The sequence below is a fragment of the Rhopilema esculentum genome, chromosome 9 (genome assembly GCF_057945365.1).
Source record: "Rhopilema esculentum isolate cy_ngs chromosome 9, ASM5794536v1, whole genome shotgun sequence".
NCBI lineage: Eukaryota > Metazoa > Cnidaria > Scyphozoa > Rhizostomeae > Rhizostomatidae > Rhopilema > Rhopilema esculentum.
The window spans coordinates 10,136,174-10,208,262 of NC_142823.1; the positions used below are offsets into that span (position 1 = coordinate 10,136,174).

The 72,089-nt window shown below is 37.3% G+C and overlaps 3 protein-coding genes and 1 pseudogene across 5 annotated transcripts; 2 read left to right on the forward strand and 2 right to left on the reverse strand.

Annotated features, from left to right (window-relative positions):
* The first annotated feature begins 19,560 nt into the window (after window positions 1-19,560).
* On the forward strand, window positions 19,561-20,349 carry LOC148959598 (uncharacterized). Its single transcript, XM_089110138.1, has one exon. The coding sequence runs from the start codon at window positions 19,561-19,563 to the stop codon at window positions 20,347-20,349; it is 789 nt and encodes a 262-aa protein (XP_088966264.1).
* A 12,035-nt stretch (window positions 20,350-32,384) lies between these two features.
* LOC148959599 (uncharacterized) lies at window positions 32,385-33,175 on the reverse strand. The gene is made up of 3 exons (XM_089110286.1): window positions 33,045-33,175; window positions 32,741-32,889; window positions 32,385-32,569 (listed from the first exon to the last, which is right to left on the reverse strand). Exons 1-3 carry the CDS (start codon window positions 33,173-33,175, stop codon window positions 32,385-32,387), a joined length of 465 nt encoding a protein of 154 aa, XP_088966412.1.
* Window positions 33,176-38,021: 4,846 nt separating this feature from the next.
* LOC148959600 (uncharacterized) lies at window positions 38,022-41,325 on the forward strand (annotated as a pseudogene). The gene is made up of 4 exons (XR_016144048.1): window positions 38,022-38,656; window positions 39,563-39,747; window positions 39,921-40,163; window positions 40,652-41,325. The product of XR_016144048.1 is annotated as an uncharacterized LOC148959600 (transcript).
* Window positions 41,326-70,383: 29,058 nt separating this feature from the next.
* Window positions 70,384-71,428, reverse strand: LOC135688816 (uncharacterized). Of its 2 annotated transcripts, XM_065205843.2 has the most exons (4): window positions 71,297-71,428; window positions 70,993-71,141; window positions 70,692-70,821; window positions 70,384-70,519 (listed from the first exon to the last, which is right to left on the reverse strand). In XM_065205843.2, the coding sequence occupies exons 1-4, from the start codon at window positions 71,425-71,427 to the stop codon at window positions 70,513-70,515; spliced, it is 417 nt and encodes a 138-aa protein (XP_065061915.2). In that variant the 5' UTR covers window position 71,428; the 3' UTR covers window positions 70,384-70,512. The 2 variants fall into 2 exon arrangements, with proteins under 2 accessions (XP_065061915.2, XP_065061913.2); XM_065205841.2 differs by lacking the exon at window positions 70,384-70,519 and having other exon boundaries at window positions 70,637-70,821.
* Between the last annotated feature and the right edge of the window lie 661 nt (window positions 71,429-72,089).

The following is a 72,089-nucleotide window of genomic DNA, read 5'->3' on the forward strand; positions in this document are numbered from 1 at the left end:
TGTGAGGTATTTAGATCAAAAACTGTGACAAACACTACCTCACAGTAAAAGAGAGTCTCAATCGTTGGCAACATTTAAAAAAGAATTAAGAGCACACCCTGTAGAATGCGACTTTAGATTGTGTAAAATATTTATTGCTGGGTTAGGTTTTATTTAGAATATTATACCTCAAACATTTTTATCATTGTACCATGTACTTATTTTATACTAATACTTCATAGATAGTTCTCCTTATAGCTATTAGACGTTCATTTAATACGCCATTTTTAAAGAAATTTTTTATTATTGTTGTAATTATTATATATATTATATATTTATATATATATATATATATATATATATATATATATATATATATATATATATATATATATATATATATATATATATATATATATATATATGATATATATTATGAACTGAAAACTAAAATTAATGTGATAAAGAAAGTTCTAGGCATAGAACGGGAGACATTGAGGCAGCTTGATTTAGATGAATGAAGTTGTAAGAACAGTGGTGAATGGAATGTCCTATGGTATCTGATGCTGTGAGTAAGGTAGGGGGGTGTCGTGACGATGACATGGTCGATGAATTAGTAGGAAGTGAGTGTAAAATGGCCCAAGAATGGTCACAACAAAATATTGCGCGGATGAGTCTACAATTGATAACAAAGTAACAATGACCAGGACCCACCCCTCTGAGGGGGTTGGGGTGGCAATAGTCCCCGTTTTTTTCGAAGCAAGTAGTGTTAAAGCTGTAGTAAAAATAGAAAAAACTGTCCCCCTTCCACTTTCAAATTCCTGTTGAGGAACTTGGTGCCAACGAATTTCTGTGACAGACAGTGAATTGGAGGTGGATTTTAGAGTTCCAAATATAGGTACGGATGATCTTGAGAAAAATAATCTAGAATGCATTTAGAATTCAGTTGCATGCATATGACTGTGTGTTCAAAACCAAGGAATGTTCTTGGTTACCTATCATTTTGGTATGACCAAAAAAGAGTAGTTTTCTTTTTACCACCAATGGCATATGAATGAAGGGCACAATCTCAAAAGAATTATGAAAATCCTCTATTCCAGTCTAAAAACAGCACAAGGGTACATTTTTCATTTTGCCTCATATCCTATCCTTTTCTGCGTATCAAACTGACTTTTGTTTCAGAGTTCCATGCTATTCTACCAAAGTGGAATTGAGATACAATAAAAAATAGAACAAGAGGCAATTTTCAGTTGGGCTCTATCATTTTCAGCGCATCAGGTTGTCACTTGTTACAAAGTTTTATGTTATTCTACCTACTTACAGCAGAGATGTGGTAAGATCACTGCTGGAGTCTAGGGGCAAAGTAACCCAGCTAAAAATACCTCAAGGGGGAATTTCCAGTTGCGATCCATATCCTATTCTTCTCATTTTTAATTGTTGCATAGTTTCATACGTGTGTCACCATTTGCACAATGTCTGACGAAACGGTTTTCTTTTGACTCATCACTGTGACGTCACAGCGGGAAATTAAATTTTGCAATCTTCTCCTTCTTCTTACTGGCTCTTCCGTCTTAATTCAAGACATTAGCCTTGCCACTGTTTTCTTCCATTCCTTTCGCTCATAATCGTTCTCAGTTAGTTCATATACTGTTTTATTTATTGGATTCAGGTCTTTATTCATTTGTCTGATCCATGTCTGTTTTGGTCTTCCCCGATTACCCTTCACTTTGCAATGCAACTGAAAAATGTGCATACTTGGACACTCAATAAAAGAAGAACCATATAACTTACCGGAATTCTGTTTTTTTTTGCATAAAAACAAGGGTGAACGCTTCTATAGATTTCTTTTAAAATATTGGAATGTTAAATTTCGCAGCATAGGCACTTTAAGACAAAAGAAAGTAAATATCTGTGGTTTTTTAAGAATCGTATATTGTTATAAAATTAAGTTTGAACAAAAGAAATAAAAAATAGCTGTCATTGAGAAAATAGATGTATAAGTAGATGCATGAAAAGGTGTATAAATAGATGTATAAATACATGTAGAAATAGATGTGGAAAAAGATGTGGAAATAGGTGTGGGAATAGGTGTAGAATAAAGTTATAAGTGGTTACAGCTATTAATTGTTTAAAATAGGTGTATAAAACAAAGAAGTTAAAACAGTAAAATAACATACAGTAGCATTAAGACTATAGCAAAGGGTATAAAAGCAGGATGTATCAGTGAAGGGAGAGTTGAATTGGAGTAGTATGAAAAGAGGAAGATAGCTGAAAAGTACATAGACAGAGACAAGCTAAGAAGACGTTTTAAAGGTACATAAATATGTAGTATAGATTTTCCTGATGGAACATCGTTTTTTCTTGATAAAACTGCTTTATCAGCTGAAGATATTGAAAAGGAAATTGTTGAGCAGAGTGAATTCGACCAATTTTCGCACGAGGCCATTTGCTTGACTGAGATATGTTTTGACTACAAGGCCAGTTCGTAAGAGGCTACTGTTGCTCTTAAAATGTTGTTGGTGGAAATAAAAAGATAAACTTGCCAAAGGTGCAGGCAGTAACTCCTTTGAATGGGTTACTTTTTGGGACAGCTTTCAGTCTGCTATAGGAATATGAGCATAACGATGTTGACAAATTTAAGTATCTACGATCATATTTGGGAGGTGCAGCGTATACAGCAATCAAAGGATTACCTATCTCAGATGGCAATCATAAGGAGGTTGTGGATATTCTACAAAAGCGATTTGGTTCCAAGCAAGTTATTATATCAAACTTCAGAAACACGATTATCAAGTTGCAGATCGCGAGTTCCTTCATAAAATGGAAAAAGTGGTTGTCACACCGGTATTGATGGCAGATATTCCAGAGGAATTAAGAGTTACCATAAGCCAAAATTGCAGGAAGGTCTATTGGACGATGAAGGAATTTGGGACTTGAAGGAAGTTTTGGATCTTTTCGAAAAAGAGGTGCAATTGAGTGAAAAATTTATTGTTTCGAATGAGAGCAGTGGATCTTCTACTCGCGGTTCATGGAGAAAACCAATCGTAAAGGAGTATTCAGGCAGCAGACAGAATCAACCATCGACCATCATTTTACCAGAATCAAGGAGGTTTGAAGTGTTTCTTTTGCAATGGATCGCATATGGCTTGTAAGTGCACTTCAACTACTAATCCAAAAACTAAGATGACTGTTCTTAGAGAAAAAAAAAGATTTTTTTGTGCTTTAGAAGTAGCTCCTTTTTGCCCTTCAGGAAGAAGGTGCACATTGCCTTATGTAATGCCTTGAATACAAATTCAAATAATAACAGGGTACAGAGTTCGGCAGTAAACGTAGCTGTTGAGCGTGACTTATCGGTACTTTTGCTTTGTAACGATAACTTGTCTGAAAACATAAACGTACTGTGTAATAGTGGTTCGTCTAAAACATTCATTAGTTCGCACCTTTGCAGTTATCTAAAGCTGCAGATTATAGGCAAAGAAAAACAGTTGATAAAGGTTTTTGGCGATTCAGAACCTAAATTTCATGAATGTGACATAGTACAATTTACTGTCGTTTGCAGTGATGGACTGAGAATTTATATGAAGGCATATTCCATTCCGTTGATTTGCAGTCTATTAATTAATCAATGTATTGATGTTGCAATTGAACAGTATCCGTATTTGCAAGGTTTGCCTCTTGCTGACTATATTACAAGCAAGGAACAAGTAGATATTGATTTACTTATTGTATCGGATTATTACTGGTCATTTGTTGGAGGACCTCCCGTAAGAGGAGAGGGTGCAACTGCTGTACCAACTGGGCTTGGTTTCATTTTAAATGGTCTGGTTAAAGACATTTATAACGTTTGCAGTTCTACGCATGTGCAAACAATTCATGTAACAAAAGCAGAGATGCATAGTTTCAAAGCAGAGAAGCAAATGACTCTGTTGATGTTAATAAGTTTTGGGACATTGAATCAGTGGGTATAAAAGAAAAAACGTCTGATTCAGAATTATAGGACAGATTCCTCAAGGATGCCCGGTTTAAAAACAGTTGTTACAAAGTTTCTTTGTTAATGAAAGAATGTCACCCAGTTATTATGGACAATTTTCCTCTCGCAAAAGCCGACTAAAGTCTCTGCTTAAAAGGTTGAAATCAAAACCAGACATTTTTAATGAGCATAACAACGTCATCTCAGAACAGTTAGATGCAGGTGTTGTTGAACGTGTGTTAACCAAGGGAAACCAATGAAATGGATAAGCCAGGTGAAGTTCATTTTTTACCACATAGAGAGGCAGTAAGGGCGGATAAGGAGACTACAAAACTTCATCATGATGCTGGCTCTAAAAGAGCCTGTGAAGTAAGTCTGAATGATTGCATGCATATTGGCATTGCTCCTATACTGTTGATTTTGGACCTGTTGGTAAGATTTGGAATCCAAAAGGTTGCTCTAATTAGAGATCTGCCAAAAGCTTTTCTGAACATTGCTATTACCCTAACCAGATAGAATTGCTTCGTTTCGTGTCAGTAAATGAAATCAACTCAGAAAATCCAAAACTTGTTATGTACAGATTTACGTGTCTTGTTTTTGGGTTAGTCAGTTCACCGTTTGTTATCAATGCAACAATAAGATATCATATGGATAAATATGAAAGGACTGACCCCGATTTTGTTGATTTAGTGAAACATTCTATGTTTTTGTGAAACATTATATGTACGTAGATGATTTTGCTTCTTCTGTTCAAACAATTGAAGATACTTTTGACTTGTATCAGAAACTGAAATGTCGGTTCAAGGAGGCAATGGGCCTCAAATCGTAGTCAGTTGATGAATTAAATTTAATGTGAGGGGTCCAAAACAGACACATTATCTGGTAGTTCTACTAGCAAACAATTTCAAAATAAAAACCGATGAAAAAAGCGTGAAAGTTTTAGGAATTTCGTGGGTCAAGGGATGTGATTTAATTAAATTTGATTTGAATGACGTTGTCAAGGATGTTGCGAAGGAGCTTGCTACAAAAAAACAATCGTAAGTACTATCGCTCCAGTTTTTGACCCACGCGGTTGGATTTTGTGTGCAATTCTGCCTTTGAAAATATTGTTTCATGAGGCATACTCAATGAAAGTTGATTGGAACACTCCTCTTTCTGAACAAAGTCATTTGTATTGGAAAGCTATAATTACAATTATAACTTTCCAACACAAATGAACTTGTTCAGAAAGAGGACTTTGAATCTGAAATTGACTTTGAAATTGAAATCTGAAAGACTTTGGATCGCTTTCTGAAATTGAATTCCCGCGTTATTCACTACAACTTTTTGCGACTTTTCAACATGAAAAGATTAATGGTGAATATTTTAAGACTGTCGTTTTGGCAATTTCCAGGAGCTGTTTAATAAAAGCTGAAAAGACTGAAAAGAGTTTTTTGAATGAAACATTTGCAGTTGTTCGAAAACAACAAGACTCTGTGGAGGGCATGTTGTAAATAACGAGTATTGTCTAGTGATGTATATATAGTATATGTAAAGTATTGTCTAGGGATTTAATCGAGGTTGGGGGAGGCATTGATTGATAGGATTTTGATTATTGGATTGCTTGAATGACGAACACGTGTAGAGAATTAAAATTTGATATGTTAAAAGAATTTATTATGGATATCAGTTTGTAATCCTTTATATTGGAATCTAGATTGTAGATTCACTGTTTACCAATATTACTGATTGAGAAAACCTTGGAATCATTAACCAGTTTTTTCCCTCTTATTCATCTCATTATTCATTATTGCAGATAACGTCCACCAGGTCGTAAGTGATGTACATTGGCCTTGATGACCGCTTCCCAGCCTTTTTTGTTCACTTTCCAAACACATTGCAGACCTATTGCGCTTCACTTTCTGACCCAAAACTACCTCTTTCATTTTCATTACAAATTTCGGATTCCAGGTTGGTTTTCCTCCCAATTTCACTGTCATTTCAATTTCTGCCATCTTTATCTTAAGATGTAAACAAGAAGCAACAAACAAATTATATTTTGGCGCCAACAAAAAATTTGCACCACTGCACTTGCGCAACTAATGTGTTCGAGGCACTGAAAAAACACTATTTTATTTAAGTCATCAAAAGCTCTAGGTCTAAAGCCAACTTGCGTTTTGGTCGTGTTGCATGACTAACCATGATAAACTGGAGTCAGGCCTAGAATCTGTATCGAGCTACTTTGCAAATTCAATTTATACGCCGTGCTAATGTCAAAACTAATCAAAAGTTAGATTTTAAAGAAGCAAAGTATTTGATTTTCTGTGAGATAAGCCCGACGTATAAATCAGCTCTAAGATCTTGTTGGCAGTCTAGTGTTCAAGAGCTAAGAGTATTAGTAATGGACCCAAGTGTCAAGGAGCAATGAAAAATGTGATCCAGCCTATGGCAATTTGATAGGTGGTGAAAATAAAGAGTCAAGAGACAGAAAAAAAGCAATCAACGGAGAAGGAATTAATTCCAGCGTACAAACAGGAGGAGAAAAAGGTAGCAATGATGGCTTAGAATGTTACTTCTGTGATAAAAACATAGATTGGAGTCATGTGATGATTTCAAGTTCGAAGATGGTGAGGAAAAATCCAAATTTATTAGACTAAAGAAACTTTGCGACAATGGTGTATCAAGGTTTAATTTTTTCTGCTGGTTGCAAAAGACAAAAGGCATGCACAGTGCTGAATTGTTGGATTAGATGGAAACATTATGCTTCAATATGTAATGCAGTTAACAAATTTGAGACAAGTCGATACAGTGAACAAGTTAGCTCAGATCAACATGTGGGATTGAAAAGGCAAAATCAATGTAGTAGCCCGACAAGTAACAATGGTGGTTGCAGGTGAAGGACTACCAATTGTACTGCTCAAGGTAAATTGTTGAGGCCTAGGATGTACCCTCTGTTGGACAGTGGATCTACTGCTTCTTTTTTCTGTGATGATCTTTTGAAGGAGCTAGGCATAAAGGGTAAAGCGTGTCAAATACAGCTGGCAACTATTGGTGGTGTTTGTGGTGAATGTCAAACTGCCATGGTGAGCAAGAAGATATCTGCATTTAGATTGATAATGTTTTTACAACAAAGAGTTTGAATATACCTCATTAGGAATTGCTCAGTAAAAAGATGTAGATTTGTGGTCTCACTTCAGTGGAGCACCCGTACCTATTCTAATCAATTGTGTACATCCACACTAATCATTCGGTAAAACATGGGCACCTTTTGCACTTCATATACTAAGGGAGCACCTATCGGGCACCAGGCAATGGGATGACCAAACAAGCTTTGGACACATTCCCACTCTGAACAAGCTATTAGGCACAATTTCAGAACACCAACATGACAAACTACATCAAATGACAGCAGCATGAAAGTTCACAGAAGCACATATATTTTTCTTGAGTCCAAATTCAACAACGGGCTTGTTTCAACTTCCATGACAAAGTACCAAGATTTTGAAACTTTAATGAAAAGACTGGTTTGCCTATAGAAATTTTTCAACAGTGGATAAACAATGGATCGAGTGTGCCTAGCTCAAATTGCTTTAGACCCAACAATGTGAAGAAAATGTTTACATAAAATTAGAAGAGAGTAGCAGACCTGCAAGACCCCATACAGAAACACGATGTTACAAAGAGCCTCCATCTACAAATTCCGCAACTGGATATGCAGTTTTCTGTGAAGAAGTCTTTCGTAAACATAATCATAGTCAATGGCCTAAATGTATTTAACCTTTGGCAATTTGGAATCACCATTAATGATATGAAGTAGCTTATTGCCAAGCACAGGCACCATGGAGTATTTTGAAAGGGGGTGTAAGTAAGTGGGGGATGAGATATTAAGACCTAATTAAAACAGGCTTTACTGGTGTGGTGGTTCATTTCTCAATATTTCCATATTTGACTAAAAGACTCAAGTCCCCCTAGCCCTCTTCTCCGCAGTGCCTGAAGCAGTACAATATATCAGCCAAGTAAGACAAAAGATGGAGTTCATGATATGAAGTTACTATAGGGTCTTTTCACCCTGATAACCTGGAAACATGACACTTACATAGCTTTTATTATTGTGAAAAAGTAGGAGATTGGGGATAAGCTGCAAAAAAAGAAGCTCAAAATCATATGTGATCAATTTTACAAAAACATTTTGTGATCACTATCTTTATCGATCTTATCCTTATTGGTAATGATATTTCATCCAATACGAGAAGTGTAAGGATAAAAGAAAGCACAGAAGAAAAGCTGTGCTTTGAGTAATTCTGGAAAAAACATTATGCTTTAAAAAGCAATTGAGGTCCGTTTGCAGAAGGGCTGGGCAAAAGCTACATGCTCTCTCGAGAATCTCTCACTTTCCTGACACTGAAGAGAATAATGCAGGTATTATCTTGTCCCAGTTCAACTACTGTACTCTTGTTCAATGATAGAACATATTAATAGTAAAGTTAATCATTTTCACAAACGAGCATTGCAAATAACTTACAAAGATATGAAATCATATTTTGACACAATGTTACTCAGTGACAATGCGGTCCCAATCTACAAATTCTGTATTCTTTTACTTTAATTTATTTTGGAAAATTTATCTTGTAACATTGGATTCTCGATGCCGTTTTGCTTTGTTTCTGAATACTATCCTCCTATTTATATTATACTCATTGCAAGATTCACAGAATCCGGCGGTTCTTCCTGCTCACACATTATATCTTTTAACTTAACTCCAAAGTACTTTTGGCTTTTTAATGAAAGGAATTTAATTTAAATCATGTTAACAAAATTTACCTGAAAGTGTCTCAGTTAAAGTTAACTAACACAAACTAAAACATAAGCAATAATTTTCTGACACACAAACAATTTATATTTGATACGTAATTTTTGAAAATTCTTAAAATTGAAGTTTACGACTTGCTCTAGAAAAACTGCCTTATTTTGAAAGGTAGCACTTGAAGGGATTAATAGGGATGATTTTCTAAAAACGGCACACTTACCCTTTGGCATACCTGACCTAAAATATGAATGCTTTTGAATTGGGGTTAACGACATAGCGACCCCTGACACTAATATCATTGAGAACAGCCAGCTGTAACACAATAAATCCAAACAACAGCCGCCTACTCCTACGTAAATACAGATGCATGAATAAAAATGTGATTCCATTCATGCTGAGGAGTCGCCTGGATAGCAGTCAAGGATTTTATTTAAAAGGATTAAGCCATTAACCAGAGGGATAAAAATTGCTTCATATAGTTTTGGATTTGGTGTTCCATAATAGAGAAAATACAAACTTCAACAAATCAAACAGAAATTTCTAATTCCAACTTCATCACCACGAATCCAGGAATATTTGAAGTTTTGCTCCTATATTAAACTCCGCAATGTAATGAAAATACCTTTGGGTATGTCCCAGAATATTCCATCAATAATAATTTGATTCTCTATAAGAAAGTTATGTTAGTGAAAGAAAAAATAACTTGCTACTGTGATGTATAGCTACTGTAGAACAAAAGGTCAAACCCTCCCCATTGATAGGGTTTGAAAACTATAAGCATGGCTGTTTCTTGATTTTGTGGCTGCCAATAGCACAAATATAACAAAAAACAACAAAAGCGTTATTAAAACAAAACATAACTGGTAGAAAAAATTATTTAGGTTGGGTCAAAGGACAGACAACCACTGATTTAGAAAAAAGACTGGATCAAGCAACCTATTGTTCAACAACCACAGCTTTTGGGGCCACAGAATTCTTTTAGGTGCCATTACAACTGTGACCCAAATTTCGCGGGAAATCCAAATCTATTATGGAAAACTATGGCTAATCATGAAACACAATATTGCGCTTCTCGTTGTAACAAGAGTTGTAACTTCTCGTTCACTCAGAAGTTGTGATTTCAGTTTGGGTATTTTAGGCCGGTTTCATTTTTATTATTTCACAAACCTAGCCAAACATTGACTTCCAAAAAATTGTTTATTAGTGATGTGTGGCTGCGGAGAGTGGGCTTGGTCCCTTATAAAGCACCGAATTGGTTGGAAAATTTTGGCAACCTTGTTTGTAATTTGGCAGTAATTTGTTGAATCTTTAAAGAAAATTTTACCTTATACTTTTACCATAATCCCAAAAACTTTTTTTTTCACTTTTTCTGCATCCTTGCTAACGTTTATAAATAAATAAAAAACGTTCTATAAAAATTTATATAGGAATAACAGTTTGCCTGGGGGCAAAAATTTGAACATCTTTTTGCTCTGAATTTTAAAGAAGTAGAATATCACAAGCTAACAAGTTCAAACGGTGGAGTAGACTTTTATGGGGATTCAATATCATTTTACTCTTTGTGACATAGTCAAAAAGTCTACATTTATAGACTACAAAATGGATGGCAGAAGTTAATACCTAAAAGCAAAATTCACTTTTGATCGGTAACTCAAACTAAAAAACAAAATCACTGGCTTTGGCAGTTGTAAAATAAAACAAAATATAGAGTTGGGAAATGAGGACATGAGCCTTGCCCTTTGAGACGAACACAATGCAAAGATTACTGTAATCTAAAAAAGAATTATGCAATAAAGATTTAATTTGATCAATCAACATTCAACTGCTTAATCTAAGCTTTAGTAACAAGCTTCAATTACTTGAAAATTCATACAAGAGTTGCCAAAACGTTTGACAAATTAAATCATTTTAGGTACCACACAACCAAACATAGTGGCAAAGAAGGTTTGTTGTTTGACATGTTGTCGTGCACTTGGATCTAGCAGCCATACACATCCTTTCTTGCCCCGAAAGACAGAAGGCCTATTTAAGCATAATTCTCTATAGAAATACCTCATAATAATAATAATAATGCACAAATTTGTATAAGTACAATGAAGAATATACCGTTTTGTTGAGAAATAATATCCTTCAACTTCTCTATCTCTATTAGTAATTTCGTTCCTTCCTTCATCCTATGTCCTTCCATACTGAAATGGCAATAAACTTTGTTAAAGCAGGAAGAGCAAGTTATATCATATTTGCAAACCTATCAGCATGTCCTGTCAAGCATGCTGTGATCATTAGGGTCCTTTGCTAAAGAAATATACAAAGTAAGTCATCCCAAGGGGCATGGCAAAAGATTCCACCTCTGCATGGTTGTACCCAACACCAGAGATAGCTTTGTTTGATATTTATACACAAAAGAGTTGACTTTAGGAAAATTTTACGATTTATTTTTTTAAATCAAAGAACGAAGACTTGTGTATGTAAAGACTCACCATTCAACCTGTAGATATATCACTGTAACCCTAAATGTATTAAATCCTCTTTTGCCAGCCAGAAAAAATTAGGCCTTTTATGATTAAGTTAACAAATTTACGCTAACAGTCAAGTGTGGTAGTCAAAAGTTTCTTATTCTATCTTTTAACTACTTTTTCTCAGTGTTTTAGAGCTTTAGAATAAGGCAGCATCGTTTACCCTTTAAGGGCCACATTTGAAATATTATTCAAAAAAATTATTATACTGATTATTCTATGTTGTTCTCATGGTAAAAGAATACTTTTGAATTTTTTTTGGAAAAATCTTAATTAAAACTATTGTTTTCATTTGGTTGCCATATGGCAACTATGGTCCACAAGGGTCCAAGACAAAAAAAGAAAAGTTGTATAGAATATAAAATAACATGCCAAAAACACATTTAGAACACATAAACAGTCATAAATGACGTTAGTCTCTTGATTTTTTTTAAAAAAAAACTTAATTTTACTTGTGATGAATGTCTCTGAAACAGCTTTTTCTCGATGTAAGACATAAACATAGTTGGCACTTTTCGCAGTAAACCCGGCTAAAACCAACTTTGCAGCTTCTACATTTGTTCTTTCTTTCTCTGTGTTCTGGCCAATGACCAACTCCATCAAATCTTGAATCCTGATCAGGCAACCCTGTTTTTGGGGCTCTTCCTCTCTTGGGAGTTTCCTGGATATCAATGGATGCAGGACGCTTTGATGGTCTTCCAACTGACCTTCTAGCTGGTGGTTTGTTTGCTTTGATCGGAGCATCTGCTAATTTGCTAACAAACTCAAGTAGATAAATCTGTTTTGCTCTAGAGATGCCAAGCTGATTGCAATACCTTCTGTATAATAGCCATACCGCATAATTTTGTCTTTGTTGGAACAATTTGCTCATCAATAGATTGGTGCTCTTCTTGTTCAATTTTTTGGCAGTTTTCTCTCAATTTGTCCAAAATTGGTGAAACTTTGTACAATTTATTATCTTTGTTTACTGGATCATTTTTTAAAGTGTTCTCATTTTCATGGAGGAACTGCCTTAGTTTTTTGTAGCGGTTCTTGCTCATTACATCAGCTACAGGAGCATATCTTGTTTCCGCCTGCCAATAGTTTGCATACCTTGGCATCTTAACCAAAGCCATTTTTATCTGGATCCCAAGGAGTTGCTCAATTTCATCTGTTGTAGTGCATATACTTTTTCCAGATTTTTGAATACTGTTTAAATTGGTTTGCTCACACAGATTGTCTGTCATTTCATCCTCCCAAAATTCTTTGAAGTACCATAATGGTGTAAGCTCATCAAAATTATCAGGGGGCAAACTTTAGACTCCCGCTGAGAAGGTAGAGTCAACGGCGGGGGTCTTAGGATTACCACAACGAAAAAACATGACTTTTCTTGGCCCTCCTTTTTGCATCGTTAGATTTCACATCACATTCATTCCCTTCTCTGTCAATACAGTTATCTTCAGCTGAGTCCTTTGCTTTATCTGCATTCACTTTTGTACAGTTTTCTCCAAAATTTTGAATGGAATATGATCTTAACTGTTGTTTCTATGCACACAACCTCAAAGTTTTCATAATGCTCTTGTTGTTTAACTATCATTTCAGTAATTGTATCTTCTACAACTTTCTCATCTTCTTCCTCATCTTCAAGTTCTGATAGCTCAGAATCAGACCCTGGTGCCATAGCAAAATTGATAGCCTCAACAACATCATACCTTATCTTCTTACGCACCTCGTATTCCATTTTGTGTCTCTATGAAAAGACAAAAACTATTTCAAAAAGAGAACTCAAGGCATAGATTAGTATGATTAATCTGTATTTATACAAACAAGAGCAAAGTTTAACCTTTTTTCAATAAAGCTTTGAACTTTAGTTTATTTTGCTCTTGTTGTAGGCTAGTTTTTTTATCTTCTTTACCAGTCAAAAATACTTTTATTACAAATTTTAATGCAGATCACTGAGCCTTTCTAGATTTTGTTTTAGATGAAAAGCTTTCAATGTCCGAAAATCTACAATAATACAGAAGTCATATACTAACATATATAGAATTTGAAGCTATGAAGCAATGCTAAAAATGCCTCTATCTGTTCACTTACTGTCATTGTCTTCAAATCCCCTCCCCCCCCACCCTTAGTATTGATGTTAGATGTAAAAGATATTAATAATTCTTTTTTAGGCATAAAAAACAAATATCGCTGAATATGATGTCGGAAATCTAAAGCTAAAATCTGGCCCGATTCTAACCTTGATTGGCCATAGTTGCCATATTGCAACCAAGTTTGTAAGCAAAAATTTCATTTGAAGGCTTCAACACAATCTTGAAAAGGACTGGTCCACCCGTTTTAAACTATTTACTCGTATGAACTCAGTAAGGTAACTAGGAATTGCACAATAAATATCTCTCAAATTATCTATGTGAATGTGAACACCAAATTATCTATGTGAATGTGAACACCAAATTATCTATGTGAATGTGAACACCAAATTATCTATGTGAATGTGAACACCAAATTATCTATGTGAATGTGAACACCGAAAAATACTGGAAACTTACCCTCTTTCAATGTCTTGCGCTTTTAATTCTGAATTTCAACTTCATGGCAACCGTTTGTATTGAGAAGACGAGAGTTCAAACATAAAACACGTGCTTGGAAATCTTACCAAAACGAGGACAACCTGTTGTAAATGAGGCAGGAATATTTTGTTGCCATATGGCAACTATGTTAAGGCAATAATATTGTAATCAAGAATGATCTGAGCAGTGGGATCTGAGCATAAACAACAAAACGGTCAATCATGCCTTAAAAGTGTTAAGAAATTATTTAAGAAACTTTCTTTAAGCGCAGAACCTTTCCAAAAACTGCGACAAAGTTTCCCTTTCAATATCAACTGTGACCCTGTGATGTTTACATCTGAGACGCTGACTGAGTGGTTCACAGCTATGCAGTATGATTGGCTTCACAATTGGAGCGCAGTTGCTCGATCCAGTCTTTTTTCTTGATCAGTGAAGATGACATACTACACATGAAAAAGAGACCATTGTGTTTGTTGACTTATGTTATCTCAGATTTTTCTTTCTCTTGAAAAAAATTGCTCATAGACAGTAAATACTATGAGCAGTGCCCGACGCTCCTGGTGAGAGATGTTAAAATGTGATCTCATTCAGCCAAAACCTATTTTACTTCAGGGATGGCGCCAGGGAAGAAATTATGGGGTGGGGCTTAATGTCAAAGTGTCTACAACAAGGGAACTGGTAAAGTTTTTACGGATCACACTTCTATTTTAATCTTCTATTTTATTCTTCTGTTTTTACGGATCACACTTCTAATCTATTTTCAAAACAGAGGCTGAGTGTGATATTTTCCTAAAACGCCTTAATGGTCTTCACACATCCCTACATTTTACATTTGAAAAGGAAGAAAATAACTCCTTGCCATTTCTTGATGTTTTGGTTGAAAAATCTGACACTGGATTTCTCACCAGTGTATACTGTAAACCAACATTTTCGGGGTTATACACTCGATGGAGTTCGTTTTGCCCAAAACAAAGAAAAATCAGCCTCATCAAAACGCTCACACATAGGGCACTGATGATTTGTTCCAAGTCTAAACTCGACTCGGAACTTGAAAAACTAACTAAGATTTTTCTGGAGAACGGCTATCCAGAACATGTTATTTCAGTTTACATTAAAATTGATGTAAAATTTGGTCCTCAAAAGTGCCCGGTCTATCTAAAACTACCCTGGATCGGTAACAGCTCCCTACGTTTTGAAAGCCAAATAAAACAGGCCATAACAAATTGTTTCTTCGCGGTTAACCCATGTGTTGTTTACAGTACAAAAAAGGCCCTTCCGTCCATTCAAAAGGACTGCGTTCCTGCCACAAAAAAAAGTTCTGTTGTGTATGAATTCACGTGCCAGTGTGATTCTGGCTACGTAGGACGCACCACCCAAAAATTGGAGGATAGGATAAAACAACACGTTCCATCTAATATTAGAAACAAAACACATCCACAAAGAGAACAGCCACCTCGGTCTTGCAAATCCAAAATTACTAATAAGACCTGCGATTCTGCTATCGGGCAGCATTTGCTAGAAAACCCAGTTTGTGCAAAAAACTATAATGGCAACATGTTTCGGATTATTGGAAAAGCCCGATCGTCGTTCCACCTAGCAGTTTTAGAATCTATCTACATAAGCACGAAAAAACCGCTACTGTGTAGACAAAAGGAGTTCGTTTTCACCTTAGGACTCCATTGGTAACATTCTAATAGGCAAGCGGCACTGATTGGTCAACCTTTACAGTCATGTGCTCGTGTTTCTGATTGGCCTATTTCGATCCACAACTGGGTATATATATTTCTTAGCGTAGAGTTTTCGATCTATGTTCTGACGTTTTAAACTCTGAAGAGTGTCAGACGAAAAGCTTTAGTTTACTAAATGTTTGCTTTTTTCAAAGCTATTTACAAGTTTTGTACCACCAAAAGATTGTTTGGATCACACTTCCCTTAAAACATAACCCAAAAGCAAATAATCAAAATTGGATACGAAGGAAATACTAAGTAAATTATACAAGCAAAATTCAAAAGTTCGGAAATTTGCATTTAGAGGTCTCTATAGCTGTATCACTTTTCTACTCTTAATTTCCAAAAGAATCAAACAATTTAGTTTTGCATGTGTCATCCTATTTTGTATGTAATTTTTCACAACTCTTGATGCTGAAAACCCTTTTGTGATGCTGAAAAATGACCCTGTTTGTTACTATTTGTTTGTTATGAATAATTTGTGATTTGGTAGAAGGTGCATTTTAGTGTCGTAGATGAGCTAAAAGAATGTTATGAGTTAAAAGAATGTCATGAAAAAGGGTGACAAACAAGCTGATGCGATACTGAAAAACCTTTCACAGAAGGCAGTTGACACTGGAATTACGCTTGCAATAGTTAATAATCTGTTCAACTCTAAAAAAGCATCACGTAATCGCTCAGTCAAAGATGAAAATTCTAAAAGCTTTAGGATTTTCTTCTGTCGCTTTCTATGTCAGCACCCTTTTCATGATAAAGATCTTAGGCTCCAAGTCGCCTAAATTGCATTTTTACATGTTTGCAAAGGCTGCAAACTTTTATTGTAAAAATAATGATGACTTTGGGGTTAACGCAGATATTCCCTTCATTATTCCTTTATTTTTAGCACTAAATCAGCGATATAAGTCTGCCAAAGACCTGTCAATCAAAGGATAGAAAATGGAGGTCCTGAAAGAATCTGTGGGCCCGGCTCTAATACCTTTCATAAAATCTATTAATTCGTCCTCAAACCTCTCAGGTCCCGTGATGCTCTTTAAGGTGCTCTTGCCTGGATGTCATTATCTTCACAAATGTCTTCAGTTTTGAATTTCAGTTTTGAATTTCAGTTTTGAATTTCAGTTCAGCATAACAGCTTTTTTTTCTTAATGATTCGATTCCTTCAATCATATTTTCAACAATATCCACTGCCTCAGTAAGAGAATTCTCCAAATTTTGTAAGAAATCTGACACAGCCTGACAATCCATCAAAAGTTCCTTCACTGAGTCCAAAAGTAAGCAGAAATCCTCGTTCAGTAATCCGAGCAAGCAACGTGCTTCAAAAGCTCTATCTCTATCCTTATTGACCTAATCAATTGACTGCAAAAGCTTTTTCACGACTCCAAGGCCCCTGTAGATTGTGCTACATTCTGTCTCATACTGACAAGACCATTGTGTGTCCTATAACTTTTGCATCTGTATTGGTTTAAAATTCATGTCTTTTTGGATCTGAATCCATTTCATTTAAACTGCACTTCCACTAAAAAAACAAACAACTTCTGGAGAATCAAGAAAAAACCAATGGAAAGTTGAGTAGGGGTAGGAGTAGGTTTCCATTGATTCTGGTGTGTATGCTTAACATTTCTTGGATACAGAACCTTTCAGATTAAGAGAATTAATGAGCAGAAAAGAGGGCTTCAAAAAAGCATCAGCTGCCTGTAAATTGCCAAAAAAACTCTACCATAGATATTTATTATGGACCTTAGAATAACCATATATGATTTATTGTTTTTACAACTGTTTTCATTTCAAGGAATGTCTTTTTGCCTTGTTACCTTACTCAAAATTTTAATTCATGTAGATTAAAATAGGTGGGCCTTTTCAAAGTGTATGTACGCAAAAAAGGGAGGGTTTAACTCAGAAAGTACAACTGCGTACATGTGGGAGGGGGGTCTGAAGTATATTAAAAATCTCAAACAAATCTAGAAAAATCTCGAAAAATCGCAGAAATTCCAAAAAAATGTCTAAAAAACCCCCCAAAAATGCTTACATACTTTGTGAATGACCCCGTAAAATAGAAGTAGAATAAAATATAATATACATTTAGGGTCCAAAGGTTAGAATTTTCCGACAACACTTCTTCACACTATTATGCTTTCCTCTCAGCTTCAGAGCCAGCTTCTTTACACAATTATACTTTCCTCTCAAAACTTAATTAACGAAACAAAACTTCTGATATAGGATTTCAGTTAAGGTTTAAAAAAATCCTTCGGTGCTAGTGTCTGTGATGTGCTTCACACAAATCAATTTTTCAACCACATTATATGACTTGTCAATGTAGAGAATTATGCATAACAATTGATCTTCCTTCAACCTGCCAATAGCACTGTCCATTGCAATACTGAAATAATGTGTTGTCTTGATTTGATCAGGTATGACATGCAGAGTTTTATTGGCTTTACTGTTGATGAGCTTGTTTTGAGATTCTTCAAGTTTCACTATAACAGGAGAAGCTTTTCCGCAAACAGAAAAGGTAAAGAAATCAATTATAATTATCTACAATTAATTACCTTTTTAATGACCTAGATTTGAAATAATTTGGCACTGTTTCAGAATTTGATCTTTTATGACTCAATACAACAGAGAATTGAAAACATAAATTAATGAAAATGTGTTTAAAATATCAAAAAGTAAATGTCATTGTACAGTCTCGAAGTTTTGAGACCCTTGAAAATTAAATTCAAGCTGAATCAAAGACTTGCCGCAGGTTTTTTTCTAAATGCTACTAAATAAACTCGATAATTTCGATAAATTTAAATAAACTTTGGCAAGGTCACATTCAGGTGTTTGTGATCCCAGAAGATCATTTTTGGCCTTGAATTTGGCTAAGAGTGGCACTTTTAAATCAGTTTTTATGACAACTTTTTCAGGCACTTTTGTGTCACAGCTTACAACTGTTTATGGCATAAATGCTGTTTTGAGGAATTCACAGTTTCATTTGTTCCCTAAACAACATTGCCATTTCCTGATAAAGGGGGATTCAGAATGACTTACATAAAATTTGCCTTTTCTAGTTTCTTGTTGATATTTTATTTTAATTGAATTTTGTGACTATTACCTTACATGACAAGTTCTGGTCCTAGTTTGTTTCTCACTTACTATCCCTTTGGGGCCTTGTGGTCAGTTTTTTTCAGTTGTTCTCTGTCCCTATGTTTTCAATTGTTTGTCAATGGTTTATAGGAAACCATGTTTCTTTTGTATCTGCTTTTGATTCATCAAGGGCAGGTATTATTTGAAATGTTAAAAGCTATTAACATTTAAACCATATGGGTCTTTTCTACACTATAGATAAGGTGCTACTGTTCCTCGAAAATCGAGTCTGTAAGTAGCTTTCTACTTGATGACAAAAAAGTTGTTTTCTATGCGACATTTTGAATCAACTTATTTAATTGAAAGCAGGATTTATTTCAGTAAAGCATCGATTTGGAGGGGGCAGGATCTCAAAGGTACAGCTTGGCCAACACCCACAAAACCCTAGCAAATAGGTGTCTGCGACAAGAAAACTAAATTTCATGCCAAGAAAAACTAGGCTTTTTGAAGAGACAGTAAGTAACATCAATATCCACTGTTATTTTAACTGTGTTGAAATTGTCATAGAGTTTTCATTGCTTAGTGCTGAAGGTTTGATACATTCTATTGATTGTAGTAGGTTCCCACAATGGATTCAAACTTTAAACTCTCTTCCAGGTTTCTTTTTCTAAACAGAAAAAGCACCTGTGGATACAAATGTGTAGCATGTGCTTCCCGGAACTGATTGTTATTGTATGTAATTTAATAATGTCATCGTCTCTATCTGAATCTTTGTACTCTGTTGTTTGCACAGTATGTCTGTTGTTCTGTCTTGATGTGTTGATTAACAAACTGTGATGTTGTATAGAATGATTAGATCTAGATTGTAAAGATCAGTTGTTGGATTGAATATGAACATATGAACATATGAACTTGTATTTGTCTTCCTCGCTACAAATTTGGTGACAGGATTTTGTCTAGTTTAGCAATGGCTCAAAGTATATTACCCGAACGATTTACAGATGGCGATTTCGCTCTGTGGCTTCAACATTTTGAACGGTGTGCTTTGGCAAACTCATGGAATGATGAAACACGCCTTACGAAATTGCCTGCCTTTCTTCAAGGCCCCGCCGCTGCCTATTATGAAGCGCTTCCTGCCACTAGCAAAGATACAATTGCTCATTTGACGGAGAATTTACAAGCCTGTTTTTCACCGATTACTGATAGGGAGCGCCATTATCGCCTGTTTGACGAAATGACACTCCGCCCATCCGAAGACCCAACACTATTCTTATGGCGGCTGAAGGATACCCTTCACAAGGCGGAACCAGGTTTGTCTGATACAGCCTTCGATGCTTTACTACGCCGCCAATTTATGAAAGCTTTGCCATCGGATCTTGAACTTAAGCTTTTGGAATCAGAGCCCACACCCGACCTTGATACCATGCTGAAATTCGCCCAATGCATTCGTGCCCTCCGGGCTTTGCCTGGCAGGGGCGGTGACCTCACTACATGTGCTACTTTGTCAGCCCATGCGCCTCCGCATACCAATCCTCGTTTCCCTGAAGAAGCGTCGCCTCGTTCTGACTACAACGACCATAGTGAAGAAATTGAAGCCCTAACAGCCAAAGTGGATGGCCTAATTGAAGGACAAGCCAGTTTAGTTGCTGCCCTTGCAACATCAAGCCCTTCCATTCCTAAACCTGCTGTGATGGACAGAATCGTTTGCTTTAATTGCCAGCAATTGGGTCATATTGCCAGAAATTGCCCACACTGACATGGTACAATGGGGATGCAGCAATCAAAAAGAAGAGGACAAAACTGGCCTAATAATAACCTTTCCTGCTCCTTCTGCGGTGGACAGGGACATTTATCAAGAGAATGTGCGAATAATCGGACTCCAAATATATTCCATAGCGTTAATAATGTCGTACCACAACAGCAGTCGTTCCGTAAGTCTTTTTCACCAGCTTTAAACTTCCAGGGGGTGCCTCGTTAATGGGTTGGAACGACGAGCACCCCTCTATTTTTTGTGTTGGATCTGCTTCTGATAAAGTTTCAGCTCCTCACCAACCCCTTGTATTTTGTTTACTTGGTGGTGTGCAAGTGCCTGCTCTCATTGACACAGGGTCAATGAAGTCTATTATTAGTTCACAAGTATTTGCACACCTTGTTCAGGCTTCAGTACACTCAAAAAGTCCCCCACCTTCTCTCAGAAGCACATCCAACACGTGTATCGATAACAGGCCAGCCACTGCAATCTTCTGGTTATGTATATGCCTCATTATCTTTCCCAAGTAATGATTTTTTGTATGCAGGGGAGTTTCTAGTCTGTGATAATGTACTACCACCCCTTCAGTGTGTCCTTGGATGGGATTTCCTTACCGGTAATCATTTACAGCTTGCTGTATTAGGGGGTACCTATTCCCTGGTAGGTCCACACGGCAGTACTCCTCTAGCACCTTTGCCCCTCTCTGCTGCACTCTCTACCCCTGAGGTCTCATGCTCCTCTGCTTTACCACAGCAAGGCAACCTGCCTGTTTTTGTACAGTCTTCTGACCATGGTCCAGTTTTTGTGACTGTTGAATCTAGCATCTCTCTTCCCTGTAGAACAGAAAGTGTCATCCAGGCTAAGGTTCCTAAAAGTTGTGCTAATCTAGTTGGTATGGTTTGTAGTTTAGGCGAGTCCAGCGATTTATGTTGTTTCACTGCTTACACAGTCAGTAAAGCTGCAGGTAGAAAGATTACAGTTCGAATTTTAAATCCCTCACAGTCAGAAGTTGAATTACATGCAGGTCAAAAGATTGCCAGGTTTTGCCCAGTATCTGAGTTAGTAGCTGAGCCCCAGAATTCTTCTAGTGTAGTCCATAGTTTATGTGCTAGCCTTTCTGAGCCCTCAGTTTTAAATGCTCAGGCTCGTTCTGAGTTAGAAACAGCTCTTAGTCCTAATCTTTCAACAACTGATAGAAAGAAAATTCTTGAAACCTTGATATCTTTCCTGATGTTTTTAATGATGGCTTAGGTCATACATCAGTCTTGTCGCATCACATAAACACTCGTAACTTCGCCCCCATTCGCCAATATCCTCGACGATTACCATATCATTATAGAGATGAGGTTGATAAACAGGTTAAGGACATGTTACAGCAAGAAATTGTGCAACCTAGCACCAGTCCATGGGCCTCACCGGTGGTACTTGTAAAAAAAAGGATGGCTCTTACAGATTTTGTGTCGATTATAGAAAGCTTAATCTAGTCACGGCCCATGATGCCCACCCTTTGCCTTGGGTTGATGATATACTTGACTCCTTAAATGGTAATTCTTTGTTTAGTACCCTAGACCTCAGAAGTGGCTATTGGCAATTAAGTATGTCCCCAGAAGATCAGCAAAAGACAGCATTTATTACCCCTCATGGTCTTTTTGAATTTTTGAGGATGCCCTATGGGTTATGTACAGCACCAGCCACATTTGCAAGAGCCATAGGCATTATATTATCAGGCCTAAGATATGATATATGTTTATGCTATTTTGATGATGTTATAATCTTTTCAAAGACCATTGACCAACATTGCCATCGTTTGCAGACTGTCTTACAGAGGTTTCGTGCCAATGGCCTTAAAGTCAAAGCTTCCAAATGTTCTTTTGGTGCTAATGAAGTTATATATTAAGGTCACTCAGTTTCAAGTACTGGAATTCACACCGATCCATCTAAAACTAAAGCAGTTCAGGGCCTTCCTCCTCCCACAAATTTAGAACAACTCCGATCTTTTCTTGGTTTAGCAGGCTATTATAGGAAATTCATTCCCAACTTTGCATCCTTAGCCTCCCCTTTAACTGAGCTTACTAAAAAGGGTATACCATTTACATGGACTGAATCACATCAAAATTCATTTCTAAGAATTAAAGACCTTTTGTGTTCTGCCCCTGTTTTAGCATACCCCAACTTTGATCAACCTTTCATACTTCAAACAGATGCCTCTAATATTGGGCTCGGGGCTGTCTTAGCTCAGTTTGATAATTACGGTCAGGAAAGGGTGGTCTCTTATGCAAGCCGAACACTAACAGCCAGGGAACAAAACTACACTACCATGGAAAAGGAAGCACTGGCTCTGGTATTCGCAACTCAACATTTCCGAGCCTATCTGTTGGGTCACAAATTCCAGTTGATTACTGATAACAATGCCCTTAAATGGTTGCATTCTGTTGAAGCCAAAGGCCGTCTTGCTAGGTGGATTATGGATCTACAAGAATTTGACTTTACCATCCAGCATAGGCCTGGTTACACAAATGGAAATGCTGATGCACTTTCTCGTTTGAATCATACTACATCAGCTACTCAGTCACATCAGGCCTCCTTAAATGTCAAAAACAGCTTAGCCCTTAGCTGTCTAGTGGGTCTAGTTCCTCACACCAATTTGCAGCAAGCTCAACAGAGTGACCCTGATATTTCAAAGGTATTTGAAATGAAGGAAGGCCATTTTCCCAAGCCAACATTGTTTGTTTGGAAAGACGACAAAATTTTAAGATCATTATGGAATTGCTGGGATGAACTTTATATTAGCAATGGCCTTCTTTTTTCGGACCTATACTTCTAAACAGGGGTTTACTAGACAGAGAATTGTTCTTCCCCAGTCTCTAGTCCAACAGGTCCTTAAAGGTCTTCATAACAGCCCCTCTGCAGGCCACATGGGTATCACACGGACTCTTCTTCGAGCTAAGGAACGTTTTTTCTGGCCCAGAATGGATGAATGCATCACTGATTTTGTCAATAATTGCATCAAGTGCAGCCAAGGTAAGGATAGCCCCACATCAACCAAAGCCCCTCTCAAACCCATCCAGGTTAGTGAACCATTTCTCTTCTGGGCTTTGAATTATATGGGTCCTTTATCAGAAACTGCAAATGGCAATCGTCACATTCTTGTCATGATGGATCACTTTACAAAGTGGTGTGAAGCTTTCCCCACTAAGGACCAAAAAGCTTCCACTGTCGCCAAAATCCTTTTGTCTCGGGTTTTCTCCCGGTTTGGACCCCCTGTTGTTCTCCACTCAGACCAGGGGCGAAACTTTGATAGTACCCTTATGCATGAAATTTATGATATGATGGGAATTAAGAAATCTCGTACTACCGCCTATCACCCTCAAGGGGACGGACTTGTGGAAAGGCAAAACCGCACATTGCAGCAAATACTGTCTCATTTTGTAGCAGATAGTCCTAATGATTGGGACCCGTGGTTAGATCAGGCAGTATTTGCTTACAATACCAACGTACACGAATCCATAGGTTTTTCCCCTTATGAAATTGTATTTGGTCACCCAGCGCGTATGCCTCTTGAAGTTGAGTTAGGCATCCCTCTATATAACCCTTTAAATCATTCAGAGTATAGTCAGTCTCTTAGAAAATCTATTCAGAATGCCAATATTCTTTCTAGACAACAGCTAGAGAAGGCTAGAAAGAAGCAGAGTGCACTTTATGACAAGGGTCACAAATCCTGGACCCCTTTGGAACCGGTTCAGACAGTTTGGTTATGGAGACCTAAGCATTGGAAGTTTGGGAGACGATGGACTGGACCATACAAAATAGTTTCCAGGCAAGGGGTTAATTACAATATCCAGTCCAATAGTGGGAAATTGCTTGTGGTTCACCATAACCAGCTCAAACCATGTCCCATTCCATTTGACCAAGGGCAACCCATACATCCAGTACCTGAAACACCAGGTATCCAGATAGGAGAAGCTCTACAGAGAGATGAGCAGGAAGGGGGCCAAGGAGGTCAGATTGAGGGTACTGCCAGACCTGCACGCCTTTGCCAAGTTATAAATCCACCAAGGCGATTTGGAGAGTTTGTGGTACATTAAGCAGACACACTGCATACCCTTTTGTACAAGGGAGGGGAGGGTGTAGCATGTGCTTCCCGGAACTGATTGTTATTGTATGTAATTTAATAATGTCATCGTCTCTATCTGAATCTTTGTACTCTGTTGTTTGCACAGTATGTCTGTTGTTCTGTCTTGATGTGTTGATTAACAAACTGTGATGTTGTATAGAATGATTAGATCTAGATTGTAAAGATCAGTTGTTGGATTGAATATGAACATATGAACATATGAACTTGTATTTGTCTTCCTCGCTACAAATTTGGTGACAGGATTTTGTCTAGTTTAGCAATGGCTCAAAGTATATTACCCGAACGATTTACAGATGGCGATTTCGCTCTGTGGCTTCAACATTTTGAACGGTGTGCTTTGGCAAACTCATGGAATGATGAAACACGCCTTACGAAATTGCCTGCCTTTCTTCAAGGCCCCGCCGCTGCCTATTATGAAGCGCTTCCTGCCACTAGCAAAGATACAATTGCTCATTTGACGGAGAATTTACAAGCCTGTTTTTCACCGATTACTGATAGGGAGCGCCATTATCGCCTGTTTGACGAAATGACACTCCGCCCATCCGAAGACCCAACACTATTCTTATGGCGGCTGAAGGATACCCTTCACAAGGCGGAACCAGGTTTGTCTGATACAGCCTTCGATGCTTTACTACGCCGCCAATTTATGAAAGCTTTGCCATCGGATCTTCAACTTAAGCTTTTGGAATCAGAGCCCACACCCGACCTTGATACCATGCTGAAATTCGCCCAACGCATTCGTGCCCTCCGGGCTTTGCCTGGCAGGGGCGGTGACCTCACTACATGTGCTACTTTGTCAGCCCATGCGCCTCCGCATACCAATCCTCGTTTCCCTGAAGAAGCGTCGCCTCGTTCTGACTACAACGACCATAGTGAAGAAATTGAAGCCCTAACAGCCAAAGTGGATGGCCTAATTGAAGGACAAGCCAGTTTAGTTGCTGCCCTTGCAACATCAAGCCCTTCCATTCCTAAACCTGCTGTGATGGACAGAATCGTTTGCTTTAATTGCCAGCAATTGGGTCATATTGCCAGAAATTGCCCACACTGACATGGTACAATGGGGATGCAGCACTCAAAAAGAAGAGGACAAAACTGGCCTAATAATAACCTTTCCTGCTCCTTCTGCGGTGGACAGGGACATTTATCAAGAGAATGTGCGAATAATCGGACTCCAAATATATTCCATAGCGTTAATAATGTCGTACCACAACAGCAGTCGTTCCGTAAGTCTTTTTCACCAGCTTTAAACTTCCAGGGGGTGCCTCGTTAATGGGTTGGAACGACGAGCACCCCTCTATTTTTTGTGTTGGATCTGCTTCTGATAAAGTTTCAGCTCCTCACCAACCCCTTGTATTTTGTTTACTTGGTGGTGTGCAAGTGCCTGCTCTCATTGACACAGGGTCAATGAAGTCTATTATTAGTTCACAAGTATTTGCACACCTTGTTCAGGCTTCAGTACACTCAAAAAGTCCCCCACCTTCTCTCAGAAGCACATCCAACACATGTGTATCGATAACAGGCCAGCCACTGCAATCTTCTGGTTATGTATATGCCTCATTATCTTTCCCAAGTAATGATTTTTTGTATGCAGGGGAGTTTCTAGTCTGTGATAATGTACTACCACCCCTTCAGTGTGTCCTTGGATGGGATTTCCTTACCGGTAATCATTTACAGCTTGCTGTATTAGGGGGTACCTATTCCCTGGTAGGTCCACACGGCAGTACTCCTCTAGCACCTTTGCCCCTCTCTGCTGCACTCTCTACCCCTGAGGTCTCATGCTCCTCTGCTTTACCACAGCAAGGCAACCTGCCTGTTTTTGTACAGTCTTCTGACCATGGTCCAGTTTTTGTGACTGTTGAATCTAGCATCTCTCTTCCCTGTAGAACAGAAAGTGTCATCCAGGCTAAGGTTCCTAAAAGTTGTGCTAATCTAGTTGGTATGGTTTGTAGTTTAGGCGAGTCCAGCGATTTATGTTGTTTCACTGCTTACACAGTCAGTAAAGCTGCAGGTAGAGAGATTACAGTTCGAATTTTAAATCCCTCACAGTCAGAAGTTGAATTACATGCAGGTCAAAAGATTGCCAGGTTTTGCCCAGTATCTGAGTTAGTAGCTGAGCCCCAGAATTCTTCTAGTGTAGTCCATAGTTTATGTGCTAGCCTTTCTGAGCCCTCAGTTTTAAATGCTCAGGCTCGTTCTGAGTTAGAAACAGCTCTTAGTCCTAATCTTTCAACAACTGATAGAAAGAAAATTCTTGAAACCTTGATATCTTTCCTGATGTTTTTAATGATGGCTTAGGTCATACATCAGTCTTGTCGCATCACATAAACACTCGTAACTTCGCCCCCATTCGCCAATATCCTCGACGATTACCATATCATTATAGAGATGAGGTTGATAAACAGGTTAAGGACATGTTACAGCAAGAAATTGTGCAACCTAGCACCAGTCCATGGGCCTCACCGGTGGTACTTGTAAAAAAAAGGATGGCTCTTACAGATTTTGTGTCGATTATAGAAAGCTTAATCTAGTTACGGCCCATGATGCCCACCCTTTGCCTTGGGTTGATGATATACTTGACTCCTTAAATGGTAATTCTTTGTTTAGTACCCTAGACCTCAGAAGTGGCTATTGGCAATTAAGTATGTCCCCAGAAGATCAGCAAAAGACAGCATTTATTACCCCTCATGGTCTTTTTGAATTTTTGAGGATGCCCTATGGGTTATGTACAGCACCAGCCACATTTGCAAGAGCCATAGGCATTATATTATCAGGCCTAAGATATGATATATGTTTATGCTATTTTGATGATGTTATAATCTTTTCAAAGACCATTGACCAACATTGCCATCGTTTGCAGACTGTCTTACAGAGGTTTCGTGCCAATGGCCTTAAAGTCAAAGCTTCCAAATGTTCTTTTGGTGCTAATGAAGTTATATATTAAGGTCACTCAGTTCCAAGTACTGGAATTCACACCGATCCATCTAAAACTAAAGCAGTTCAGGGCCTTCCTCCTCCCACAAATTTAGAACAACTCCGATCTTTTCTTGGTTTAGCAGGCTATTATAGGAAATTCATTCCCAACTTTGCATCCTTAGCCTCCCCTTTAACTGAGCTTACTAAAAAGGGTATACCATTTACATGGACTGAATCACATCAAAATTCATTTCTAAGAATTAAAGACCTTTTGTGTTCTGCCCCTGTTTTAGCATACCCCAACTTTGATCAACCTTTCATACTTCAAACAGATGCCTCTAATATTGGGCTCGGGGCTGTCTTAGCTCAGTTTGATAATTACGGTCAGGAAAGGGTGGTCTCTTATGCAAGCCGAACACTAACAGCCAGGGAACAAAACTACACTACCATGGAAAAGGAAGCACTGGCTCTGGTATTTGCAACTCAACATTTCCGAGCCTATCTGTTGGGTCACAAATTCCAGTTGATTACTGATAACAATGCCCTTAAATGGTTGCATTCTGTTGAAGCCAAAGGCCGTTTTGCTAGGTGGATTATGGATCTACAAGAATTTGACTTTACCATCCAGCATAGGCCTGGTTACACAAATGGAAATGCTGATGCACTTTCTCGTTTGAGTCATACTACATCAGCTACTCAGTCACATCAGGCCTCCTTAAATGTCAAAAACAGCTTAGCCCTTAGCTGTCTAGTGGGTCTAGTTCCTCACACCAATTTGCAGCAAGCTCAACAGAGTGACCCTGATATTTCAAAGGTATTTGAAATGAAGGAAGGCCATTTTCCCAAGCCAACATTGTTTGTTTGGAAAGACGACAAAATTTTAAGATCATTATGGAATTGCTGGGATGAACTTTATATTAGCAATGGCCTTCTTTTTTCGGACCTATACTTCTAAACAGGGGTTTACTAGACAGAGAATTGTTCTTCCCCAGTCTCTAGTCCAACAGGTCCTTAAAGGTCTTCATAACAGCCCCTCTGCAGGCCACATGGGTATCACACGGACTCTTCTTCGAGCTAAGGAACGTTTTTTCTGGCCCAGAATGGATGAATGCATCACTGATTTTGTCAATAATTGCATCAAGTGCAGCCAAGGTAAGGATAGCCCCACATCAACCAAAGCCCCTCTCAAACCCATCCAGGTTAGTGAACCATTTCTCTTCTGGGCTTTGAATTATATGGGTCCTTTATCAGAAACTGCAAATGGCAATCGTCACATTCTTGTCATGATGGATCACTTTACAAAGTGGTGTGAAGCTTTCCCCACTAAGGACCAAAAAGCTTCCACTGTCGCCAAAATCCTTTTGTCTCGGGTTTTCTCCCGGTTTGGACCCCCTGTTGTTCTCCACTCAGACCAGGGGCGAAACTTTGATAGTACCCTTATGCATGAAATTTATGATATGATGGGAATTAAGAAATCTCGTACTACCGCCTATCACCCTCAAGGGGATGGACTTGTGGAAAGGCAAAACCGCACATTGCAGCAAATACTGTCTCACTTTGTAGCAGATAGTCCTAATGATTGGGACCCGTGGTTAGATCAGGCAGTATTTGCTTACAATACCAACGTACACGAATCCATAGGTTTTTCCCCTTATGAAATTGTATTTGGTCACCCAGCGCGTATGCCTCTTGAAGTTGAGTTAGGCATCCCTCTATATAACCCTTTAAATCATTCAGAGTATAGTCAGCCTCTTAGAAAATCTATTCAGAATGCCAATATTCTTTCTAGACAACAGCTAGAGAAGGCTAGAAAGAAGCAGAGTGCACTTTATGACAAGGGTCACAAATCCTGGACCCCTTTGGAACCGGGTCAGACAGTTTGGTTATGGAGACCTAAGCATTGGAAGTTTGGGAGACGATGGACTGGACCATACAAAATAGTTTCCAGGCAAGGGGTTAATTACAATATCCAGTCCAATAGTGGGAAATTGCTTGTGGTTCACCATAACCAGCTCAAACCATGTCCCATTCCATTTGACCAAGGGCAACCCATACATCCAGTACCTGAAACACCAGGTATCCAGATAGGAGAAGCTCTACAGAGAGATGAGCAGGAAGGGGGCCAAGGAGGTCAGATTGAGGGTACTGCCAGACCTGCACGCCTTTGCCAAGTTATAAATCCACCAAGGCGATTTGGAGAGTTTGTGGTACATTAAGCAGACACACTGCATACCCTTTTGTACAAGGGAGGGGAGGGTGTAGCATGTGCTTCCCGGAACTGATTGTTATTGTATGTAATTTAATAATGTCATCGTCTCTATCTGAATCTTTGTACTCTGTTGTTTGCACAGTATGTCTGTTGTTCTGTCTTGATGTGTTGATTAACAAACTGTGATGTTGTATAGAATGATTAGATCTAGATTGTAAAGATCAGTTGTTGGATTGAATATGAACATATGAACATATGAACTTGTATTTGTCTTCCTCGCTACAAATGACATTGGTCGTCATTGTCATTTAAAGATTTTTCGAGTTTTTTGTTGAATGCAAAGCAAAGGTTTCCCAATTCTTCTGTAAGTATAAGGACTCCATTAATGAAATTTTATGAACACTTTATTTCCAAACAGTTAAGGAAATTAACGCAGCCTACCAGAAGATATAAAGTTGGAGAGAATTGAGAAATTGGTATCAATTTATTTTTCAAATTAGGTACATGTGTATCCATCAAGAGCTAATAAAAATGAAATAATTATTCCTTTACCACCAAAATCTTCAAACATATTAGCATATTTTGCTGTGTGTAACGTAAAACATTGGTAATTTGTGTGCCATCTTGTTGAAGGTAAGTAAATCCAAGTCCCTACAATGAAGTATGTGAATCCGACAAATGAAAATTAGAAGAAGCGCTCTATGCTCTATGCTTCACACAAATTATGAGGATAAGAAATACACTAATAAAAAAGAGAAATCGCATTGCTGAATGTTGGAAGTGAACATTGTTCAAAAGATGAGATATTTAATAAGTTTTTGTCCTGGTGACTATAATGCTTTGGTTGGCTAGAAGCGATAAAATATAACTATATATAACAAAATATAACAAACAATGTTTGATAAATGAACTTATTATCTGCAATATTTAAAATTTTCAGCAATATTTACTGTCCGTCTTATTTACCTTGCTGAAGACGAAAAAATACAAGAAAGTGTAACATCACAAACTCGAACTTGAAATTTAAAGTGATAATCGAACACGGATAGGGTATCTTAAAATGAAGGTCTTTTGTAATCAACCTAAAACCTAAAATACATATCGTTTGGCTATTCATTGGTTTGATGGCGAGGCTAAATTGAATTTGGCGCGACGAAATGCTGTCGAATAAAGGTAAACTTTTGGAAGTTAAGATACGCTGTTTGTTTTCATGCTTAGTTGGGAAGGCTGTATTCCATCCTCATCTTCTGCCTGGTCCCTGTCGACCGCCATGCCAGCTTCGCCTGGCTCCGCGTCCGAATTTTCCGCAGAAGAAACGAGTGGTTCATTCTGATAGGGTAAAGATAGCCCACCAGTGGCACCTACAAGTTCTTCTTCTTCACTTTTTTCGAAAATTTAAGCCATCGAGCTCGAATATTCGCTATCAGACATATTTGCAAACTCGCAATTAGAACTGCGTCGTACTGTTCCTTCTTAGAAAGCAATCTAAATTTTCACTTACACAACCACTTTACGTCACTTCCTGTCAAACTCGACCCAATCCTCTGTGACAGATTTTGAAGCAAAAATCGACTTTCAAACAGCTATAATTACGAAAGTAAGTCGCAAATGAAAAAACTAAGTTCACCATCGTTCCCAGTGATGTTTCTTTGATAGTTTAAGCGAATAAAAATTTCCGTGTCATATGCACTTTAAGATACGCTGTTTGTTTTCATGCCTACATGTTTTCATGAGATTATTGTCAATAAAGGTTTTCTTATGTACCTTAAATTTTCTGATTAACTATAAAAGGGTTGACCACTTGATGTCCATTGATACGCATTCAAGTAAGAAATGAAAAGTTAGGTAAATAAACTCAGCTTTCCTATTGATTCATGAAGATAACAGCTTTTATCTGTTTGTGTCTCATTGATGCTTTGCTCTTGCTCAGAATAACTCTATTATATCATTTTGCATAGGCCCTGTAGCCTTAGCGTGAAATGCCTCCTTGCTATCTCCTTTGTTATTTGCAAAACATGGCTGTCCTCGATTGCAGGCTCATTTGACTCAGAACAGATCTTCTCTTGATCTGGAAAGAGACTCTCAATCTTACGTGCCACCTCTCTGATGCAAAAAGGTCATCATTTTCTTGCAGATGCCTTGCTCATTGGTAATTTTTATTTTCTTATTAACTATTTCAGTTTGGAATATTTTTTTACATGCTTTAATAATCCCAAAGACACCAATGCATGCATTATTAAGACCTCCCCTGTTTTCTTCTTTTTGTCAGGTTTGATCCGGTCATCTCAACAGCTGTACTCAAATGGTCATCAAGAGAATGAGGATCTTTTTTCGGTATGAAAAGAAAGCATTTTCAACAGCTTATTGAAGACTGAATTTTCCTACAAATGAAGCCGCTGATGTAGGAAAGGATGTTGTCATTCAGTGGTGAAAAAGTTTGCAAATCATAGATGTTGCTATCAGTGTTGTCTTCAGGACTGTCCTTTAATGAACATCCTTGAATGGAGATCTCCTCTTTGACCATTGCATGTTATGTACACTCTCCACGGAGATGGCCTTTCATTGGCATTTTGCATGTTTTGCATGTTGGTGGGGCTCTCTTCTTCAAAAACTGCTGGAGCTCCTTTTCATTAATCGTCTCCAATTGCAAAATCTCTTGCTCACCAACTGTAAAAACAAAAATTAATGTAAATTAATGAGCAGGTAGATTGATAACGACTAGAATTTATAATTTTTTGTTTGTTTGATGATGATTGATAATGACTAGAATTTACAAGTTTTTGTTCATGTTCGATGATTGATAATACAAGTAGGTTGCTTCAGCAAATGAAGCTCATACCAGATTGAGAGTCGGTCTGGAAACTGGCGATTCAATGGTTCAGGCTGTTTCCCTTTGAATGCTGCATATGCTTCCTGCAATTCGTCTTCTGAGCACGAGAACATAACCTCTTTTATGTCATTAACATATCCTGGTGAAAAATAAAAGTAGCATAATTAAATGCATATCAGAATGTCCAGTTTGCTAATACTTTTAATGTAATGTCTTTATTACAATATTACAAGTTAACATGTCTTAATATAAATTCAAAATATATTTGTTACATAAGTTTGGATTTGTGCAAGTTTTGAAATATAATTACCATAACTTGGAGGTACTGCAACTTCAGGAACCACTTCTTCACCAAGTTTGAATTTTGGGTAAACAACACTATGACACTTGTCTCCACTTGCTGTTTCCTTTTGAGATCGATTGATGTTCTCATTGAAGTGGCACATTGCAATAGTGTGTCTAAAAGAATGCAATGTATTTGAATGATTTTCTTTTCTGTCAGGTCAATGTCTTTAAATTTCTGGACAACATCACATGCATTAGCATCATTTAAGGAAAATGAAAATAATTGGTGCACCATACTAGTCATACCATTTATAACAACACTTAATTACCTGCAAATTGTACCCATCCATGAGAAATGTGTCTTCTTTGGATGCCAATGATTCAGGGTGGAATGAAAACCTTCCAAAAAACTTGTTTGTGCATCTGATGATAACTTTCTTATGTCTTCAACAATTGTCATATTTGCAAGGATCACATTCAACCGATCATATGCTTTGCTTCCTGGTATAAATAATTGTCATTAAAAGAAAAAGCTATTGGCTCTTGTATCTCAACATACAACAGAACAGGTGATGTTAGCATATATTTAAAATAACAAAAATCATAAGAGTTCATATAGTTTGTAAAATGCATCCTATTTTTTTATGCGTACTTTTGAAAATGTATGATCTCAAACGATGACACCTATTTGCTAGGGTTTTGTGGGTGCTGGCCAAGCTGTACCTTTGAGATCCTGCCCCCTCCAAAATATATTTGAAGTAACGTTTTAGCCAAGCCCACATAAAAAACTTTTTCTTGGCTTGCAAAATGTGTTTTCACGTTTTACACAGAAACATAACAAAAAAGCACTTGACTGTTTTTATCCAACGACTTCTTTCCAGTTCACCATGATTGCATTCTGTGTAAAGGGGATCGGGATGATCTGTGTGTTTATTTGATATATGTCTCATGTATCTGTCTATATGTTACAATCATATCACCAAAGCCCTGTTTTGTTGACAGTGCACACCAATAGAGACGACAATGAATACCTTTGAGCCAAGAGAGTAGTACCTCATTCCCTTTTTCATTGCCTGTTTGCATAATTTTTTTGGTGATACTTTTGCAAACATGCCAAAAATCATGGTAATGCTGAGTGAAAGGTTTGGAGATGCGTAGCCATTTTGCTTTACCTCTATGTCTATCACTACTGAATGATGCGATTGTCAATCCTTTACTAGTAATATTTTGAAAACAAAGAAACAAAACAGATTGGAAGAGAAAGCGATTTTGGTGGCGAAAAAAGGATCTTGTGCTAATCACTGACATTCCCATGTGTTTAAACATCAAGAAAACCTGATTTATGCCAACTCCAGACATTAGTATTCCAAAACTTAGCATGATGTTTCCTGCTGTGATTTTTTCCAAAAACGTATGGCTGGCTTCTCTATGTGAAATGCTTTCCACAGTGGTTACATCGCTGAATAACAGTCACCATGGTTCCATCCAACTTCATTTGGCATGTTGGATTTTCACTGTTGCAATGGAAGCAGAACATCCTAAACAGAGCTGCCAGCATCTAGTAGAATAGAGCGTTTTCATCACGTGACCAATATACATAGCAACCGTTGTTATCCGCCATGTCGGTGTTCCATAATAAAACCTTGCAGCATAGAATCACTACGTTGTCAATTAATATTCAATTCTTGGATACTAAGTTGACGAGATATTTTAGGGAATCATTCCGGTATTTGTCTAATTTTTGTGTGAAATAATTATTCTTAATTATGGTTTTGTGTCTGATTGTCGGCTGCGTAGAAAAAACTGGAAGAAAGAGAAAGAGCAGCAAGAAACAAGGCAAAGATCAGAACGGCCTAAAATTTTTCCGGGTCCCAGCGATAATTACTCATCAAGGAGAGCAAACTGAATTATTAAGTACAGAGCGCAGACGAAAATGGATAGCAGCAATTAGCCAGACTTGACAGACAAAAAATTGGCAAATGACCGTGTTTGTGGGCATCATTTCGTCTCGGGAGCGGCTGCTAAAGACTGGGACAAGCATAATGTTCACTGGGTACCAACATTAAACCTAGGACACTCGAAGCGTAAAAGCAGTTGCCAAGTCAATTCATAGCTAAGAGAGCGGAAAGGGTGGCTGGAAGACATAAGCGTGCAATACTTGAAAATAGGAGGAAGGAGGAAATGAGGCATTTCACAGAACCAGGATTGACGGCCAAAGAGATCAAAGGGATCTTGCGTACAGATTTGGGGCATCGCTATCCATAGTTTCCAGAATCTTTTCAGCTTGGATGATCAACCTTGATAACAGACTAAGTTTCCTCATATCTTGGCCAGAAAGAGAAGATCTATGGAATACTATGCCACAATGTTTTCAATATGCATTTGGAAAGAAAACAACAGTGATCATAGATTGTTTTGAGGTATTCATTGAGAAAAGAGGTGAAAAGAGAAGTCAAATGTTGCATTGCAAACGTTGATCATATTCAACCCAAAAAAGTTTTAACCTTCGCAGACACATCCTTTCCAAACATGGACCCGATGCAGTCAACTGAGCCGAGGAAGGTGGATGTGAATGACCTGCGGTCTGGAATCTACAGATCAAGAGTGGAAAACAAGCAGCGACAACAACATCTGAAATCAGGAGGTAAATAACTTTAGATACATAAACAACAAGTAGGAATGTTGTATCAGTATGAATGAATAGAAAAGAGGTATCAATATGATAAATTTTTCCAGCTTTTATTGCAAATCTCTTGAACCATAGTCAATGGAAAAGGAATTGTATAGGAAAGCTTTAGTCTTTCAACAGCGACGTTATTGTTTGCGATTTCCTATGTCACGTGACAAGATCTAATCAAGTCACGATATTGTTGAACAATGCAAAATGCCGGGTGAAAACTGTGGTTTTTATGGATGTACAAACAACAGAACTACCGATTTAAGTAGAAGAAGAAAAGATCCGTCGATTTCTTAAATTTCTTTTTGCCAAACTCCATCACCAAGCGAAAGAGACAAAACGAAAGAGAAAAAGATTACTACGAGAAATGAATGGATAAGAATTGTTTGTCGAACACGTGTAAGGGACAGCAATCTAGACAGACAGTTTAAAGGGAACAAATTGTATTTGTGTGAAACACATTTTAATCCGAGCGCAGCTGCAAAGTATTTCGCACAGGATCAGTTCCCAGCATAAATTTGCCAAGGAAGTCGCTAGACGATGGCGAGGTGAAAGAAGAACGCTGGTCCCTTGTCAGGGATTTAGCATTGAAGGGGAAATACACATCCTTTTCGAAATTTATAAAAGGAGTTGAAACCTCGAAGATTCATCCCTGGTCTTATGAGGTTACAGATCGTCAGGTGAATTTCACATTGCCTGACAACAAATTTTGGGTGCCCCGATTTTATGTGATCATTTATGATGAATTTTCTGTGGCATGCTTTTACTATGGATGGAGGTTGTCTGACATTAATGTGCCTGAGATTCAACAGTATGGAGTTACAAAATTTGTATCTTCAATAGTTACCTGCTGGGTTTACTGGCAACAATACACTTAGTCATGGAGTGCCGCAGAGACCATCTATTGATGAAACTGTCCTCCCATTTCTCTGCAAGAATTTTGTGCAGAGTAAAGCCTGTACTATACTTTAACAAAACAAATGCAGTGCTTTGTGCCAAGATCCAATTTATTTTACAATCAACATTGCAGCATCAGAACGAAAGGTCTATTTTCTTTCTGATGTTCCACATTTGATTAAAACAACAAGAAATTGTTTGTTGTCTTCTGGTTTCTCTGCCAATTCAAAGCGCCTGATGTTGAGTAATGGCAAGCATTTGCTATGGAGCCATATTGCCCAATCCTATCACAAGGATCGTGAGCTGGGTCTTCATAAACTTGTCAAAATTGTACCAGAACATATAAATATTTCTCCATTTGGTAAAATGAGAGTATCATATGCAGTTCATATGCACTTGCGCTGACACATTACTTCCCAAATGGGGAGGCAGATGAGACAGCAAAGCTTTGCTCCCTGGTCAATGATTTCTTTGACATGTGCAATGTGAGATCCACCACAGAGTACACAAGAAAGAGAAACAACAATTTAGAGCCATTTAAGTCAGTGGATGACCTACGCCTTCCATGGATGAAGGATTGCCTTTTTGCAATACTTTGAAAAATGGTTAGAAACAATAGAGGAAACTGATGAGATCTCCAAGGAAGGTAAAAGCAAAATTTTGATCTCCAAACAAACATTTGAGGGGTACAAAATTACAATTAACTCGACAATTGAGCTTATCAGGTTTCTTTTACTTAACAGTGTCAAGTATGTTTTGACAGAGAGATTTATGCAAAATGTGCTGGAAGAATATTTTGGCTACCAAAGGTTTCATGGGCGAAGCTGTGATAAACCGATGGCCAGCGAATTTGGTTACAATGACCAAATTATTAACATGCAACAAACAATAGCACCAAAGGGCAATGTTAGGGGCAAACATTTGCTGAAATGGTCAAAAGTGAGTGATGAACCACTTCTAACAAAACAAATTAAAAAGTAACTGTTATTTGTTTATCGATTTTTATTAATAAGTCTTATAATACAAGAAGACTATTATAAATCACATATCAAATTGAAAATGAAAAAGCTTAAAGTTTGTACCAGCTTCAAAAAGGTAAGCTGTCGCCAACTTTAAAAGAGATTAATTTGTTTCTTCCAAACTTCTATCAGGGAAAAATTCGAGCATTTGCACAAAAATCGTTATTCTGTATAGAAGCTATCTTGGTAGTTCTTGTAATGTGATAACAAATTGTTTATGGATGACTGGAGCCGTAGGGGAACTTCACTTGGCAGTCTTTCAATTAATTCTGCACTGTACATATTTTCCTTCAATGCATTCTCCTTAAAGTGCATATGCCATGAAAATTTTTATTCGCTTAAACTATCAAAGAAACATTCCTGGGAACGATGGTGAACTTAGTTTTTTCATTTGCGACTTACTTTCTTCAAAAATTGAGGTTTTCTGACACCCACTCGAGCTAAATTGTGTCACAAGAAAAACGCGGTCGGGTCTGTGATCACGTGACCTCTGTGACGTAAATTGGTTGTGTATTCTTCAAAAAAAGCTGAGCTGCCGTATGGATTCACTATGTGATGGCACTTCTGTTGTCCCCCTAATCGATGGTTTTTTGCATGATTATTACCCCAGCAATGTCATAAAATACCGGAAAATGATCTAGGTCAATTTTTGGGTAATTACAAAATTAATAAAAATAGAAATGACATGATATAATATATTTATATATAGAAATGACATATATATATTGCGTGCCATAGTCATAGTTTCGCACTTCGCAGTGCCAACATTGTTTGCAAGAAAGTCATATCCAAAAATAAATATGATTTATTAGAACAAAATTAGAAAACTTTTACTATAAAACAGGTACAAACGTTGCAGTAAATTAGTATGCACGGCTTTAAGGAACAAATATACCTCTGATGTGTGTTTTCAAAAAAGTATAAATTGAACTTACCAAGACTATCTGATTGCCGTTTTCGAATTCTACTTTCGAATATGTCACAAAAAAGTAGCAGCAGAGATTTTGGAGGAAGATATTGTTGTGCTGGACTACCATCTGGAAAAAGCTGCACCAACAGAAGTTTGACGCCTGATATAACTTTGCACAAGTTACCAAAAGACGAAAAGATACGAAAGCTGTGGGTGCAGTATATAAAATTGCATTGTAAAGATTTCGAGCCAGCATCTTACTCGACGGGACCCTTTCTTTGCTCAGAGCATTTTCTCCCAACTGATTTTTCACGTATGTTTTCCTCCATACCTGGTTTCGACACTAAAAACACCAAAACCTTTCTTCGACGAGACGCTGTACCTTCAGTCCGCAAACGAAAACAAGATGAGGAACTTAGCAAGCGTGAAAAGCGCATGGTGAGTAATGTGCTTGCAATTGTTTTTAGTGATTGCCTGTCAAATTGCTATTGTTTAAAAGCTGAGATACATTATTGATAATGCCTCAAAAACCCCGGGGGCACCCACATAATACTTTAAATGTGGATTTGAAGTTTTGTTGTCAGCTCCCTTCGTAGAGTGTTTCTTATCAAAACTTTCTATGCTTATCCAAGAAAAACTCGGGTGCGATATTTAGAAAATGAAATTTAACAGCCACATCAAGGGCAACAAGAGACTTCACAACTAGCAGAGGCAGTGTCGTTCGTCAAAACGAAATTAATTTCAGGGGATCTGTCTATTGGACTGCTTCCCCCTCAGTAATCTAAAATAAAGAGAATATAGTTCAGGTTGACAATTATTGGGGGCTCCAACCCCCGCTTCCGACGGCTTTGACATGTAGGGAGATACTACAAGTCCTGGTTACTGGATAAACTACTACTTCATTAGGTATCTCTTTGGTTACTCCTTTCCTCTCTGTACATCATCCATGTCAGCATTTTAAAACATCAAAAACAACCAAAATGCTGATTTTTCAGTTAATTTAATAAACCTTTTAAAACTAGTGTTATACATAGTTAAACTACATCATTATCTCCCGTCGTATTTGACTTTTTTAAATAACTTGTTAGTTTTCTTGTTAGTATTCGTGAACCCAGGACATTGATTTTCTGCAAAATCTTGAACTCGAATATTGATATGGACCCAGATGCAAAATAAAAGCGAGAATGTTGATAAGCAATGAACAAAAGCTATGTTCATATCTGATTATTTTACTTTATTCTTTTCATTTCATAGTTTTCCCATTTTAGAGTTTATTGTTAGTTGAACGCGATTCCTTAGATTCAAAAGTATTTGTCAAAAACCAATACAAAATTTCCTCCACAGCTCATAAAAGGAACAAACATTTCTCATCGACCATCGACTACAGAGGACACAGAATTAGCGGATGTTGCATCCACCTCGACTGCCGTAGTAGATATGGAAAGCTGGATAAGCGACACCGTTCCAATTGACGATGACGAGTCAAACCAAAAAGAGCGTGATTTTGGGATTCAATGCACAATCAAAAAGTGCAGCTCAGAAAATCTTACGTCTAGTTGGCAAAATTCGCATACTCGGGAAGGAAATGGTAATTTGTCTCATTTCTTATTTCATTAGTATTCTATCTCAAACTGTGCTGCAACAACTATTTTGCTTCAGCTTGGTGAATTAATTTTTTATATTATAAAACGTCCCTTTTTAGAAAAACCCAATGGGTTCCTGTTGCGACTGATGAGGACACAGACTCAGAAGGAGACTCAGATAGTCCATGCAAAGCTAGACAAGTAGTATACAAAGACATTTCAATGACCCCACATGAGGAAATATTTGGCGACGACGAAGTTGGAGAAGAAATCGGGGATGAAGAATTTTTTGACGAGGGTGCACACAGCGAGGGAATCGAAACTGATACTGATGATGATGAAGACAGTTCAAAACATATCAGGCAAGACTACCTTTAATGCTGTGTAAATAAAAAAAATAATGTGACACGTGACTCATAAAACTACATTTGTTAAAAGACATGATAATTTAACTAGTCCGTAATCATCATGTTTTCATTTAGAAAAACATTGCTTCATCAAATTTTTGCTGTCGGAAGTTCACATTCAACCGCTGTAGGAGTACTGCAAATTTGTGTGCCTAACCACTGATTCTGATTTATTATGGACATTTAACAAAAATGCTGAATTCATATACGTTCCTTCAAAGATGTATGTTTATAATGAAGCATTAATAAAACAGTTTGAAAAAAAGAAACAGGATGTGCTTAACTTTGCAAATCAAACTTATAGTGTGCACCGAACTGTGTCACACAAACTAGTAGAGTGCAATATTATACAATATATAAATATTTATAACTCGTTGTAAAATCTATTTGCTACAACTTTCCAAAATAATTAGCCAATGATGCTATTGGGAAGTATTCTGAAGAGATAGTGTAATTTATTCATTTTTCTTGCTATCTTTTAGAGTTGATGATAATGTACCCATTCAGAAAGAACCACAGTTTGTTGCTTTCTATAGCATGCTAGTTGCACTTTTTTCCATGTTTTGCTTCAAATGTAAAGATGGGAAACCAACTGTGCAAATGAAGAAAAATGAAACAATGGTGACCATTTACCAAAGCTGTTCAACATGTGGGCCAAAATCTTTCAAATGGCAATCACAGCCGTTGGTCGTCATCCTGCTGGGAATGTTCTGTTGAGTTGCGCTATTCTTGCTGCTGGTGCATCTGTCAGCAAAGTATTACTTGTTTTCAAGCATATGGGGCTCTCTGCAATTTCAGCAAGAACCTTTTTCCGGCAGCAGAAGCGTTTTATTTTTCCTACAGTTCTTCGTTACTGGGAAATGTATAGAACAGCTATGATGGAAAAAATGAAGGGTTTGAAGAATATTTCAATTTGTGGTGATGGTGGTTTTGACTCAATGGGTCATTCAGCAAAATATGGTGCATACACACTCTTCTGCAGCAACTTATCAAAAATTGTCCACTTCGAACTTGTTCAGGTACCATGCTTTATCAGCTTATCCCATGTGTAATCAATACCCATCTATACAGAGATTCCATGTCAACACTTGAGGTCTGGAATTATACAAAAAAAATCAATATTTTAGGTCACTTTATAAGACTTCGCCTCAGACTATGACAATATCACAACTGACGAACGTAACATCATCATTCATGCCAAAAACTCCATCCTTGTTCACAAAAATCAACCATGGAAAAAGAAAAATAACACCACGTTTGATGTTACAATGGGCAGCTACGACGGTGCTGAAACATGCGAGTTGGTTGGAAGCTTTCTGCTGTCACAACTACAACACCTCGACATCAATGTTGGACTATACCGAGACGACGGACTAGCCATTTCAAACTCACCACCAAGAGTCACCGAAAATATCAAAAAGAAAATATGTCAAATTTTTAGCCACAACGGACTACGCATCACGATAGAAGCCAACAAACAGATCATCAACTTCCTAGACGTCACCCTCAACCTGAAAAAAGGTACCTTCCAGCCATACACAAAGCCTGACACCATCCTTCAGTATGTCCACCGCGAGAGCAACCACCCAATAACCACAGCAAAGCATATACCAATGGGCATCAACAAACGTCTGTCATCACTTTCCTCTGACAAAGCATCATTCGACCAAGCCACGCCACCATACCAAAAAGCACTCAACGAAAGCGGATACAAATACACCCTACACTACGAACCAACTTCGAATACCACAAGAAAAAACAGAAAACGAAGCAACATACTTTGGTATAACCCCCCATTCAGCAAAAACGTCAGCACCAACATCGGACACAGATTCCTCATCCTCATTGACAAACATTTCCACAAAGACCACAAACTCAGAAAAATCTTCAACCGCAACACATTAAAGATCAGCTACAGCTGCATGAACAACATTAAGCAAGCCATTGACAGTCACAACAAACGCATCCTAAAGTCACACGACACCAGCACCACCCCGGAAAACACCAATGTCAACAAAACATGCAACTGCCGACAAGCGAACACATGCCCACTCAACGGTGACTGCCTAAAATCATCAGTCATTTACCAAGCCACCGTCACACGCAGAGACAATGACACTACAGAAACATACATCGGACTTACAGAAAACGAATTCAAGACAAGATACAGAAATCACACCGCATCTTTCCGTCACGCAAAACACAGAAATTCCACAGAACTCAGTAAATACATCTGGACCCTAAAAGACAATAACATCGATCACTCCATTTCCTGGCGCATCCTCTCCAAAAAGCCATCCTACAGCAGCTCAAACAAAAGATGCATCATCATTCTGTTCAATCTGCATCATCATAGGTCTTCTATATGCTCAGATGGTTACTTCAGGGATACCTTCTTAGTTCCCTATATATGTGGTTTTTGGAAAAAGGTTTCAACACACTGCACGCGCTGTTGAGATTAATGGATATTGTAAGAATTCCCTAGATAAAAAGGGGTCTTTGATGCCTTGCTAATTGATCTTTCAAAAGCGTTTGATTGCATAGACCATGAGCTATTAATTGTGAAATAAAATGCTTATGGGTTTTGTAAAGATGCTCAACTATTGACTTACAATTACCTGTCCGAAAGAAAACAAAGGGTGAAATCAAATGCTTTATTCAGCACCGGGTGAGAAACCTTTGCAGGTGTACCACAAGGATCAGTCCTTGGGCCTCTTCTATTTATTTATACATTAATGATTTGTTCTTAATGGTACTGCAGTATGTAACTTTGCTGATGATACTAAGATTTTCTCAGCTGACTATCAATTGGATAGAGTTTTAGAACAGCTAGAAACTGATGCTCTTGTTTTATCAATGTGGTTTCCAGAAGACTTTATCAAATTGAATGAAGAGAAATGTTATCTTCTTACTTTTGGAACAAACCAAGGTGAAATTAAGATCAAAATCGGCGAGGCCATTGTTGAGGAAAGCTCTGAGGAAAAACTGCTAGGGGTGATATTAGATAAAAATCTTAACTTCAAAAAGTCACGTCTCAAATTTTTGCAAAACTGCATGCCCTTGCTAGAGTATCACCATTTATGGGTTCTGACTAACTGGGTCTCCTAATTAACAGTTTCATAAAAGCTCAGTTTAGTTAGTGCCTCCTGATTTGAATGTTCCATGACAAATCCACAAAAGAGCACTCAGAATTTTTTATAAAGACAGTCGTGCTGACTACAAAGTATTGCTGACATTGAATAATGCAGTATCGATTCATCAACGCAATCTACAGTACTTGATGATAGAAATATACAAAACCAAACATAACCTGAACCCTAGTTTCATGAGTGAGTGTGAAACAAGAAATGTACACTATGATTTGCGAACTAAAAATAATCTTTGCATTCCAAAAGCCAGGAAAATTTCTTATGGTTTAGAAACTGTGAGGTATTTAGATCAAAAACTGTGACAAACACTACCTCACAGTAAAAGAGAGTCTCAATCGTTGGCAACATTTAAAAAAGAATTAAGAGCACACCCTGTAGAATGCGACTTTAGATTGTGTAAAATATTTATTGCTGGGTTAGGTTTTATTTAGAATATTATACCTCAAACATTTTTATCATTGTACCATGTACTTATTTTATACTAATACTTCATAGATAGTTCTCCTTATAGCTATTAGACGTTCATTTAATACGCCATTTTTAAAGAAATTTTTTATTATTGTTGTAATTATTATATATATTATATATTTATATATATATATATATATATATATATATATATATGATATATATTATGAACTGAAAACTAAAATTAATGTGATAAAGAAAGTTCTAGGCATAGAACGGGAGACATTGAGGCGGCAGCTTGATTTAGATGAATGAAGTTGTAAGAACAGTGGTGAATGGAATGTCCTATGGTATCTGATGCTGTGAGTAAGGTAGGGGGGTGTCGTGACGATGACATGGTCGATGAATTAGTAGGAAGTGAGTGTAAAATGGCCCAAGAATGGTCACAACAAAATATTGCGCGGATGAGTCTACAATTGATAACAAAGTAACAATGACCAGGACCCACCCCTCTGAGGGGGTTGGGGTGGCAATAGTCCCCGTTTTTTTCGAAGCAAGTAGTGTTAAAGCTGTAGTAAAAATAGAAAAAACTGTCCCCCTTCCACTTTCAAATTCCTGTTGAGGAACTTGGTGCCAACGAATTTCTGTGACAGACAGTGAATTGGAGGTGGATTTTAGAGTTCCAAATATAGGTACGGATGATCTTGAGAAAAATAATCTAGAATGCATTTAGAATTCAGTTGCATGCATATGACTGTGTGTTCAAAACCAAGGAATGTTCTTGGTTACCTATCATTTTGGTATGACCAAAAAAGAGTAGTTTTCTTTTTACCACCAATGGCATATGAATGAAGGGCACAATCTCAAAAGAATTATGAAAATCCTCTATTCCAGTCTAAAAACAGCACAAGGGTACATTTTTCATTTTGCCTCATATCCTATCCTTTTCTGCGTATCAAACTGACTTTTGTTTCAGAGTTCCATGCTATTCTACCAAAGTGGAATTGAGATACAATAAAAAATAGAACAAGAGGCAATTTTCAGTTGGGCTCTATCATTTTCAGCGCATCAGGTTGTCACTTGTTACAAAGTTTTATGTTATTCTACCTACTTACAGCAGAGATGTGGTAAGATCACTGCTGGAGTCTAGGGGCAAAGTAACCCAGCTAAAAATACCTCAAGGGGGAATTTCCAGTTGCGATCCATATCCTATTCTTCTCATTTTTAATTGTTGCATAGTTTCATACGTGTGTCACCATTTGCACAATGTCTGACGAAACGGTTTTCTTTTGACTCATCACTGTGACGTCACAGCGGGAAATTAAATTTTGCAATCTTCTCCTTCTTCTTACTGGCTCTTCCGTCTTAATTCAAGACATTAGCCTTGCCACTGTTTTCTTCCATTCCTTTCGCTCATAATCGTTCTCAGTTAGTTCATATACTGTTTTATTTATTGGATTCAGGTCTTTATTCATTTGTCTGATCCATGTCTGTTTTGGTCTTCCCCGATTACCCTTCACTTTGCAATGCAACTGAAAAATGTGCATACTTGGACACTCAATAAAAGAAGAACCATATAACTTACCGGAATTCTGTTTTTTTTTGCATAAAAACAAGGGTGAACGCTTCTATAGATTTCTTTTAAAATATTGGAATGTTAAATTTCGCAGCATAGGCACTTTAAGACAAAAGAAAGTAAATATTTGTGGTTTTTTAAGAATCGTATATTGTTATAAAATTAAGTTTGAACAAAAGAAATAAAAAATAGCTGTCATTGAGAAAATAGATGTATAAGTAGATGCATGAAAAGGTGTATAAATAGATGTATAAATACATGTAGAAATAGATGTGGAAAAAGATGTGGAAATAGGTGTGGGAATAGGTGTAGAATAAAGTTATAAGTGGTTACAGCTATTAATTGTTTAAAATAGGTGTATAAAACAAAGAAGTTAAAACAGTAAAATAACATACAGTAGCATTAAGACTATAGCAAAGGGTATAAAAGCAGGATGTATCAGTGAAGGGAGAGTTGAATTGGAGTAGTATGAAAAGAGGAAGATAGCTGAAAAGTACATAGACAGAGACAAGCTAAGAAGACGTTTTAAAGGTACATAAATATGTAGTATAGATTTTCCTGATGGAACATCGTTTTTTCTTGATAAAACTGCTTTATCAGCTGAAGATATTGAAAAGGAAATTGTTGAGCAAAGTGAATTCGACCAATTTTCGCACGAGGCCATTTGCTTGACTGAGATATGTTTTGACTACAAGGCCAGTTCGTAAGAGGCTACTGTTGCTCTTAAAATGTTGTTGGTGGAAATAAAAAGATAAACTTGCCAAAGGTGCAGGCAGTAACTCCTTTGAATGGGTTACTTTTTGGGACAGCTTTCAGTCTGCTATAGGAATATGAGCATAACGATGTTGACAAATTTAAGTATCTACGATCATATTTGGGAGGTGCAGCGTATACAGCAATCAAAGGATTACCTATCTCAGATGGCAATCATAAGGAGGTTGTGGATATTCTACAAAAGCGATTTGGTTCCAAGCAAGTTATTATATCAAACTTCAGAAACACGATTATCAAGTTGCAGATCGCGAGTTCCTTCATAAAATGGAAAAAGTGGTTGTCACACCGGTATTGATGGCAGATATTCCAGAGGAATTAAGAGTTACCATAAGCCAAAATTGCAGGAAGGTCTATTGGACGATGAAGGAATTTGGGACTTGAAGGAAGTTTTGGATCTTTTCGAAAAAGAGGTGCAATTGAGTGAAAAATTTATTGTTTCGAATGAGAGCAGTGGATCTTCTACTCGCGGTTCATGGAGAAAACCAATCGTAAAGGAGTATTCAGGCAGCAGACAGAATCAACCATCGACCATCATTTTACCAGAATCAAGGAGGTTTGAAGTGTTTCTTTTGCAATGGATCGCATATGGCTTGTAAGTGCACTTCAACTACTAATCCAAAAACTAAGATGACTGTTCTTAGAGAAAAAAAAAGATTTTTTTGTGCTTTAGAAGTAGCTCCTTTTTGCCCTTCAGGAAGAAGGTGCACATTGCCTTATGTAATGCCTTGAATACAAATTCAAATAATAACAGGGTACAGAGTTCGGCAGTAAACGTAGCTGTTGAGCGTGACTTATCGGTACTTTTGCTTTGTAACGATAACTTGTCTGAAAACATAAACGTACTGTGTAATAGTGGTTCGTCTAAAACATTCATTAGTTCGCACCTTTGCAGTTATCTAAAGCTGCAGATTATAGGCAAAGAAAAACAGTTGATAAAGGTTTTTGGCGATTCAGAACCTAAATTTCATGAATGTGACATAGTACAATTTACTGTCGTTTGCAGTGATGGACTGAGAATTTATATGAAGGCATATTCCATTCCGTTGATTTGCAGTCTATTAATTAATCAATGTATTGATGTTGCAATTGAACAGTATCCGTATTTGCAAGGTTTGCCTCTTGCTGACTATATTACAAGCAAGGAACAAGTAGATATTGATTTACTTATTGTATCGGATTATTACTGGTCATTTGTTGGAGGACCTCCCGTAAGAGGGGAGGGTGCAACTGCTGTACCAACTGGGCTTGGTTTCATTTTAAATGGTCTGGTTAAAGACATTTATAACGTTTGCAGTTCTACGCATGTGCAAACAATTCATGTAACAAAAGCAGAGATGCATAGTTTCAAAGCAGAGAAGCAAATGACTCTGTTGATGTTAATAAGTTTTGGGACATTGAATCAGTGGGTATAAAAGAAAAAACGTCTGATTCAGAATTATAGGACAGATTCCTCAAGGATGCCCGGTTTAAAAACAGTTGTTACAAAGTTTCTTTGTTAATGAAAGAATGTCACCCAGTTATTATGGACAATTTTCCTCTCGCAAAAGCCGACTAAAGTCTCTGCTTAAAAGGTTGAAATCAAAACCAGACATTTTTAATGAGCATAACAACGTCATCTCAGAACAGTTAGATGCAGGTGTTGTTGAACGTGTGTTAACCAAGGGAAACCAATGAAATGGATAAGCCAGGTGAAGTTCATTTTTTACCACATAGAGAGGTAGTAAGGGCGGATAAGGAGACTACAAAACTTCATCATGATGCTGGCTCTAAAAGAGCCTGTGAAGTAAGTCTGAATGATTGCATGCATATTGGCATTGCTCCTATACTGTTGATTTTGGACCTGTTGGTAAGATTTGGAATCCAAAAGGTTGCTCTAATTAGAGATCTGCCAAAAGCTTTTCTGAACATTGCTATTACCCTAACCAGATAGAATTGCTTCGTTTCGTGTCAGTAAATGAAATCAACTCAGAAAATCCAAAACTTGTTATGTACAGATTTACGTGTCTTGTTTTTGGGTTAGTCAGTTCACCGTTTGTTATCAATGCAACAATAAGATATCATATGGATAAATATGAAAGGACTGACCCCGATTTTGTTGATTTAGTGAAACATTCTATGTTTTTGTGAAACATTATATGTACGTAGATGATTTTGCTTCTTCTGTTCAAACAATTGAAGATACTTTTGACTTGTATCAGAAACTGAAATGTCGGTTCAAGGAGGCAGGTTTCAATATGAGGCAATGGGCCTCAAATCGTAGTCAGTTGATGAATTAAATTTAATGTGAGGGGTCCAAAACAGACACATTATCTGGTAGTTCTACTAGCAAACAATTTCAAAATAAAAACCGATGAAAAAAGCGTGAAAGTTTTAGGAATTTCGTGGGTCAAGGGATGTGATTTAATTAAATTTGATTTGAATGACGTTGTCAAGGATGTTGCGAAGGAGCTTGCTACAAAAAAACAATCGTAAGTACTATCGCTCCAGTTTTTGACCCACGCGGTTGGATTTTGTGTGCAATTCTGCCTTTGAAAATATTGTTTCATGAGGCATACTCAATGAAAGTTGATTGGAACACTCCTCTTTCTGAACAAAGTCATTTGTATTGGAAAGCTATAATTACAATTATAACTTTCCAACACAAATGAACTTGTTCAGAAAGAGGACTTTGAATCTGAAATTGACTTTGAAATTGAAATCTGAAAGACTTTGGATCGCTTTCTGAAATTGAATTCCCGCGTTATTCACTACAACTTTTTGCGACTTTTCAACATGAAAAGATTAATGGTGAATAATTCAAGACTCTCGTTTTGGCAATTTCCAGGAGCTGTTTCATAAAAGCTGAAAAGTCTGAAAAGAGTTTTTTTGAATGAAACATTTGCAGTTGTTCGAAAACATCAAGACTCTGTGGAGGACATGTTGTAAATAACGAGTATTGTCTAGTGATGTATATATAGTATATGTAAAGTATTGTCTAGGGAGTTAATCGAGGTTGGGGGAGGCATTGATTGATAGGATTTTGATTATTGGATTGCTTGAATGACGAACACTTGTAGAGAATTAAAATTTGATATGTTAAAAGAATTTATTATGGATATCAGTTTTTAATCCTTTATATTGGAATCTAGATTGTAGATTCACTGTTTACCAATATTACTGATTGAGAAAACCTTGGAATCATAAACCAGTTTTTTCCCTCTTATTCATCTCATTATTCATTATTGCAGATAACGTCCACCAGGTCGTAAGTGATGTACATTGGCCTTGATGACCGCTTCCCAGCCTTTTTTGTTCACTTTCCAAACACATTGCAGACCAATTGCGCTTCACTTTCTGACCCAAAACTACCTCTTTCATTTTCATTACAAATTTCAGATTCCAGGTTGGTTTTCTTCCCAATTTTACTGTCGTTTCAATTTCTGCCATCTTTATCTTAAGATTTAAACAAGAAGCAACAAACAAATTATATTTTGGCGCCAACAAAAAATTTGCACCACTGCACTTGCGCAACTAATGTGTTTGAGGCACTGAAAAAAACACTATTTTATTTAAGTCATCAAAAGCTCTAGGTCTAAAGCCAACTTGCGTTTTGGTCGTGTTGCATGACTGACCATGATAAACTGGAGTCAGGCCTAGTATCGAGCTACTTTGCAAATTCGATTTATACGCCGTGCTAATGTCAAAACTAATCAAAAGTTAGATTTTAAAGAAGCAAAGTATTTGATTTTCTGTGAGATAAGCCCGACATATAAATCAGCTCTAAGATCTTGTTGGCAGTCTAGTGTTCAAGAGCTAAGAGTATTAGTAATGGACCCAAGTGTCAAGGAGCAATGAAAAATGTGATCCAGCCCATGGCAATTTAATGGGTGGTGAAAATAAAGAGTCAAGAGACAGAAAAAAAGCAATCAACGGAGAAGGAATAATGAAGACCAATGTTAATTCCAGCGTACAAACAGGAGGAGAAAAAGGTAGCAATGATGGCTTAGAATGTTACTTCTGTGATAAAAACATAGATTGGAGTCATGTGATGATTTCAAGTTCGAAGATGGTGAGGAAAAATCCAAATTTATTAGACTAAAGAAACTTTGCGACAATGGTTTATCAAGGTTTAATTTTTTCTGCTGGTTGCAAAAGACAAAAGGCATGCACAGTGCTGAATTGTTGGATTAGAAGGAAACATTATGCTTCAATATGTAATGCAGTTAACAAATTTGAGACAAGTCGATACAGTGAACAAGTTAGCTCAGATCAACATGTGGGATTGAAAAGGCAAAATCATTGTAGTAGCCCAACGAGTAACAATGGTGGTTACAGGTGAAGGACTACCAATTGTACTGCTCAAGGTAAATTGTTGAGGCCTAGGATGTACGCTCTGTTGGACAGTGGATCTACTGCTTCTTTTTTCTGTGATGATCTTTTGAAGGAGCTAGGCATAAAGGGTAAAGCGTGTCAAATACAGCTGGCAACTATTGGTGGTGTTTGTGGTGAATGTCAAACTGCCATGGTGAGCCTAGAAGTTACGAACCTTGAAGAAGATATCTGCATTTAGATTGATAATGTTTTTACAACAAAGCGTTTGAATATACCTCATAAGGGAATGCTCAGTAAAAAGATGTAGATTTGTGGTCTCATTTCAGTGGAGCACCCGTACCTATTCTAATCAATTGTGTACATCCACACTAATCATTTGATAAAACATGGGCACCTTTTGAACATATTCCTAAGCTCAGATTAATAATGAGTAACACTAAGGGAGCACCTATCGGGCACCAGGCAATGGGATGACCAAACAAGCTTTGGACACATTCCCACTCTGAACAAGCTATTAGGCACAATTTCAGAACACCAAGATGACAAACTACATCAAATGACAGCAGCATGAAAGTTCACAGAAGCACATATATTTTTCTTGAGTCCAAATTCAACAACGGGCTTGTTTCAACTTCCATGACAAAGTACCGAGATTTTGAAACTTTAATGAAAAGACTGGTTTGCCTATAGAAGTTTTTCAACAGTGGATAAACAATGGATCGAGTGTGCCTAGCTCAAATTGCTTTAGACCCAACAATGTGAAGAAAATGTTTACATAAAATTAGAAGAGAGTAGCAGACCTGAAAGACCCCATACAGAAACACGATGTTACAAAGAGCCTCCATCTACAAATTCCGCAACTGGATATGCAGTTTTCTGTGAAGAAGTCTTTCGTGAACATAATCATAGTCAATGGCCTAAATGTATTTAACCTTTGGCAATTTGGAATCACCATTAATGATATGAATTAGCTTATTGCCAAGCACAGGCACCATGGAGTATTTTGAAAGGGGGGGGTGTAAGTAAGTGGGGGATGAGATATTAAGACCTAATTAAAACAGGCTTTACTGGTGTGGTGGTTCATTTCTCAATATTTCCATATATGATTAAAAGACTTGAGTCCCCCTAGCCCCCTTCTCCAAAGTGCCTGAAGCAGTACAATATATCAGCCAAGTAAGACAAAAGATGGAGTTCATGATATGAAGTTACTATAGGGTCTTTTCACCCTGATTTAGTATACCTGGAAACATGACACTTACATAGCTTTTATTATTGTGAAAAAGTAGGGGATTGGGGATATCTATCTATCTATCTATCTAAGTACCATGTCCCTTGTGGACGTAGGCGACCATGGATTTCCACAACTTTCTGTCCTTACAGGTTCTTATCAGACTCTGGACCTTATACCTTCCTTGCTGTTCCTCGGGAACTTGATCTTGCATCCACTTGCCGAGACTTGTCAGGTAGTTCAGCCGAGGTCTTCCCCTTCCTCTCTTTCCTTCTATCTTGCCTGTGATCATAATCTCTTCTAAACCCTCTTTTCTCATGATATGCCCAATGAATTCGGCCTGTCTCTTTCCAATCATTTTATTTAGCTTTCTTTCTTCTCCGGCTCTTTTCAATACTTCTTCATTTGATATATGGTCCACCCATGATATTCTCAACATCCTTCTGAGGAACCACATCTCAACGGCTTCGATCCTGCTCTCCATACCGGCTGAAATTGTCCAGCATTCGCTGCCATATGTTAAGATGGAATAAACATAGCAGCGTAGAATCCTTTTCCTAGCTCCCAACAATATTTTTCTATCTTTCAACACTCTCTTTAACTTCTAAAAAGCTTGCTTAGACATCCCAATTCTGCGCTTGATCTCGGAGTCGCATTTTCCATCGTCTGTTTTTAGGCTACCTAGGTAATTAAATGACTTTACTTGCTTTATTTCAGTGTCCTCTATTTTTAGTCTGCATAGCTGGTCAGATTGCTTGCTAATTACCATACATTCTGTCTTTTTACAATTGATGGTTAAACCTTTTTTCTTACTTTCTTCTACTACCTTAGTGAGAAGATTTTGTAGCTTTTCTTCAGATTGGGCTATTAAGACCGTGTCATCGGCGTACCTCAAGTTATTGAGATTATGCCCACCAATCATGAAGCTTTCCATGCCTTCTATCTCCCTTAAGATCATCTCGCTGTAGATATTAAAAAGATCTGGGGAGAAATCGCATCCTTGGCGAACTCCTCTCTGGATTTTGGTAAAGTTACTTCTATCTTTTCCAATTCTTGATTGGGGATAAGCTGCAAAATAAGAAGCTCAAAATCATATTGTGATCAATTTTACAAAAACATTTTGTGATCACTATCTTTATCGATCTTATCCTTATTGGTAATGATATTTCATTAAATACGGGAAGTGTAAGGATAAAAGAGAGCACAGAAGAAAAGCTGCTTTGAGTGATTCTGCAAAAAAAATTATGCTTTAAAAAGCAATTGAGGTCTATTTGCAAAAGGGCTGGGCAAAAGCTACATGCTCTCTCGAGAACCTCTAACTTTCCTGACACTGAACAGCTAAAGAGAATAATGCAGGTATTATCTTGTCCCAGTTCAACTACTGTACTCTTGTTTCAATGTTCAATGATAGAACTTATTAATAGTAAAGTTAGTCATTTTCACAAACAAGCATTGCAAATAACTTACAAAGATATGAAATCATATTTTGACACAATGTTACTCAGTGACAATGCGGTCCCAATCTACAAATTCTGTATTCGTTTACTTTAATTTATTTTGGAAAATTAATCTTGTAACATTGGGTTCTCGATGCTGTTTTGCTTTGTTTCTGAATACTATCCTCCTATTTATATGATACTCATTGCAAGATTCACAGAATCCGGCGGTTCTTCCTTCTCACACATTATATCTTTTAACTTAACTCCAAAGTACTTTTGGCTTTTTAATAAAAGGAATTTAATTTAAATCATGTTAACAAAATTTACCTGAAAGTGTCTCAGTTAAAGTTAACTAACACAAACTAAAACATAAGCAATAATTTTCTGACACACAAACAATTTATATTTGATACGTAATTTTTGAAAATTCTTAAACTTGAAGTTTACGACTTGCTCTAGAAAAACTGCCTTATTTTGAAAGGTAGCACTTGAAGGGATTAATTGGGATGATTTTCTAATAACGGCACACTTACCCTTTGGCATACCTGACCTAAAATATGAATGCTTTTGAATTGGGGTTAACTACATAGCATCCCCTGACACTAATATCTTTGAGAACAGCCAGCTGTAACACAATAAATCCAAACAACGTCCGCCTACTCCTACGTAAATACAGATGCATCAATAAAAATGTGATTTCATTCATGCTGAGGAGTCGCCTGGATAGCAGTCAAGGATTTTATTTAAAAGGATTAAGCCATTAACCAGAGGGATAAAAATTGCTTCATATTGTTTTGGATTTGGTGTTCCATAATAGAGAAAATACAAACTTCAACAAATCAAACAGAAATTTCTAATTCCAACTTCATCACCACTTATCCAAGAATATTTGAAGTTTTGCTCCTATATTAAACTCCGCAATGTAATGAAAATACCTTTGGGTATGTCCCAGAATATTCCATCAATAATAATTTGATTCTCTATAAGAAAGTTATGTTAGTGAAAGAAAAATAACTTGCTACTGTGATGCATAGCTACTGTAGAACAAAAGGTCAAACCCTCCCCATTGATAGGGTTTGAAAACTATAAGCATGGCTGTTTCTTGATTTTGTGGCTGCCAATAGCACAAATATAACAAAAAACAACAAAAGTGTTATTAAAACAAAACATAACTGGTAGAAAAAATTATTTAGATTGGGTCAAAGGACAGACAACCACTGATTTAGAAAAAAGACTGGATCAAGCAACCTATTGTTCAAAAACCACAGCTTTTGGGGCCACAGAATTCTTTTAGGTGCCATTACAACTGTGACCCAAATTTCGCGGGAAATCCAAATCTATTATGGAAAACTATGGCTAATCATGAAACACAATATTGCGCTTCTCGTTGTAACAAGAGAAGAAAGCCGAAAATAGAGGCCAAATCATTCAGAAGTGATAGCGATGGAAGTTCAGATGAAGAATCCAAGATAAAACGTAAATTCCAAAAATGTTTCACTCGGAAGTTGTGATTTCAGTTTGGGTATTTTAGGCCGGTTTCATTTTCATTATTTCACTAACCTAGCCAAACATTGACTTCCAAAAAATTGTTTATTAGTGATGTGTGGCTGCGGAGAGTGGGCTTGGTCCCTTATAAAGCACCGAATTGGTTGGAAAATTTTGGCAACCTTGTTTGTAATTTGGCAGTAATTTGTTGAATCTTTAAAGAAAATTTTACCTTATACTTTTACCATAATCCCAAAAACATTGTCACTTTTTCTGCATCCTTGCTAACGTTTATAAATAAATCAAAAACGTTCTATAAAAATTTATATAGGAATAACAGTTTGCCTGGGGGCAAAAAATTTGAACATCTTTTTGCTCTGAATTTTAAAGAAGTAGAATATCACAAGCTAACAAGTTCAAACGGTGGAGTAGACTTTTATGGGGATTCAATATCATTTTACTCTTTGTGACATAGTCAAAAAGTCTACATTTATAGACTACAAAATGGATGGCAGAAGTTAATACCTAAAAGCAAAATTCACTTTTGATCGGTAACTCAAACTGAAAAACAAAATCACTGGCTTTGGCAGTTGTAAAATAAAACCAAATATAGAGTTGGGAAATGAGGACATGAGCCTTGCCCTTTGAGACGAACACAATGCAAAGATTACTGTAATCTAAAAAAGAATTATGCAATAAAGATTTAATTTGATCAATCAACATTCAACTGCTTAATCTAAGCTTTAGTAACAAGCTTCAATTACTTGAAAATTCATACAAGAGTTGCCAAAACGTTTGACAAATTAAATCATTTTAGGTACCACACAACCAAACATAGTGGCAAAGAAGGTTTGTTGTTTGACATGTTGTCGTGCACTTGGATCTAGCAGCCATACACATCCTTTCTTGCCCCGAAAGACAGAAGGCATAATTCTCTATAGAAATACCTCATAATAATAATAATAATGCACAAATTTGTATAAGTACAATGAAGAATATACCGTTTTGTTGAGAAATAATATCCTTCAACTTCTCTATCTCTATTAGTAATTTCGTTCCTTCCTTCATCCTATGTCCTTCCATACTGAAATGGCAATAAACTTTGTTAAAGCAGGAAGAGCAAGTTATATCATATTTGCAAACCTATCAGCATGTCCTGTCAAGCATGCTGTGATCATTAGGGTCCTTTGCTAAAGAAATATACAAAGTAAGTCATCCCAAGGGGCATGGCAAAAGATTCCACCTCTGCATGGTTGTACCCAACACCAGAGATAGCTTTGTTTGATATTTATACACAAAAGAGTTGACTTTCGGAAAATTTTACAATTTTTTTAAATCAAAGAACGAAGACTTGTGTATGTAAAGACTCACCATTCAACCTGTAGATATATCATAGTAACCCTAAATGTATTAAATCGTCTTTTGCCAGCCAGAAAAAATTAGGCCTTTTATGATTATGTTAACAAATTTACGCTAACAGTCAAGTGTGGTAGTCAAAAGTTTCTTATTCTATCTTTTAACTACTTTTTCTCAGTGTTTTAGAGCTTTAGAATAAGGCAGCATCGTTTACCCTTTAAGGGCCACATTTGAAATATTATTCAAAAAAATTATTATACTGATTATTCTATGTTGTTCTTATGGTAAAAGAATACTTTTGAATTTTTTTTGGAAAAATCTCAATTAAAACTATTGTTTTCATTTGGTTGCCATATGGCAACTATGGTCCACAAGGGTCCAAGACAAAAAAAGAAAAGTTGTATAGAATATAAAATAACATGCCAAAAACACATTTAGAACACATAAACAGTCATAAATGACGTTAGTCTCTTGTTTTTTTTTAAAAAAAACTTAATTTTACTTGTGATGAAAGTCTCTGAGACTGAGTTTTTTCTCGATGTAAGACATAAACATAGTTGGCACTTTTCGCAGTAAACCCGGCTAAAACCAACTTTGCAGCTTCTACATTTGTTCTTTCTTTCTCTGTGTTCTGGCCAATGACCAACTCCATCAAACCTTGAATCCTGATCAGGTAACCCTGTTTTTGGAGCTCTTCCTCTCTTGGGAGTTTCCTGGATATCAATGGATGCAGGACGCTTTGATGGTCTTCCAACTGACCTTCTAGCTGGTGGTGTGTTTGCTTTGATCGGAGCATCTGCTAATTTGCTAACAAACTCAAGTAGATAAATCTGTTTTGCTCTAGAGATGCCAAGCTGATTGCAATACCTTCTGTATAATAGCCATACCGCATAATTTTGTCTTTGTTGGAACAATTTGCTCATGAATAGATTGGTGCTCTTCTTGTTCAATTTTTTGGCAGTTTTCTCTCAATTTGTCCAAAATTGGTGAAACTTTGTACAATTTATTATCTTTGTTTACTGGATCATTTTTGAAAGTGTTCTCATTTTCATGGAGGAACTGCCTTAGTTTTTTGTAGCGGTTCTTGCTCATTACATCAGCTACAGGAGCATATCTTGTTTCCGCCTGCCAATAGTTTGCATATCTTGGCATCTTAACCAAAGCCATTTTTATCTGGATCCCAAGGAGTAGCTCAATTTCATCTGTTGTAGTGCATATACTTTTTCCAGATTTTTGAATACTGTTTAAATTGGTTTGCTTACACAGATTGTCTGTCATTTCATCCTCCCAAAATTCTTTGAAGTACCATAATGGTGTAAGCTCATCAAAATTATCAGGGGCAAACTTTAGACTCCCCCTGAGAAGGTAGAGTCAACGGCTGGGGTCTTAGGATTACCCCCAACGAAAAAACATGACTTTTCTTGGCCCTCCTTTTTGCATCGTTAGATTTCACATCACATTCATTCCCTTCTCTGTCAATACAGTTATCTTCAACTGAGTCCTTTGCTTCATCTGCATTCACTTTTTGTACAGTTTTCTCCAAAATTTTGAATGGAATATGATCTTAACTGTTGTTTCTATGCACTCAGCCTCAAAGTTTTCATAATGTTCTTGTTGTTAACTATCATTTCAGTAATTGTATCTTCTACAACTTTCTCATCTTCTTCCTCATCTTCAAGTTCTGATAGCTCAGAATCAGACCCTGGTGCCATAACAAAATTGATAGCCTCAACAACATCATACCTTATCTTCTTACGCACCTCGTATTCCATTTTGTGTCTCTATGAAAAGACAAAAACTATTTCAAAAAGAGAACTCAAGGCATAGATTAGTATGATTAATCTGTATTGATACAAACAAGAGCAAAGTTTAACCTTTTTTCAATAAAGCTTTGAACTTCAGTTTATTTTGCTCTTGTTGTAGGCTAGTTTTTTTATCTTCTTTGCCAGTCAAAAATACTTTTATTACAAATTTTAATGCAGATCACTGAGCCTTTCTAGATTTTGTTTTAGATGAAAAGCTTTCAATGCCCGAAAATCTACAATAATACAGAAGTCATATACTAAAATATATAGAATTTGGAGCTATGAAGCAATGCTAAAAATGCCTCTATCTGTTCACTTACTGTCATTGTCTTCAAATCCCCCCCCCCCCCACCCTTAGTATTGATGTTAGATGTAAAAGATATTAATAATTCTTTTTTAGGCATAAAAAACAAATATCGCTGAATATGATGTCGGAAATCTAAAGCTAAAATCTGGCCGATTCTAACCTTGATTGGCCATAGTTGCCATATTGCAACCAAGTTTGTAAGCAAAAAATTCATTTGAAGGCTTCAACACAATCTTGAAAAGGACTGGTCCACGCGTTTTAAACTATTTACTCGTATGAACTCAGTAAGGTAACTAGGAATTGCACAATAAATATCTCTCAAATTATCTATGTGAATGTGAACACCAAATTATCTAGGTGAATGTGAACACCGAGAAATACTGGAAACTTACCCTCTTTCAATGTCTTGCGCTTTTACTTCTGAATTTCAACTTCATGGCAACCGTTTGTATTGAGAAGACGAGAGTTCAAACATAAAACACGTGCTTGGAAATCTTACCAAAACGAGGACAACCTGTTGTAAATGAGGCAGGAATATTTTGTTGCCTTATGGCAACTATGTTAAGGCAATAATATTGTAATCGAGAATGAACTGAGCAGTGGCATCTGAGCATAAACAACAAAACGGTCAATCATGCCTTAAAAGTGTTAAGAAATTATTTAAGAAACTTTCTTTAAGCGCAGAACCTTTCCAAGAACTGCGACAAAGTTTCCCTTTCAATATCAACTGTGACCCTGTGATGTTTACATCTGAGACACTGACTGAGTGGTTCACAGCTATGCAGTATGATTGGCTTCACAATTGGAGCGCAGTTGCTCGATCCAGTCTTTTTTCTTGATCAGTGCAGATGACATACTACACATGAAAAAGAGACCATTGTGTTTGTTGACTTGTGTTATCTCAGATTTTTCTTTCTCTTGAAAAAAATTGCTCATAGACAATAAATACTATGAGCAGTGCCCGACGCTCCTGGCGAGAGATGTTAAAATGTGATCTCATTCAGCCAAAACCTATTTTACTTCAGGGATGGCGCCAGGGAAGAAATTGTGGGGGGGGGGGGCTTAATGTCAAAGTGTCTACAACAAGGGAACTGGGAAAGTTTTTACGGATTACACTTCGCTTAAAACATAACCCAAAAGCAAATAATCAAAATTGGATACAAAGGACTTATACAAGCAAAATTCAAAAGTTCGGAAATTTGCATTTAGAGGTCTCTATAGCTGTATCACTTTTCTACTCTTAATTTCCAAAAGAATCAAACAATTTAGTTTTGCATGTGTCATCCTATTTTGTATGTAATTTTTCACAACTCTTGATGCTGAAAACCCTTTTGTGATGCTGAAAAATGACCCTGTTTGTTACTATTTGTTTGTTATGAATAATTTGTGATTTGGTAGAAGGTGCATTTTAGTGTCGTAGATGAGCTAAAAGAATGTTATGAGTTAAAAGAATGTCATGAAAAAGGGTGACAAACAAGCTGATGCGATACTGAAAAACCTTTCACAGAAGGCAGTTGACACTGGAATTCCGCTTGCAATAGTTAATAATCTGTTCAACTCTAAAAAAGCATCACGTAATCGCTCAGTCAAAGATGAAAATTCTAAAAGCTTTAGGATTTTCTTCTGTCGCTTTCTATGTCAGCACCCTTTTCATGATAAAGATCTTAGGCTCCAAGTCGCCTAAATTGCATTTTTACATGTTTGCAAAGGCTGCAAACTTTTATTGTAAAAATAATGATGACTTTGGGGTTAACGCAGATATTCCCTTCATTATTCCTTTATTTTTAGCACTAAATCAGCGATATAAGTCTGCCAAAGACCTGTCAATCAAAGGATAGAAAATGGAGGTCCTGAAAGAATCTGTGGGCCCGGCTCTAATACCTTTAATAAAATCTATTAATTCATCCTCAAACCTTTCAGGTCCCGTGGTGCTCTTTAAGGTGCTCTTGCCTGGATGTCATTATCTTCACAAATGTCTTCAGTTTTGAATTTCAGTTTTGAATTTCAGTTTTGAATTTCAGTTCAGCATAACAGCTTTCTTTTCTTAATGATGCGATTCCTTCAACTCATATTTTACAAATCATATTTTCAACAATATCCACTGCCTCAGTAAGAGAATTCTCCAAATTTTGTAAGAAATCTGACACAGCCTTACAATCCATCAAAAGTTCCTTCACTGAGTCCAAAAGTAAGCGGAAATCCTCGTTCCGAGAAGGCAACATGCTTCAAAAGCTCTATCTCTATCCTTATCATGCGAATCAATTGACTGAAAAAGCTTTTTCACGACTCCTAGGCCCCTGTAGATTGTGCTACACATCTCATACTGACCAGATCATTGTGTGTCCTATAACTTTTGCATCTGTATTGGTTTAAAATTCATGTCTTTTTGGATCTGAATCCATTTCATTTAAACTGCACTTCCACTAAAAAAAACATACAACTTCTGGAGAATCAAGAAAAAACCAATGAAAAGTTGAGTAGGGGTAGGAGTAGGTTTCCAGTGATTCTGGTGTGTATGCTTAACATTTCTTGGATACAGAACCTTTATCTTTCCATTGATAGAAAAGATATATTTATCCTTTCAGATTAAGAGAATTAATGAGCAGAAAATAGGGCTTCAAAATAGCATCAGCTGCCTGTATGTTGCCAAAAAAACTCTACCATAGATATTTATTATGGACCTTAGAATAACCATATATGATTTATTGTTTGTACAACTGTTTTCATTTCAAGGAATGTCTTTTTGCCTTGTTACCTTACTCAAAATTTTAATTCATGTAGATTAAAATAGGTGGGCCTTTTCAAAGTGTATGTACGCAAAAAAAGGAGGGTTTAGCTCAGAAAGTACAACTGCGTACATGGGGGAGGGGGGTCTGAAGTATATCAAATTCTCAAAAAGATCTAGAAAAATCTCGACAAATCGCAGAAATTCCAAAAAAATATCTAAAAAACCCCCAAAAAATGCTTACATACTGTGTGAATGACCCCGTAAAATAGAAGTAGAATAAAATATAATATACATTTAGGGTCCAAAGGTTAGAATTTTCCGACAACACTTCTTCACACTATTATGCTTTCCTCTCAGCTTCAGAGCCAGCTTCTTTACACAATTATACTTTCCTCTCCAAACTTTATTAATGAAACAAAACTTCTGATATAGGATTTCAGTTAAGGTTTCAAAAAATCCTTTGGCGCTAGTGTCTGTGCTTCACACAAATCAATTTTTCAACCACATTATATGACTTGTCAATGTAGAGAATTATGCATAACAATTGATCTTTCTTCAATACTGAAATAATATATAGTATAGCACTGTCCATTGCAATACTGAAATAATGTGTTGTCTTGATTTGATCAGGTATGACATGCAGAGTTTTATTGGCTTTACTGTTGATGAGCTTGTTTTGAGATTCTTCAAGTTTCACTATAACAGGAGAAGCTTTTCCGCAAACAGAAAAGGTAAATAAATCAATTATAATTATCTACAATTAATTACCTTTTCAATGACCTAGATTTGAAATAATTTGGCACTGTTTCAGAATTTGATCTTTTATGACTCAATACAACAGAGAATTGAAAACATAAATTAAAGAAAATGTGTTTAAAATATCAAAAAGTAAATGTCATTGTACAGTCTCGAAGCTTTGAGACCCTTGAAAATTAAATTCAAGCTGAATCAAAGACTTGCCGCAGGTTTTTTTCTAAATGCTACTAAATAAACTTTTTTTCTAAATGCTACAATTTAAATAAACTTTGGCAAGGTCACATTCAGGTGTTTGTGATCCCAGAAGATCATTTTTGGCCTTGAATTTGGCTAAGAGTGGCACTTTTAAATCAGTTTTTATGACAACTTTTTCAGGCACTTTTGTGTCACAGCTTACAACTGTTTATGGCATAAATGCTGTTTTGAGGAATTCACAGTTTCATTTGTTCCCTAAACAACATTGCCATTTCCTGATAAAGGGGGATTCAGAATGACTTACATAAAATTTGCCTTTTCTAGTTTCTTGTTGATATTTTATTTTAATTGAATTTTGTGACTATTACCTTACATGACAAGTTCTGGTCCTAGTTTGTTTCTCACTTACTATCCCTTTGGGGCCTTGTGGTCAGTTTTTTTCAGTTGTTCTCTGTCCCTATGTTTTCAATTGTTTGTCAATGGTTTATAGGAAACCATGTTTCTTTTGTATCTGCTCTTTGATTCATCAAGGGCAGGTATTATTTGAAATGTTAAAAGCTATTAACATTTAAACCATATGGGTCTTTTCTACACTATAGATAAGGTGCTACTGTTCCTCGAAAATCGAGTCTGTAAGTAGCTTTCTACTTGATGACAAAAAAGTTGTTTTCTATGCGACATTTTGAATCAACTTATTTCATTGAAAGCAGGATTTATTTCAGTAAAGCATCGATTTGGAGGGGGCAGGATCTCAAAGGTACAGCTTGGCCAACACCCACAAAACCCTAGCAAATAGGTGTCTGCGACAAGAAAACTAAATTTCATGCCAAGAAAAACTAGGCTTTTTGAAGAGACAGTAAGTAACATCAATATCCACTGTTATTTTAACTGTGTTGAAATTGTCATAGAGTTTTCATTGCTTAGTGCTGAAGGTTTGATACATTCTATTGATTGTAGTAGGTTCCCACAATGGATTCAAACTTTAAACTCTCTTCCAGGTTTCTTTTTCTAAACAGAAAAAGCACCTGTGGATACAAATGTGTAGCATGTGCTTCCCGGAACTGATTGTTATTGTATGTAATTTAATAATGTCATCGTCTCTATCTGAATCTTTGTACTCTGTTGTTTGCACAGTATGTCTGTTGTTCTGTCTTGATGTGTTGATTAACAAACTGTGATGTTGTATAGAATGATTAGATCTAGATTGTAAAGATCAGTTGTTGGATTGAATATGAACATATGAACATATGAACTTGTATTTGTCTTCCTCGCTACAAATTTGGTGACAGGATTTTGTCTAGTTTAGCGATGGCTCAAAGTATATTACCCGAACGATTTACAGATGGCGATTTCGCTCTGTGGCTTCAACATTTTGAACGGTGTGCTTTGGCAAACTCATGGAATGATGAAACACGCCTTACGAAATTGCCTGCCTTTCTTCAAGGCCCCGCTGCTGCCTATTATGAAGCGCTTCCTGCCACTAGCAAAGATACAATTGCTCATTTGACGGAGAATTTACAAGCCTGTTTTTCACCGATTACTGATAGGGAGTGCCATTATCGCCTGTTTGACGAAATGACACTCCGCCCATCCGAAGACCCAACACTATTCTTATGGCGGCTGAAGGATACCCTTCAAAAGGCGGAACCAGGTTTGTCTGATACAGCCTTCGGTGCTTTACTACGCCGCCAATTTATGAAAGCTTTGCCATCGGATCTTCAACTTAAGCTTTTGGAATCAGAGCCCACACCCGACCTTGATACCATGCTGAAATTCGCCCAACGCATTCGTGCCCTCCGGGCTTTGCCTGGCAGGGGCGGTGACCTCACTACATGTGTTACTTTGTCAGCCCATGCGCCTCCGCATACCAATCCTCGTTTCCCTGAAGAAGCGTTGCCTCGTTCTGACTACAACGACCATAGTGAAGAAATTGAAGCCCTAACAGCCAAAGTGGATGGCCTAATTGAAGGACAAGCCAGTTTAGTTGCTGCCCTTGCAACATCAAGCCCTTCCATTCCTAAACCTGCTGCGATGGACAGAATCGTTTGCTTTAATTGCCAGCAATTGGGTCATATTGCCAGAAATTGCCCACACCGACATGGTACAATGGGGATGCAGCACTCAAGAAGAAGAGGACAAAACTGGCCTAATAATAACCTTTCCTGCTCCTTCTGCGGTGGACAGGGACATTTATCAAGAGAATGTGCGAATAATCGGACTCCAAATATATTCCATAGCGTTAACAATGTCGTACCACAACAGCCTCGTTAATGGGTTGGAACGACGAGCACCCCTCTATTTTTTGTGTTGGATCTGCTTCTGATAAAGTTTCAGCTCCTCACCAACCCCTTGTATTTTGTTTACTTGGTGGTGTGCAAGTGCCTGCTCTCATTGACACAGGGTCAATGAAGTCTATTATTAGTTCACAAGTATTTGCACACCTTGTTCAGGCTTCAGCACACTCAAAAAGTCCCCCACCTTCTCTCAGAAGCACATCCAACACATGTGTATCGATAACAGGCCAGCCACTGCAATCTTCTGGTTATGTATATGCCTCATTATCTTTCCCAAGTAATGATTTTTTGTATGCAGGGGAGTTTCTAGTCTGTGATAATGTACTACCACCCCTTCAGTGTGTCCTTGGATGGGATTTCCTTACCGGTAATCATTTACAGCTTGCTGTATTAGGGGGTACCTATTCCCTGGTAGGTCCACACGGCAGTACTCCTCTAGCACCTTTGCCCCTCTCTGCTGCACTCTCTACCCCTGAGGTCTCATGCTCCTCTGCTTTACCCCAGCAAGGCAACCTGCCTGTTTTTGTACAGTCTTCTGACCATGGTCCAGTTTTTGTGACTGTTGAATCTAGCATCTCTCTTCCCTGTAGAACAGAAAGTGTCATCCAGGCTAAGGTTCCTAAAAGTTGTGCTAATCTAGTGGGTATGGTTTGTAGTTTAGGCGAGTCCAGCGATTTATGTTGTTTCACTGCTTACACAGTCAGTAAAGCTGCAGGTAGAAAGATTACAGTTCGAATTTTAAATCCCTCACAGTCAGAAGTTGAATTACATGCAGGTCAAAAGATTGCCAGGTTTTGCCCAGTATCTGAGTTAGTAGCTGAGCCCCAGAATTCTTCTAGTGTAGTCCATAGTTTATGTGCTAGCCTTTCTGAGCCCTCAGTTTTAAATGCTCAGACTCGTTCTGAGTTAGAAACAGCTCTTAGTCCTAATCTTTCAACAACTGATAGAAAGAAAATTCTTGAAACCTTGATATCTTTTCCTGATGTTTTTGATGATGGCTTAGGTCATACATCAGTCTTGTCGCATCACATAAACACTCGTAACTTCGCCCCCATTCGCCAATATCCTCGACGATTACCATATCATTATAGAGATGAGGTTGATAAACAGGTTAAGGACATGTTACAGCAAGAAATTGTGCAACCTAGCACCAGTCCATGGGCCTGACCGGTGGTACTTGTAAAAAAAAGGATGGCTCTTACAGATTTTGTGTCGATTATAGAAAGCTTAATCTAGTCACGGCCCATGATGCCCACCCTTTGCCTCAGGTTGATGATATACTTGACTCCTTAAATGGTAATTCTTTGTTTAGTACCCTAGACCTCAGAAGTGGCTATTGGCAATTAAGTATGTCCCCAGAAGATCAGCAAAAGACAGCATTTATTACCCCTCATGGTCTTTTTGAATTTTTGAGGATGCCCTATGGGTTATGTACAGCACCAGCCACATTTGCAAGAGCCATAGGCATTATATTATCAGGCCTAACATATGATATATGTTTATGCTATTTTGATGATGTTATAATCTTTTCAAAGACCATTGACCAACATTGCCATCGTTTGCAGACTGTCTTACAGAGGTTTCGTGCCCATGGCCTTAAAGTCAAAGCTTCCAAATGTTCTTTTGGTGCTAATGAAGTTATATATTTAGGTCACTCAGTTTCAAGTACTGGAATTCACACCGATCCATCTAAAACTAAAGCAGTTCAGGGCCTTCCTCCTCCCACAAATTTAGAACAACTCCGATCTTTTCTTGGTTTAGCAGGCTATTATAGGAAATTCATTCCCAACTTTGCATCCTTAGCCTCCCCTTTAACTGAGCTTACTAAAAAGGGTATACCATTTACATGGACTGAATCACATCAAAATTCATTTCTAAGAATTAAAGACCTTTTGTGTTCTGCCCCTGTTTTAGCATACCCCAACTTTGATCAACCTTTCATACTTCAAACAGATGCCTCTAATATTGGGCTCGGGGCTGTCTTAGCTCAGTTTGATAATTACGGTCAGGAAAGGGTGGTCTCTTATGCAAGCCGAACACTAACAGCCAGGGAACAAAACTACACTACCATGGAAAAGGAAGCACTGGCTCTGGTATTCGCAACTCAACATTTCCGAGCCTATCTGTTGCGTCACAAAATCCAGTTGATTACTGGTAACAATGCCCTTAAATGGTTGCATTCTGTTGAGGCCAAAGGCCGTCTTGCTAGGTGGATTATGGATCTACAAGAATTTGACTTTACCATCCAGCATAGGCCTGGTTACACAAATGGAAATGCTGATGCACTTTCTTGTTTGAATCATACTACATCAGCTACGCAGTCACATCAGGCCTCCTTAATTGTCAAAAACAGCTTAGCCGTTAGCTGTCTAGTGGGTCTAGTTCCTCACACCAATTTGCAGCAAGCTCAACAGAGTGACCCTGATATTTCAAAGGTATTTGAAATGAAGGAAGGCCATTTTCCCAAGCCACCATTGTTTGTTTGGAAAGACGACAAAATTTTAAGATCATTATGGAATTGCTGGGATGAACTTTATATTAGCAATGGCCTTCTTTTTTCGGACCTATACTTCTAAACAGGGGTTTACTAGACAGAGAATTGTTCTTCCCCAGTCTCTAGTCCCACAGGTCCTTAAAGGTCTTCATAACAGCCCCTCTGCAGGCCACATGGGTATCACACGGACTCTTCTTCGAGCTAAGGAACGTTTTTTCTGGCCCAGAATGGATGAATGCATCACTGATTTTGTCAATAATTGCATCAAGTGCAGCCAAGGTAAGGATAGCCCCACATCAACCAAAGCCCCTCTCAAACCCATCCAGGTTAGTGAACCATTTCTCTTCTGGGCTTTGAATTATATGGGTCCTTTATCGGAAACTGCAAATGGCAATCGTCACATTCTTGTCATGATGGATCACTTTACAAAGTGGTGTGAAGCTTTCCCCACTAAGGACCAAAAAGCTTCCACTGTCGCCAAAATCCTTTTGTCTCGGGTTTTCTCCCGGTTTGGACCCCCTGTTGTTCTCCACTCAGACCAGGGGCGAAACTTTGATAGTACCCTTATGCATGAAATTTATGATATGATGGGAATTAAGAAATCTCGTACTACCGCCTATCACCCTCAAGGGGATGGACTTGTGGAAAGGCAAAACCGCACATTGCAGCAAATACTGTCTCACTTTGTAGCAGATAGTCCTAATGATTGGGACCCGTGGTTAGATCAGGCAGTATTTGCTTACAATACCAGCGTACACGAATCCACAGGTTTTTCCCCTTATGAAATTGTATTTGGTCACCCAGCGCGTATGCCTCTTGAAGTTGAGTTAGGCATCCCTCTATATAACCCTTTAAATCATTCAGAGTATAGTCAGTCTCTTAGAAAATCTATTCAGAATGCCAATATTCTTTCTAGACAACAGCTAGAGAAGGCTAGAAAGAAGCAGAGTGCACTTTATGACAAGGGTCACAAATCCTGGACCCCTTTGGAACCGGGTCAGACAGTTTGGTTATGGAGACCTAAGCATTGGAAGTTTGGGAGACGATGGACTGGACCATACAAAATAGTTTCCAGGCAAGGGGTTAATTACAATATCCAGTCCAATAGTGGGAAATTGCTTGTGGTTCACCATAACCAGCTCAAACCATGTCCCATTCCATTTGACCAAGGGCAACCCATACATCCAGTACCTGAAACACCAGGTATCCAGATAGGAGAAGCTCTACAGAGAGATGAGCAGGAAGGGGGCCAAGGAGGTCAGATTGAGGGTACTGCCAGACCTGCACGCCTTTGCCAAGTTATAAATCCACCAAGGCGATTTGGAGAGTTTGTGGTACATTAAGCAGACACACTGCATACCCTTTTGTACAAGGGAGGGGAGGGTGTAGCATGTGCTTCCCGGAACTGATTGTTATTGTATGTAATTTAATAATGTCATCGTCTCTATCTGAATCTTTGTACTCTGTTGTTTGCACAGTATGTCTGTTGTTCTGTCTTGATGTGTTGATTAACAAACTGTGATGTTGTATAGAATGATTAGATCTAGATTGTAAAGATCAGTTGTTGGATTGAATATGAACATATGAACATATGAACTTGTATTTGTCTTCCTCGCTACAAATGACATTGGTCGTCATTGTCATTTGAAGATTTTTCGAGTTTTTTGTTGAATGCAAAGCAAAGGTTTCCCAATTCTTCTGTAAGTATAAGGACTCCATTAATGAAATTTTATGAACACTTTTTTTCCAAACAGTTAAGGAAATTAACGCAGCCTACCAGAAGATATAAAGTTGGAGAGAATTGAGAAATTGGTATCAATTTATTTTTCAAATTAGGTACATGTGTATCCATCAAGAGCTAATAAAAATGAAATAATTATTCCTTTACCACCAAAATCTTCAAACATATTAGCATATTTTGCTGTGTGTAACATAAAACATTGGTAATTTGTGTGCCATCTTGTTGAAGGTAAGTAAATCCAAGTCCCTACAATGAAGTATGTGAATCCGACAAATGAAGTTTAGAAGAAGCGCTCTATGCTCTATGCTTCACACAAATTATGAGGATAAGAAATACACTAATAAAAAAGGGAAATCGCATTGCTGAATGTTGGAAGTGAACATTGTTCAAAAGATGAGATATTTATTAAGTTTTTGTCCTGGTGACTATAATGCTTCGGTTGGCTAGAAGCGATAAAATATAACTAAATATAACAAAATATAACAAAAAATGTTTGATAAATGAACTTATTATCTGCAATATTTAAAATTTTCAGCAATATTTACTGTCCGTCTTATTTACCTTGCTGAAGACGAAAAAATACAAGAAAGTGTAACGTCACAAACTCGAACTTGAAATTTAAAGTGATAATCGAACACGGATAGGGTATCTTAAAATGAAGGTCTTTTGTAATCAACCTAAAACCTAAAATACATATCGTTTGGCTATTCATTGGTTTGATGGCGAGGCTAAATTGAACTTGGCGCGACGAAATGCTGTCGAATAAAGGTAAACTTTTCGAAGTTAAGATACGCTGTTTGTTTTCATGCTTAGTTGGGAAGGCTGTATTCCATCCTCATCTTCTGCCTGGTCCCTGTCGACCGCCATGCCAGCTTCGCCTGGCTCCGCGTCCGAATTTTCCGCAGAAGAAACGAGTGGTTCATTCTGATAGGGTAAAGATAGCCCACCAGTGGCACCTACAAGTTCTTCTTCTTCACTTTTTTCGAAAATTGAAGCCATCAAGCTCGAATATTCGCTATCAGACATATTTGCAAACTCGCAAGTAGAACTGCGTCGTACTGTTCCTTCTTAGAAAGCAATCTAAATTTTCACTTACACAACCACTTTACGTCACTTCCTGTCAAACTCGACCCAATCCTCTGTGACAGATTTTGAAGCAAAAATCGACTTTCAAACAGCTATAATTTCGAAAGTAAGTCGCAAATGAAAAAACTAAGTTCACCATCGTTCCCAGCGATGTTTCTTTGATAGTTTAAGCGAATAAAAATTTCCGTGTCATATGCACTTTAAGATACGCTGTTTGTTTTCATGCCTACATGTTTTCATGAGATTATTGTCAATAAAGGTTTTCTTATGTACCTTAAATTTTCTGATTAACTATAAAAGGGTTGACCACTTGATGTCCATTGATACGCATTCAAGTAAGAAATGAAAAGTTAGGTAAATAAACTCAGCTTTCCTATTGATTCATGAAGATAACAGCTTTTATCTGTTTGTGTCTCATTGATGCTTTGCTCTTGCTCAGAATAACTCTATTATATCATTTTGCATAGGCCTGTAGCCTTAGCGTGAAATGCCTCCTTGCTATCTCCTTTGTTATTTGCAAAACATGGCTGTCCTCGATTGCAGGCTCATTTGACTCAGAACAGATCTTCTCTTGATCTGGAAAGAGACTCTCAATCTTACGTGCCACCTCTCTGATGCAAAAAGGTCATCATTTTCTTGCAGATGCCTTGCTCATTGGTAATTTTTATTTTCTTATTAACTATTTCAGTTTGGAATATTTTTTTACATGCTTTAATAATCCCAAAGACACCAATGCATGCATTATTAAGACCTCCCCTGTTTTCTTCTTTTTGTCAGGTTTGATCCGGTCATCTCAACAGCTGTACTCAAATGGTCATCAAGAGAATGAGGATCTTTTTTCGGTATGAAAAGAAAGCATTTTCAACAGCTTATTGAAGACTGAATTTTCCTACAAATGAAGCCGCTGATGTAGGAAAGGATGTTGTCATTCAGTTGTGAAAAAGTTTGCAAATCATAGATGTTGCTATCAGTGTTGTCTTCAGGACTGTTCTCTGGTAACTGAACATCCTTTAATGGAGATCTCCTCTTTGACCATTGCATGTTATGTACACTCTCCACGGAGATGGCCTTTCATTGGCATTTTGCATGTTTTGCATGTTGGTGGGGCTCTCTTCTTCAAAAACTGCTGGAGCTCCCTTTCATTAATCGTCTCCAATTGCAAAATTTCTTGCTCACCAACTGTAAAAACAAAAATTAATGTAAATTAATGAGCAGGTAGATTGATAACGACTAGAATTTATAATTTTTTGTTTGTTTGATGAAGATTGATAATGACTAGAATTTACAAGTTTTTGTTCATGTTCGATGATTGATAATACAAGTAGGTTGCTTCAGCAAATGAAGCTCATACCAGATTGAGAGTCGGTCTGGAAACTGGCGATTCAATGGTTCAGGCTGTTTCCCTTTGAATGCTGCATATGCTTCCTGCAATTCGTCTTCTGAGCACGAGAACATAACCTCTTTTATGTCATTAACATATCCTGGTGAAAAATAAAAGTAGCATAATTAAATGCATATCAGAATGTCCAGTTTGCTAATACTTTTAATGTAATGTCTTTATTACAATATTACAAGTTAACATGTCTTAATATAAATTCAAAATATATTTGTTACATAAGTTTGGATTTGTGCAAGTTTTAAAATATAATTACCATAACTTGGAGGTACTGCAACTTCAGGAACCACTTCTTCACCAAGTTTGAATTTTGGGTAAACAACGTTATAACACTTGTCTCCACTTGCTGTTTCCTTTTGAGATCGATTGATGTTCTCATTGAAGTGGCACATTGCAATAGTGTGTCTAAAAGAATGCAATGTATTTGAATGATTTTCTTTTCTGTCAGGTCAATGTTTTTAAATTTCTGGACAACATCACATGCTATAGCATCATTTAAGGAAAATGAAAATAATTGGTGCACCATACTAGTCATACCATTTATAAAAACACTTAATTACCTGCAAATTGTACCCATCCATGAGAAATGTGTCATCTTTGAATGCCAATGATCCAGGGTGGAATGAAAACCTTCCAAAAAACTTGTTTGTGCACCTGATGATAACTTTCTTATGTCTTCAACAATTGTCATATTTGCAAAGATCACATTCAACCGATCATATGCCTTGCTTCCTGGTATAAATAATTGTCATTAAAAAAAAGCCATTGGCTCTTGTATCTCAACATACAACAGAACAGGTGATGTTAGCATATATTTAAAATAACAAAAATCATAAGAGTTCATATAGTTTGTAAAATGCATCCTATTTTTTATGCGTACGTTTGAAAATGTATGATCTCAAACGATGACACCTATTTGCTAGGGTTTTGTGGGTGCTGGCCAAGCTGTACCTTTGAGATCCTGCCCCCTCCAAAATATATTTGAAGTAATGTTTTAGCCAAGCCCACATAAAAAACTTTTTCTTGGCTTGCAAAATGTGTTTTCACGTTTTACACAGGAACATAACAAAAAAGCACTTGACTGTTTTTATCCAATGACGTCTTTCCAGTTCACCATGATTGCATTCTGTGTAAAGGGGATCGGGATGATCTGTGTGTTTATTTGATATATGTCTCATGTATCTGTCTATATGTTACAATCATATCACCAAAGCCCTGTTTTGTTGACAGTGCACACCAATAGAGACGACGATGAATACCTTTGAGCCAAGAGAGTAGTACCTCATTCCCTTTTTCATTGCCTGTTTGCATAATTTTTTTTGGTGATACTTTTGCAAACATGCCAAAAATCAG

Coding starts and splice junctions, on each gene's coding strand:
- LOC148959598 (XM_089110138.1), top strand. CDS start 19,561: ATGGCTCAAAGTATATTACCCGAACGATTTACAGATGGCGATTTCGCT.
- LOC148959599 (XM_089110286.1), bottom strand. CDS start 33,175: ATGACAATTGTTGAAGACATAAGAAAGTTATCATCAGATGCACAAACA. Junction 32,890..33,044: donor TGGATGGGTACAATTTGCAG/GTAATTAAGTGT, acceptor GCATTCTTTTAG/ACACACTATTGCAATGTGCC. Junction 32,570..32,740: donor TGCAGTACCTCCAAGTTATG/GTAATTATATTT, acceptor ATTTTTCACCAG/GATATGTTAATGACATAAAA.
- LOC135688816 (XM_065205841.2), bottom strand. CDS start 71,427: ATGACAATTGTTGAAGACATAAGAAAGTTATCATCAGGTGCACAAACA. Junction 71,142..71,296: donor TGGATGGGTACAATTTGCAG/GTAATTAAGTGT, acceptor GCATTCTTTTAG/ACACACTATTGCAATGTGCC. Junction 70,822..70,992: donor TGCAGTACCTCCAAGTTATG/GTAATTATATTT, acceptor ATTTTTCACCAG/GATATGTTAATGACATAAAA.